Here is a 72,089-nt window from a genome sequence, read left to right as displayed (position 1 = left end):
TGTCTTGCGGAGGGAACAGCACCGTCGAGTTTCGCAAAAACTTGATATGAAAGTGGCGATTTGCTTAGCGCGCGAGAGATCCAGGAAGTTGAGTTAACGAATGTCAGAAGTGGTAAACAGTAGCGGCCTTTTACTCTAGTTACTTTTTATTTTTTACTTTTCATTTAAGAGAATTAAAAAAAAATGTTTTCATTATCCCTAGATAGGCATTCTTCTAGTGCGGAACAAGTCTCCGTGGGGATGCTGCGCGATTGGAGCCTCAAGTTCAAGCGGAAATGCAATGCGTTTACTACGCTACAACAATCCACCTTGTACTGTATTTTATCATTTACTAACATTCTTATCTCCTTATTTATTTTTATTTTCTATTAACTGATCTCTTCTTTCTGTATTTCCTGTTACCTTCTGTTACTTCTTTCAAATGAACACCAAATTCTTTGGAAACTTGAATTTCACGTCAATGGCCCCTATGGTGGGCTTGTTCCATATGAGTAGGGTTCATCTTCTGAATAATAATAATAATAATAATAATAATAATAATAATAATAATAATAATAATAATAATAATAATAATAATGTCTGACAGTGTGGCAATATGAGAATTTGTGTATCGTTACGAATTTTAAGTGTTCAGAAGAGCGTCAAGGAAATCTTACGTATCAGAATCTGAATTCCGTCCATTTTTCCGGAACTCCACTCAAATAACTTCGTTTCTTATAGGCCTAATTAACGAGGAATCCTTAGATGCCCACAGAATCATTCTAAAAAAAAAAAAAAAACTCAGACATTTATCTCGAAAACGTAACATTTCAGTCTACGCACCCAAAAGTTGAGGTCCTTCGTATAGGATGGTTCAATGTGAACCACACACTCAGTTGCTAAGCTTTTTTTTTTTAGTCCGTGGTTTGGGACAGGTCATCAGTCAGACGACTTACCATGCCGAGATGACCCAGCTGTTAGCATTCGTGATACTTTCATTGCAACCTTGACCCTTGATAACTGCCCTTACTCCGCTTCACCTCTTCAATCTTAAGACCACAGTCCTATTGTTATTACCTCTGGTTTCTCTATTTCTTATGATGAGGAGACTAGGGTCCGCTTTGCCCACTGATGGAAAGCTTGAATTAAAGCAAGAGAGTGTAACACGATTTTTAATGGCCTTGCCTTTTTAGGAAACAACGAACCTCTTTTGAACAGGCGGCGTCCCGCTTGTGACTCCGTTGGGTTTTAGCCCAACGTGTTGCTCTAGGGTCAGTTGTCTGCTCCGTACGCTCAACCAATCGTGTTTCTCGAATGGTTTGAAAACTGTTAACCTAATGGTGATTTCTCCCTACATGCTCAGCGCGTTTTGAACTATCAGACGGCCTACAAAACTGGCCCAGACATTTTTTGGGGCCTTAAAAAAAGGTAATTTCGACTTATTTCGGTGTGAAACGGTACTTTAAGGAGGGGGGAGGTTGTTAAGATAAATACTCCGGGGATGAGCTCGTCCAGCCTTTTATTTCCCTTGCTATTACTAGCCTGAAAGACTACTTTTTTTTATTTTACAAGCGAATAATTAGTTATTTTTTGTAAGTAAAGAAGTTAACCAGCAAATTTCTTCCCAAGCAAGCTTTAAGAAGTAACCTTATGGATAAGATTTTACACATTAATTGTAAATATGAAAATATCATTAGAGTTCATGAACACCGCAAACTTATTTAGAACTTATCAAATGATTTTACATCGGTAGTCATTACTATTCTTATCAAAGTTCTTTTCTTTCACCGACTCTATTTTTTTTTCCTTCCCCCAACTCTCCCCCTCGTCCCGCCCCCGCCGCCCCTCCCCCTGTTTTTGTCGTTCGTAATCAGTCTCGAATAGTTTTTTCTTCGTATCAAATCCATTCCTAAGAATATATTTGCCGAAAGATATCATAACTCTTTTTAAATTTCACTTTCATCCCACCCCGCCCCCCATAATAAAGGTTCTTCATATTTGTCTCCTGTCCGACCCAAACATTAGATTTTGAAGTAGATAGCATTCAGCCAGCCTCTCGCCTTGACCAGCGTTTTGAGTGTTCCAAGTGATGGTCCCATACCTCTCTCTATCTGCTTCCAGAACGGAATTATTTCTCTTTTGATCAAAAGAAAATGTCTAAACGGGAACTGAAATTCAAATGAGTCTAATCTTTCCAAGAGTTTTCTACGCGTTCTTTATTTTCTTCTTTGCCTATATATAGTATAATCATCCACAACTAAATCCTTATATCTTTCTACGGGGGGCAGTTGTCTAACTTAAACTGCTAACTTGGATTTTTAAAAAGATCAAGGTGTCTCTTCTGATATAGGAAATTATTCCGCTTGTTAGATATTTGCTTTATCATATTTTACATCGATCTTACCCGTCTTTGCCTAGAATATCCGTCTTGCTTCTGTGTTTCAACTTTGCTTTACTCATTGTTAGAACAGAATGAAAACCAGTCCGTAGATTCACGTACACAGCCATCAGCTTTTATATATATATATATATATATATATATATATATATATATATATATATATATATATATATATATGTATGTGTGTGTGTGTGTGTGTGTGTGTGTGTGTGTTAATTTCAAACTGCCTGAAACTTCAAGCAGATCATGAAATGCACCTAGAGACATTTGATCCACGCCAGGGACTTGTACTAAACACGGCGAAACAGTGACACCCACACTGTTCTGCCGTGTTTTTAGCACTAGCCCATGGGGGGGGGGTCAAATGTATTTTGCCCTGTTTAGTGCTACCCCTGGGGGATCAATTTGATCCCCCCAGGGTCTAGTACTAAACACGGCGAAACAACTCACCACTGTTTCGCCGTGTTTAGTACTAGCCCATGGGGGGGTCAAATGTATTTCCCCGTGTTTAGCACTAGCCCCTGGGGGATCAAACGTCCCTAAGTGCTTTTCGCTATCTGCCTGAAATTTCAGGCAGTTCGTGAAATGCCTGGTTTCGCTATCTGCCTGTAACATATACACCTTTACTCTCTGCCATAGTATACTCAGTCTCTCTCATCAACAGGAACTGGCTCTTGTAATGAGAGAGACACCTTGTCTCTCTTCCCCTGACATGGGATGCCCAATTACAGCTCACTATTTAGCATCATCCCATAAACGCCGTACAAAGCTCTCCAGTTCCATGATCAGTCGATTAAGTACGTCGTTCTTTTTTTCCAGTCTCTCGGCTCTGGAATTTTCCCCCTCGCTTTGTTGTCTCTGCTTACTCTCGTATCCCCCTCTTTCAATTAGCCTGGCTGAAGCTCCATGGATTCACTTTATTGTTTTTCTTATATCAGACCTGGCTTCAAGAACAAACGACAGAAATCTTAAAAAAAAAAAAAAAAAAAAATCTTTTTAAACTCACTGGCACAGAAAACGAAGACTACCGACCTCATTTTACAAAAAATGTACAATTCTACCGTCTCATCGTCTGGAGAATCATTCCCCCTTTTTTATGCACCTTACACACAAAAGGGTAACATAGATGACAAAAGAGAGGCGAATTGCGTCGTATGCTGGCGGTAAAGAGAAGTGGCTTTCCTGAAATGATTTCGAAACTTCTAAATAATTGTAGACTTTGTTGATAAAAGACTTATTTTCCAGACTCAGTCAGACGTCTGATTAGTTTTGACTGGAAGAAGTCTGGAAGAATTTACTTATCGTAAAAAAGAACTTATGTATGCCAAAAAGAATTCCATTTTAATCATCTTGTCAGAAATACGCGCATTTATTTTCACGATGGCAAAACTGTCTTTACCTATCAACCCGCTCCTTTGAATTCTTCCCAGACATATCTCCCTTGAATGTATTTTTCAGACACAATTTCTTTGTATTCTATTCGCTTAGCCTAGGACCATACGATATCAGTCTAATTTACCAACCCATAATTATCCGCTACGTTTCCTAGTCCATACGAGCATTACAATGGGACAATCAGTTGAAAAATAAATAGTTATGGTTCTACAGGGTCAGGTAGGACCGCATAACTGTATGGGCTGCAATAACCCACCCTGGGAAACCCCCGGTGACGGCATCATCATTGATCAATGACTCCGTCTTTGGTATTTTCCTATTACGAATTCTTTCGGTGAAACTCGTCTCTTCGCTTTAGCTAAGAGTCATTTTGGGTCGCCTAAAATCTCCGTTTTTAGTTTTCTGTAGAAGAAAACTATTGTGCCGGCTTTGTTTGTCTGTCCGCACTTTACTCTGTCCGCCCTCAGATCTTAAAAACTACTGAGGCTAGAGGGCTGCAAATTGGTATGTTGATCATCCACCCTCCAGTAATCAAACATACTAAATTGCAGCCCTCTAGCCTCTTCAGTAGTTTTTATTTCATTTAAGGTTAAAGTTAGCCATAATCGTGCTTCTGGCAACAATGTAGGATAGGCCACCACCTGGCCGTGGTTAAAGTTTCATGGGCCGCTGCTCATACAGAATTATACAGAGACCACCGAAAGATAGATATATTTTCGGTGGCCTTGATTATACGTTATAGCGAGTGTACAGAAAATTCGATTGCGCCGAAGAAACTTCGGCGCAGTTTTTACTTGTTTCATTACGACGATAAAATCTTAAAAATTTCATTAGTGAGATATAAATGGCAGTACAAACAATAGAGTTTTCTTAAGCAGTAACGTCTAGTCGTGTCAATGCCCTGCCTTGTCGAAACTGCCGAAAAGTGACGTCATTTCAGTACCTGCGCAGGTTCCAGTAAACTGTTTGGTTCTCAGCAAATCAACATTTCGGTTCTGCGCAACAAGACAACAGACGATTACCGTATCGGGCACGCCAGCGCCTTTTCGTCAATGACACTGCAAGGAAAATGACCACCCGGGGGCAAAAATCCCCAGAGCCGTGTGTCCTTCAAAATAACCTTACACACAAAGGATGGCTCCTCACATGTTCCACCCGCCCTGTTCCTATAGGAATGGAAGGAACCCTTATAAGAGTAGGATGACTGGGCAGGTAGACCGTATCTTTCCATCCGAGAACAGCCAAATGTCTCTCTCTATCTCTTTGGTTGTTAATGAGTATATTACCTCAATTGTATTAGAGGGGAAACGTGTGTAAACCATTTTCCGGGATGTCGCTTTCACCTACATTAGCTGATACTACGAGCTCAGGTATTTAATCATTTGAACGCGACACAGCTCGCAGTTATAGGAAACGCACGCAGGAGCATTTTTAATTCTTATCACCCACAAGATTTCACACAGCTGGTTAATACGCTTAATACTTTAGACATACACATTGCAGAATATCCCCCACCCCATAGCCAAGGGGAAATGTGCGTCAATCATTTTCCAAGGCGTTCCCGTCACCCATATTAGTCCACACCGCCGCCGGTTGCATAACTTCCCTGGAACACATCCTGAGGCTCTCTGTAACTCCACAGCGTCTTCAGCGTCTTTCGCAACTTTCTCTCGGCGGCTATGACAAATGTAGCTGCCTCTGCAGTCATTTATAAACGCCATCCGACAATGAAGTCCAGAAATTTGCATACGAGGCTTTTTGTACTGGCGGCGGTCCGCGTTGCATTCGCCCCTGCCACAATGCACGCAAGTGTCGATATCATCTTTCCTCAGACGAACAAGTAAAGCTAATTAGCACACGAATCGATAGTTAAAATTTAATCAAACTGCATTAAAATTTATTCCTTCACCTATAGCGAACTTCCATCATGGACCTTGCCTGTTCCACCCTGCAGGTAAGACCCAGCACACCTGGGTACTTCCTGACTGGTGTCCTTGACCCTAAGATAAGTAGCCCGGTAGCAAACTGTGATAGCACATCGAAAGGTGACACGTGTTTGCGCGTGCATTAACATTATCTGGCTTCTTGCCGCGTGGCGTCGCAAGAACCGGTCAATTAAACAACAGAAACATTTCCAGCAAGTCAGTATAGCGATATGTAACATCATTACAGTTCTAAACTGTTCACCAAAGATGGAGAATGAGGATGTATAGAAGGTTCATTTTAACTGTCACTTTTAAATAGCCTAATAATGGCACAGATAATTTGCAGATCATAACGTTTCACAACAGCAGTTTGGAAGTCTTTAAATACGTCGCCATACTGCAGTTTTTATCTTTAGTTCCAAACAGCACTGAACCGAGAACGTAGTTAAAAAATAAAAAATTCTGGGACTTTGATGTGACTTATGACAGTAAACTATAAAGACAAATAATTGCTCTGAGGTACCAGAAGTCAGCAGTGCACTAATAATTTGTTTTAAAGATCTGATTGAATTTTCTTTGCTGACTGGAAAGGTAGTGTCAAACTTCTCTTATGTTCTGGAAGGAACACCTCGGTGCTTTTTCACTGGCCGTCAATGCCGTAATGAAGTATTTCCCGCCAAAACGCGACAACAAAGAGCGTAAAACGGGTTCTTGAGTGATAGATTCTTAATCCACAAGATAATACCGATTAATATGAACGATGCATCATCAAGACCAATTAAAATTTGAAAAACTTCAAATCAAGGCATGACTATCGTATTTTTTTTTTTTTTTAGGAAATGCACCTCCTTTGGTTAAGTGGGTGGGGCGGGGAAGGAGAAATGCGTACTATATAGCCGGAAATGACTGTTTACCTCCTTTACGTCTTAGCGGGAAACCATTTAGGGTTGTAGGGAATCCCGCAGCAAGGTTACCTGTATTACCTTCGCATTTAAAATCTCCTTAGGACAGATTAGTACTGTGGAGCTGTTTCAAAGGAAAAGCCCTATCACTACTGCTACTACTACTAGTAGTAGTAGTAGTAGTTTTCGTCTCGTTTGGCAAAATAGGAAAAACATTTTTGTGAATCGGGAAAGTTTTCTTCTCACTATACATTTTTGTGTATTTTATTTTACTACAGATAGTTCATTCATAACATTTTCCTTTCATGTGCTGCATCTCTAAATCACCCGCTGGCAACTACTAGGAAAAATAATATTTTTTACTCATTTCTTTCATGAATACACAAAAAAACCCTGCTGCGCTTAAAACTAACAATTGGAATTAAAAATCAAAAGTAAGCCTTGTGGAAGCAGATGTTTTGGTTTCATTCCTGTTGACTTACAACAGCGCGTACCAAAGGCCCAGCTGGCTTACGCATCGCGAGAACGAAACTGGGGAAAGTAACTCAATTGTAGGGTTTGCCTCAGACTGCGTAAACTTAGATAACGCATTTCGGAGCCGAAATCTAGCTCCAGCCTGAAACCGAAAACTGAAGAGTCAATGCATTCGTTTTCCATTTGCAGAAGCGAGAAGCATGCGCAAATTTTTTCCTATAGAGACTGTTGAGAATAAGAAGCAGAGCTGTCCTTTTGGAATCTTTCGTATCAAAATGTGTGCTTGGGCTTTACAATATTTTTTTTTTTGTAGCATGGCTTTTTATTTTTTAGAAAACCTCAATGTGTAAATATCCATTTATCTACTAATTTTTTTACATCGTTAAATTTTCCACTAGCGACAAGGGGTTAATAAGTAAAACGATAAATCGCTCGAAAACGCTATCGGTTGCAAATTAGTAGGCTAGGCCTACATTCGTCTACTATCCCCACAACCCTCTTTATATCCTACAACACATTTAGTAGACTTATTGTGCGACATCATGTAATCGTGCATAAAAAGTGGAGTAATGTAATTCTTCATCAAGAAAGTTATGGAAACGTCTGACAGGTAAGTAAGGGTTTCGTTTCAAAACTAAGTACATCTCATCTAGATTTTGGAAAAGGAAAATGTTACTAAAGATATTAAATATATATATATATATATATATATATATATATATATATATATATATATATATATATATATATATCGAAAGGGAAGAGACAAAGTGTTTATCTGTTCTGTTGCCTGGCTTCAAACACTAATGGACCTAAAACAGAAAGTGAGCAGAGAACGAAGTCCACCGGAGAACCGCAAACTGAACGAGGCCACGATAGGTGACGGAATGAGATCTGTGGAAGGAAGCTTAGATATAAAGATGATCGACAAATGAACAATCTCAGGTCAGTGGAGAGTCTAGGAGAGGAAGTAACTGTATAGAAAAAAAAAAAGATACAACCTGTTAAAAGCAAACAGATAAAAGTTAACTGGTGAGAAAAAACTGTGGTATAGAGACAAATACATAAAAAAAATTATAAGTGGAGTAAACAGCAGGAAAGAAATATGTGACGTCACTCTTACGTGATTCAGCTTTGTCTGTCATCTGTCTTCCACAGCCACCAAAATACAAAATGCTCACGCCATCCACGGGGTACTTTGTTCTTTTCAGACGGCACCTCTCTATTTACATCGTTTATTCTGAGATCCATTGGTTCAGTAACCTTCCTCTCTGTAATTAGAATGGTTTATTTTCTGTAAAGTAGCTTAGTAGGTAAGTAAGTATACCTTAGTTTTACCAGACCACTGAGCTGATTAACAGCTCTCCCAGGGCTGGCCCGAAGCATTAGACTTATTTAACGTGGCTAAGAACCAATTGGTTACTTCTTTATATATATATATATATATATATATATATATATATATATATATATATATATATATATATATTAACTTTTACCAGATTTATAAAGCCATACATATATATCTGGTAAAATTGATTGTTACTGTAGATTCTGTAAGTATATTTCAGCCAAAAAAAGGTCAGTTTTAGTTCATATGTATGTACATATGAGCTAAAATAGACTTTTATCCCCTTTTTTGTGCCGGAGTAGTTTGACTTAACCTCACTCCAAGCCCATCATGCGTGAGTTCAAATCTCACCACGGGAACTGGAATGTCTTCTTATGGTCTTCATATGGATTTAAGGCTTTGTAGTGGCAAGTGTATCCAAAAATTGTGAGGAAATCAAAGAGTTAAAACGTCTTTGGATGATACGAAGGCAGAAATGCACATATATCAGGTAAAAGTAATCAAGATTATATATATATATATATATATATATATATATATATATATATATATATATATATATATATATATATATATATATATAAACATATATACATATAGGGCTGACCTACGTAAGAGTTAGGACTACAAAAGATTTAGCTAGAAATATTAGACCCTAATGAGAGGGTCACCGGCCTACTCAGCTGTGGCGAAGCCAATTGCAAGGACCCAAAGAGATCTGTCATCCATATAACAGATGTTAAGAAGAAGAGAGAGAAGAGGAACAGTGGGGTAAACCATGATAATTTTCCCATAGAATCTCTACCAATCTTTTATTGAGGTTTCACTGTTACCTCTTTTTTCACGATACAAGGATATTTTTGAACAACTTTTAACATACGTCTGTTTTCCTCGTTTATCAATTGAAGTATTGGAGAAGAACTTTGTGCAGGCAGGTTGCTTATAATGTATATCTGGTTTATATATATATATATATATATATATATATATATATATATATATATATATATATATGTGTGTGTGTATACATATATATATATATATATATATATATATATATATATATATATATATATATATATATATATATATATATATATATATATATATATCATAAAGGCATTGGAAATAAATGTCAACATCAATGTCTTTAAGTAAATTGTACCCTAACTACTCATAGATAAGATGATTGCTTTAGGGTCTTCAGAATTAAAGAAAACTTTCAAAATTCAGAACATCTTTATATCAGAAGAAAAGAAGAGAATATCCTAACGCAAAATCTTCGAATGAATGTCGTGAATGGTTCCATGGAGCATCATCGCTCAGGGAGTGTACGCAATTTGGCTGCCCTAGTATAGGAACAAATAGATGTATCGCCTATCTTCCGAACCAGCCACCATTCTGAAGCTTCATACACAGATATTAAGTATGACTTCAGAAAGATGTATATTTTTAGTAAAATATATTTTTTTATTTCGATTGATGTATATATCACGTATTTTAAAAAGCTTGTTATATATATGTATATATGTCAGTAGGAGCAAGGTGAAGGATCAGTACTTTATTCCTCTTCTAAGTACTTTATTATTGCTGCAACGTTTCAAGACGTAAAAGTCCCATTTTCAAGCTATAAAAAGAGAAGACAAACGTTAAAATGACAAACTCGGACTAAAAGTTAACAGTTAAAAAATATACAAATAATGTAAAGGACAAGTACAGTAGATAGGGAGGAGTGATTGCCATAAGGTGCTGAAGACACAGACTGAGTGACAATTCGTGCCGGGCTCAGCTTCGGCATCAGCTCGCGAGAGATACGGAGGTATTGAGGAAGAATGGGTGTTTAAGTGTGGAACGAGTTGTTTAATGAAGAGTGATTCTAAGATTGCTAAATGAATATTAGATCTCTGTTAAACATAAGGAGAAACTTGATCCACTTATGACCTCAGGAGTCGTATATCTATTTAACTGCCCTAGATGTAATCTTGGGAAGCGCGTCGGCTCCACACGGAAAGTGAGATTGGACTCTCATCGAGGCGTTAGCTATAGAAGAGGTGTCAAATTAACTAATTCTGAATTTTCATGTATACGTGAACATACAAAGAAATGTGAATCTGATATAAATTACAAAGATTTTAAAATTATAGGCCAAACTCCTAACGAACAATATTTAGCAATCTTAGAATCACTCTTCATTAAACAACTCGTTCCACACTTAAACACCCATTCTTCCTCAATACCTCCGTATCTCTCGCTGAGCTGATGCAGAAGCTGAACCCGGCCCGAATTGTCACTCAGTCTGTGTCTTCAGCACCTTATGGCAATCACTCCTCCCTATCTACTGTACTTGTCCTTTACATTATTTGTATATTTTTTAACTGTTAACTTTTAGTCCGAGTTTGTCATTTTAACGTTTGTCTTCTCTTTTTATAGCTTGAAAATGGGACTTGTACGTCTTGAAACGTTGCAACAATAATAAAGTACTTAGAAGGGGAATAAAGTACTGATCCTTCGCCCTGCTCCTACTGATGTCTACCGGTTGATAGAACCCCTTTCAGTCCTCGCTGTATATGTATGTATATATACATATATATGTATATACACATACATAAGTATATATATATACATATATCTAGGCCTACACACATATATATATGTATATATATACGTATATACCTATACATATATATATATATACATACACACATTTATTTAATATATACGTATATATATGTATATACATGTATACATACATATATATGTATATATGCATATATACATGTATATATATGTATATATATTCTGTATGTATTTATATATACATAGATATATATGTACATGTATGTATATATATATATATATATATGTATATATATATATATATATATATATATATATATATATATATATATATATATATATATATATATATATATATATATATATATAGCCTCAATGGCCAAGTCAGTTAGAGCAGCAGTCTTGGACTTTCTTAGGCGGACACTTTGCTATCCGTGTAGACACCCCGGGATTATGTATGTAATCAACGGATAGGTTTGCTTAAAAGCAAATGGGTGTTACAGACTAATACACGCACAAACAAAGCCACTCCAACATCTTCTAAAAACATAACAGACACCTCACACGTCTCAACTGTCGACCTAACCACGCAACGACTCCTTGCTGCTAGGAGAACGGACGCTGGTGACTGGTACAATGCATGTACAATCACTCAAAAATGTTTTGCAACATACTTCAAAACTTTTCGGACAACAGCTTATAATAGCGACATCTGGCACTATTTGGCAACTCAGTACCTGCAGTTTCCCTTAAACAAGGCTTTTTCTGATAATGTTGACTGTTGTCATACTTTACTTGATTAAAGGATGTTACTATAATACTTCAGAGGTCATCGCTGTTCTTATGTTTTAATATTTTCATCTCCAAATGCCATCACTATCGTTGTTTTATCTCCTTATGTGTGAACTTTGTAGACATAGGCCTACGACTATTATAAGTTGAACTATTAGCCTTATTAACATCAACAAATGCGACTTTTGTAAAGATTTGCTTGCACATTATTATTAATCAAATTTTTGAATGACTAATCCTATGTATATTGTGAACCAGTGAAACTTAATATAAAATATACTGAACTAGACTAACAGATTTCACGTCTATTTTTATAATGCATAGAATATAATTGCATATATATATATATATATATATATATATATATATATATATATTATATAATGCCGTTTTCATGTGTAATTTCTCATTTCTTTTCTTTACTTGGGCCTATTGTTACTTAGGCCTATCATTTTGATGCCTCTAATGAAGTTAACTTGAATATATAACACCTGTTTTTGTATTCTTATTATCTAAGTTTCTAAAGAATTAAAATTAGCAAGACGTTCAACATTAATTTAGTTGTTGTTAAACGCCAGCAGTGAAGAAGACTATATTTCTTCGTTCTCTGTTGTTGTATCCGTCTATACATGGTTGTTTTATTTACGCTAAGCTGCCGAGCAATATGTGCGATAGAAACATTAGTCTTATGCAAGCTAATGATTGTGGCGCGACCGAGTCTGTTGGCCATCTTATCGGTGCAAGTAACGAGACAGTTTAGTTTAACTTTCCTGCCAGAATGTGGAGTCACACGATAACATACGATGTAATGAGATTTTTTATTTTTTGTTTTTGACAACGATAATAGTTGAATTCTTTCTTTCTTTATTTATATATAATTTCACTGATGATTATTCAATATTATTTTATTAGTCAATAAGCTTTTATCTGGATTCGAAATAAAGTTTCTTCTTTGACTCTTTTGCCCAATCGTCTCAAGTGAAATTTTTCAAAATGTTTCGTCATTTTTCGTAATATGAATTTTTCACTCGTCATTCTTTTTCATATTGTTAACCGTATGATTAATAACCAAAATCGAATAAGAAAATTACATTTCCTTGTAAATATCAAAAGAACAAATTACTGTTAGGTGAACGAAAACTTCTGGAACATGTTGCAAAACATTTATGAGTGACTGTACATACGCTACAGGGGTCTAAGCGATGACAGGCAGGGCAGCCCATCGAGACTATAAAGTCTACCCCAAAGCCAAATCAGAGTCCTTCAAATATGTATATATATATATATATATATATATATATATATATATATATATATATATAAAAAGAAGGCATCGTGCTATCTCTTACCCCATACAAAATGGGAAAAAGCACATTAAAAGAAGAAGATATATGTATACATATATATACTTATATACACACAAATACACACACACACACACACACACACACACACACATATATATATATATATATATATATATATATATATATATATATATATATATAAATATATATATACACACACTACCGTTATCCTATGAGGTTTTTTTTGTGAACCCATTCAAAAGATGTATATACTGTACATGTCTTACAACATCAAGACTAAACCTGCGTCTTTGTAACAAGCCTATTTAATTTCAATACGATGTAATATTATCTACTGTACGATTTCCAATTTAAAACACCCTTTGCTGAAATGTTAGTAAGCCCTGATTACACTAATGTTGTCGTGTGCTCTAATCCAGTTAACCTTGTGGTTAAAGTCTGCATAACTGGTTAACGGCAGAAAACATTTTTAAACCATACTTTTAGATATCAAATAAAGTGCAGACAGAGCAATACACAACTACAAGAGCTTAAAGGAAGGACTTAAAGGTGAATAAAAATAATTCATTGGTAAAAAAATATCAGTCTAAGAAACGTATTGTTTTTTTTTTTAATTGTTTTCAGCTCATATTTCATTTATAGTAATAAAAGAAACGTTTATATTCCACGGTGATGTTGTTGATTCATGTTTGGAAGCAACAAGCGGGAAAAATTAAATTGTCTGAAACGTAAGATTTTGTCCAAGTTTGGCGTACGTGTTAAGAGAATCACAATGTTAATATAAATAATAATAGGAAAATAAAAGAGTGGAATTGGGTGTTTAGGATAAAGGAAATAAAATGAACTAAACACAAGATAAAGATGAACTGATAGCTTGACAGTTGTGACTAACTATTCACACATGTTTGTAGAAGAAATTGAGAACCTTGCTTTTCAAAAGCATTTAGTGCTGTACCATGAAGGACACGAATAAGCCAACTCAGAGGTGAACAAGAGCGACCAGGATTCAGGAAGGGAAACGTTGCAAAGGAGAGTTCTATGCTTACTATTACTACAACACTCGGCCGCCGTTTAACCGTTACCTGAGACTAGACTCGATTAAGTCCATCGACACCCGACTGCTATTTCTCAATTACCATTGCTACAGCTTCAGTTTACCCGTGATGATTCCTTGAATCGAGAAATAACTGGTAATTATTGGGTTTTTATGGCCCGGGTGTTACCTTGGAAATTGACTTTTCCTGTAGTAGCCTACTTTGGTTGCTTATCAAGAATTTATTGTAATTTTTTGTCGGTCTGTAATTGTAATTAACATCAGAACTGATATGTATTTGTATGCAATCCATCCTGGAATGCTATCGCGCATGCGCAGTGTTATAGGGGCACTTTGGGTAAAAAGTGGTTTCCTTACCTGGGAGGCTTGGAGGCCGAGCCCCCGTCTGAGTAACACTGCCTGCTAGGTTAGGTTAGGTGAGGTTAGGGTATGTTAGGTTCGTATAGGGTAAAATTTAGTTGAGTTCCTTTTATGCTAATTCTAAGTATCATATTAGCTCCGTGCCTGTTTTTACCTTGGAAATTGTTTTTTTCTACACTTTTAGGGCTTCTGATACTGGCGGTGCATCTGTTTGTTGTCGGCCAAATGGAGTGTCCCTTCGCCGTGTTTAGTACTGGCCCTGGGGCGGCGGTACCAATGCGTTAACAAGTTATTGCACTTGCCGGATGGGATATGAACCGCTCGAAACAGACGTATATACCCGTGCTCTGTCTCGTGAAGATCGCGTATGGAAACCCTTGTTGGACTTCAGGCATTAATTACAGGATAATTACATTCTTGCAATAAAAATTGAAGGTAAATCCATAATTAGCAACCAAAAAACTGTAGACAAAGTCAAGTTAGAAGGAAATTGCTGCCACGGAGCTACTACTTAGATCTACCCCTTTTATAATAGGTTTCCTTAGCCAATCCCTTCTTGAATATATGGCTCCCTAATGACTTGTGCGTGCGCAGAACCATTCCATAACAACAACAGGGCAGTCCGTGAGCAGTTACCCTGTAGCCTACGTTTTACCCATAATATTTTTGTGGCAGCCTTATGACTAATACTATAGCTGTAAGTTATCCTGTGCTTACTTTTACGGTAGGCATAGGCTGAGTATGGAAATTACCGAGCATCACCTCCTTATACATGCATCAAGGATTTCTTATGTAGGTTAAGGTCAAAATGATGTCCCAATTGAAGGTAGTGGGTCGATGGAGATTAGGGGTCATGAATTACTTGTGGCGGGCCGGTTGCTTATAGGTAGCCTTGCTTGTTAGAGTGTTCTCGACCAGATGAATACTTTTATTCGGACAAGGAGTTCATTCAGGTCGAGGCACCAAGCTCCTCCCCTGCCTTGACAGAGTACGAATTTTTCTTGTCTTGGAGGGTCTTGCTGACTGCAGGTTGTTCTGACTCTGCTCCACCTGGACTGGGTTCTCTCTCATCTTCTCCTGCTGGTTTCCTTCAGACAGTCTCCTGATGGATCCACAATCCTTCACTTTTAGGCTTTCTCTCCTCAGATACGACTATTCCTGGAAAGAACCCTGCCTTCTGGAGACTGGTCCTGTCCAGGGGTGGGTTTTCCTATACAAGACGGCAATCTGTGGTCAATTCGTGTAGTTGAAAAACAAAACCACAGTAGTGGCATAAGTCGACAAACAAGAGGGGATAATTTTTTCCTCCTGTTTCATCTTTCGACATTTGCAGGTACTTGAGTGTTGTATAGTGCACTCGATAGCTCAGTTAGCCAGATACATTCCCGGTGGGGATGTATTGGTAGGTGAGCTCGGCCTCGGGTTTGAGTGATTGGGACGGAACATGCTCTTCGCTCTTTTTCTCACGAAGATTCACGAGGAGGCTGCTCGACTGATAGATCCCTACCGTCTTTCTGTTGCCTCCCTGCACAACAAAGTCGGTAGTTTTCTCTCTCCTTCATACCAGACCCAGGAGCTGCTAGGGTGAGGCATGCTGTCTTGTTGGGGAAAATCGATATCTGCGTTTTTCCCTACGTATTTGTCCGTTTCGCTAGGGGTTCACAAGCATTGCTCAACCCGAGTTACAGACAAATGCTGGAAGACTTCACTTTTCACCCGACCTGATAGCTCTGCTTCAGAGGCATCAAGAAGAGTTCTACTTGACCCAACCTTCTGTAGCAGCTACATAAGAAGTGGTTCTTCAGGCAGTACATCCCTGTTTGTTCAGGACTGGGAGGCCTTCCAGCTTTCCTTACAAGCATAGGCTTTCTTGCTGAGTGGCAAGGGATATAGCTGGATATCTCTTGAAGTCCTCTGCAACACTGTCCCAGGGACTGGATCCGTCTTCGCTGGTTGGTGTTGTTGATGGAACTTCTAGGGTCAGAGTTGCTCTTCATGTCTGGACTTCCTCGTCTTCTCCGCCAAGGGTTGCTTCTCTCCCTTTCATTTGTGAAGAACGTAGGCCCTTGCAACCTAGTCTTCCATCTGAAGTAGCCTTTTTCTCCTCAGTCGAGATTTAGCTATGGATGAGAAGCTTCTTCAGTCTTGCTGTCCCAGGGAACTGTTCTCTGGGTGGCATGTGACTCTCGTTTAGGGTTCCTGTCCCATGCTCAGCAAGCGCCCTTATGAGAGTTGTTGGACAGAGATGTGCCGTCTTAGGACCATCTTTCATCTCGCTCTGGCCTTGGCGTAGAAGATGGAAGAACAGGTGAAGGGGATCAATACCTCGACTCCTTCTCAGATGTCGTAAGTGGACTCCGAATCCATCAGCATCTATTGTTGGGTTCAAGTCCTTGTTCCCCCCCTCCTTGGACTTTGTATCGTTGATCCAGATTATTCGTTACCTTATCCTATAAGGGGGCTGTGGTACTTTCCGAAAAGGCTCGACATTCTAACCTGGATGTCGACGTTTTTGCTAGTACTATCTCTCCCAAGGAAGAAGTTGATTATATGTTAGTTTTATAAGTTAATAATCATTTTATTTTTATTTTCTGCATTGCAAAGCATTCGTTATGTTTTAAAAGTATTTGTTCTTGTTGTGATGTCATAGGAAGTGATGTCATAGGATGAAAATGATGGGAGGGACAACATGTAAACAAATGCAGGTGGGAGTGTTGAATAGTGTAGTGTGGTAGAGAGAGTGCTCTGATGGTTAGGTTGTTAATTTTGGGTTGTAAGTGTTTTGTTGTTTTTGTAGTCATAAGCTGGATTGTATAATAAAGAACAACATGAACAGGTGGGTGGATCTCATAATTGTAGCATTTTTGGACGGGTTAGGATAGAAAAAATTTCAAGTGGTAGCAGAGTGTGGTTCATTAAAAATGGACGGATCAAATGGTAAACTTTGGGAGGTGAAGTGGAGAAGAGACTGTTTGAGATTTAGCGGGACACAGGGCGATTATAAAGGATGCTGAGGACAAGTCGAAGATTGGCTTTTGGTGTGTGGAGAAGAAGTGAAATATCCAGGGGTAGAGATAAGAATGAGCTTAAAAGGAAAAGCTTTAGAAGTAACAGAAGGAATAGATAGAGATAAACTTAAGGATAAAGAGGGTTCAATGATAATCCTGTCCAAACTAGATGAAGTGTATCTAAAAGATACGTTAATGGAAAATTACAGTAAAATGACCAACTATTTTAAAATAGAAAGAGAATTTAGTGAAAAGATGAGAGATTTCATAATTAGGTATGAAAAGGCAGAGTTAGAGTGTAGTAGAGTGATAGAGAAAAGCATGCTTGAACGGGAAGCAAATGGTTTTCATGTACTAGAACAAGCGAATCTCACAGAAAAAAAAAATGGTATTAGCAGCTTGTGGTCAAGAAAAGTTGGAATATAAAACAGTGCCACAGATAATGAAAAGAATATTTGAGGGATTAGGGAACAAAGAGGAGGGGGAATGGTTGGGATCAGAAGGTTACGCGAATTTTGGGAAAAGGAGGGAAAACCAAAGATATCAGGGAAAAGTGAATCGAGGTAAAGTGGAAGAAATCCTATAAATAGAGAAGGGAAAGTAACGTTGTGTGCAATATGCAAATCAGAATGGCATTGGGATAGAGATTGTCCTTAGAATTTGCAAAATAAGAAGAAATCAGAAACTGGACAAGAAGAAGAAAAAGTTTATATAGGAGAAATTAGTAAAATAGAGGAAGAATCTTGGGAAGAGGTTGATGCAATTTTAGACAGGATGTCAGTCAACAGGTTGTGGGGAATTGTGACTAGTACGCATTGTCATGGGTTTGAATCAGGAAGAGTTGAGGAGAATGAATGATACTAAGAAAGAGTCTAGTGAAGTATTTAATTTTGGTGAGTCATCATACAAGTCGAAAGGAGCATGGAAATACCAGTGACATTGAAAAACAAAGTTTTATTTGAAGACAGAAATTTTGCAGGGTGATGTACCGTGGCTAATAGGTAAGAAAACTATGAGTAAAATGGGTATGACCATAAATTTAAAAGAGAATTTGTTAAAATAGAAGTATTAGGGGAAATGAAGTTAAAGTTAAGAGAAGACAAACAGGGCCACTTAAGAATATCAATTTTGAGGAGTAAGGTAGAAGAATTGTTACTGGGGGAATGGAAGAGAAAGAGTGTAAGGGAAATTAAAGGTGCAATGATGAAGTTACACCAACAATCTGGTCACAGAAGTGGAGATAAAATATGGAAGCTAACAGAAGAAGCACAGTGGAGTGATGGTTTGAGAGAGAAAGAAAAAGAGGAAATAAAAACTTACTAACAGACTTAATCACAAGTTGTGAGGTATGTAAAAGGTATAAAAGAAACCCAGCTAAACCAGTAGTGGGATTTTCTTGGAGTAAGACATTTAATGAAGTTGTAGCAATGGATGTGGGAGAGATAAAAGAAAGTTCTTGGTAATGGTGGAAATGGCATCAAGGTATTGTCAGGCTTTTTGGATAAAAGACAAGAAACCAGAAACTATTATAAAGACACTTTTTGACGGGTGGCTTGCTATGTTTGGAGCACCTTCTAAAATATCAGACAACAGGGGAGAATTTCAAAATGAAAAAGTAAGGAGGATTGCAGAAAGATGGAATATTAAAGTATTGGCCACAGCATCTGAATCTCCATGGAGCAATTGATTGTGTGAAAAGATGGTAGGCACAATCGAAGAAAGCTTGAGAAAGATGATGAAGTGGATTGGTCCATATCATTAAGATGGGTAGTGAGTGCTAGGAACTGCTTAATAAATAATGGTGGTTTCTCCCCTAACCAATTAGTATTTGGGAAAAACCCTTTTTTGCCAAATTTAATGGGAGAAGAAAGTTTAAGTCCTGCAAGCAGAGAAAGGTATGGAAGAAAGCATGGTAAGGGATACACTGAATGCAGTGCATAAGGCCAGAGAAGTGTTAATCAAAAATGAGTCTTCTAATAAAATAAGAATTGCTTTAAACAAAAATGTCAGAGAACATAAATTTGAAGAACCAGTAGTGGGAGACGAGGTATTGTATAAGAGAGAAAATGAAAATGAATGTAGAGGACCTGCTCAGGTAGTGGGAGTATTGGGTAAAACAGTAGTGGTTAAATATGGGGATCCTCTGAGAAGTAGCTAGAATACATGTTACTAGGATTCAAAGACTATCACCAGAAAAAGAAAAGATACCTAAAATAGACAAAACACACACTGTGAAGGATGAATCCCTCACATCAGAGAAAGGGAATATAGATGGGCAGGAAGGAAAGGAGATGATAATGGGCTGGAGAAGGAATGCAGATATAGGAGAGATTATAGGAAGAGATTTTGCAGAGGAAACACTGGAAGATTAAGGGGAAAGTGAGGTAATAGAAGAAGAAAGTGAGATAATAGAAGATGAGTTGCTAGAAGAGTCTAAGGACACATCTTTCAACTGGCTTTGTGAAGCAATCAAAAGAGACTCGGCAGCTGGCGATGACGATACCGGTACTTTCCACCCGAGAGCTCACGAAGTCAGTGGCTTGGTCCATCCCTCATATTCTGGAAGTTTCTATTGGTCTGGAAGCAAGATGTGGTCTCATAGACCACACTCTTGTCTTCTTCCTGTGATCTTGCCCACAGGTCCTTGGAACCTTTTTTTCCTTGCCCCTGTGGTGGCTGCTCAACAAGTTGTGTTTTCTTACCCAGCTCCTTCAAGAGGACTAGTAGCATCTCGCCTAAGGTGTTAGTTCTGGAAGTGAGAAGGATACTGAGAGTGACTGGCCTCTCCTCCTCCTCCCTCCTCATCCTCCTACTTCTCCTCCTTCAGGATGAGAATAGGACTCGAACCAATACTTGCTAGATCTGGCGTCTGATGCTGTAAGACTACACATCAAGCACCCGTTCTATTTTTCTTCTGGAATCATAGAAGCAATTCCTCTCCTTCCTCTAGCAAGGGGAGGAAGGAGAGATTGGCAATAAGGGAATCCTATCTTGGGTTTTCCTTACTGCCTCCGACTCTTAGATTCTTCCTAGCCTATTTCGTATGGGTTACGTTTCCTCACTCGTAAAAAGGTCTAGTTCTGACATTTGATCTTGCAGTTCCTACACTCCGATCAACATGTCAGAGGCACGGTACTCCTCCTTGCTCTTTCGACCAGGAGGAGTAGTCTAGGTGTGCTGAACTCCGGTCAGTTCAAGAGACTCACTCAGATTCCTCCCTCCAACCAGTGAGTCTTCCTAATGTAAAGGACTGATGGTTTGTATATCCTATTGGAACAAATCACAATTTTTAAAAGTAAATTGTGTTTTACCTAACTATACAAACCTGGGATCCTTTACATTACATTTTATGCCCACCTCATGCCACCCCACAATCTGAACCTGGGCCAAAAAGCAAACTGGAATGTTTACATCCTGGCAGGTGGGTATTCCCCGCCTACCTGGCGGTAGTTACTACCTAACCACCTTGTTCCAGGGTTTTAACAGCTGTGTCCAGCTTCACCATAAGTAATTCGTAATGTAAAGGACCTCAGGTTTGTATAGTTAGGAAAAATATAATTTACTTTTAAAAACTGCAATTTTGAAACATTTAAATATTCTAGTTTCAAGGAAACCTCAGTAAAATAAGTTTTCATTTCCTTCTCTGCTGTGGTTGAAATCTCCTGTAAGCCATTTATTGATTTGAGATGAAATGCTCAAATGCATGAGCTCATACACCAGAATTGTTTAAAAAATAACCAAGGCACAAAAATGTTGATAGCTCCATCACAAGAGAACATCACCTCAAAATAGTAGTCTGAATTTAACATTAAGTAAATTTAAGTGCAATTCAGAGTTCATGTAAGGAGCTCTAAGTGAAAGATATGAACCTGAAGTGAACTTTAGAATGTCTCAAATTTTTGTGGCTAAAGACGTGATGATAGTTACCAAGGATGTTCTCTAGCTGAAGAAGATCTTCAGGAAGGTGAGAATCTTTTCATCAGAGTTATTATAGAAGGAAGATATGTGATGGAGGAGGTAAATGCCATATAACAATTTGCTGATATAATTTTAGGTTTTAATGAACAACTTCTAATGGATTTGTATTGTGGACAAGGCCAGGGAGATTGGATGGTAGCCACCTTTTAGGAGATAAAAATATACTGAAAGAATCGGCAAATTGGTCCTTCACTTCTGTGATGTCAGGATCTGAAAGCAACCTGTTTCTCTGCCTCAGAAGCTTTGCAATACTTAGGCAGATTCCATTCAGAATTATAATGATTTGGCTAATTAACTCTTGTCTGCAGAGTGCACTAAATGAGGTTGTTCCAGTTTAGATAGCATTCTTATATAGACTGGATGTTTTTCAAAGTAATCAAGAATACCATTTAACTAGAACTTCTATGGCTTTTGAAATATAATTAGGTTGGACTGGAACTCATGAATTAATGGCAACAAACTTTTATTGTGTAATTAGGATAACATTTTCTGGGCAAAATAACACAACAATGAATCATTTCAAAAGTGTTTATATATGTAGTTTTTTTAATAACTCGTATTTATAGTGTTAAACTTTTTAATTACAGGCAGTATGGATGATCGTCTTGGATATGTACCTTCACATGAAGTGAAGAAAACATTTTATGGTATTTGTAGTCCATCAACTGAAGGCCTTGTTTTCAAAGAGTACAAGGGTAAGTTAATCTTTTTTTGTTTTTTAAAACTGTCAGATATGGTGTTATGAATTTAGGGGAGAAATATTCAGTAACTTTTACAAGCTCTGTGGTGTTTTAAGCCGTGTGATTTTAATCTTTTTCAGCTTAGCCAATATACAGTATTTTTAATGTCACAAAAGAAGGGAAACATCAGAGAAGAAAAAGCCTTGTGCTGTTTAGTCTCTCATTATTATGCAATAGCCGTAATATATTATATGGAAAATTATGCATGTCGGTATTACTCTCTTCCTCATTGTTTGGTGTTGGTCTTGTACCAAGTTATCAGCCTTTTGTCAGTCTCTTATGTATTTAGCCATGCCAGCTAAAGGTGAAACCTGGGAGGTTGGTGGGTTCCATGTTAGAGTTATGAATAGTTGCCCTCTTTTTTGGCCAATTATCTTTATCTGTAATTGACAGATGCATCTTTTCAGTGTGGCACTCTAGAGGGATGTTTTAAGTGTAACATTCAAGAGAGATTTGATATATTACAACTGTGAAAACTACAGTACTTCCCTTTTGTTCAAGAGAATGGTTGTCTAGGAATACTTATGACATAAGTATTAACCCTTAAACGCCGAGCCTCTATTTACAAAAACGTCTCCCGTATGCCGGCGGCGTTTGGGAGTTAGTGCCGAAGCGGGAAAAAAGTTTTTTTAAAAAATCACAGCACGCTTAGTTTTTAAGATTAAGAGTTCATTTTTGGCTCCTTTTTTTTTTCATTGCCTGAAGTTTAGTATGCAACCATCAGAAATGAAAAAAAATATCATTATCATGTATAAATATTGAAATATATGACAGCGCAAAAAAAATTTTCATATATAATTTTATACAAATCGTGCTGTGAGCAAAACAGTTAAAGCTAACGGATTATTTTTTTTTTTTTGTACACTAAATTGCGATGATTTTGGTATATAACAAATTGTAAAACGATCAAAGCAACACAAAGAAAATATTATCACAATATGATGCAAGAATCCGTAACGCTGTGGACGTAAAAAAATTTTTTTCAAAAAAATTCACATAAATCGAATTATTGTGCTAGAGACTTCCCGTTTGTTGAAAAAATGAAGCTAATTGATTGAATATTACTAGACTGTAAGTGTTTTAGCTTACAATTGCAGTTTTCGACCATTTCGGTCGAGTTAAAGTTGACCGAAGGTAGAATTTTTTCTATTTATTGTAATTTATATGAAAATATTTCAAAACTGATAAAAGCTACAACCATGAGTTATTTTCTGTTGTATTCTACATGAAATTGCGCACATTTTCATATAAAGTTTATGTAACGACTAATATAAAACGGTGCAAACATTACGACAATGTGACGACAGAATTTCTGAGATGTTCGGCCGAGTTACCGCGCGGACGTAATGAAAATGTTTTTTTCAAAAATTCACCATAAATCGAAATATTGTGCTAGAGACTTCCAATTTATTGCAAAATAAAGGTAAATGATTGAATATTACTAGAATGTAAGAGTTTTAGCTATTAATTGCGTTTTTCGACCATTTTGGTCGAGTTAAAGTTGACTGAAGGTTGAAATTTTGGCAGTTATCGTGATTTATGTGAAAATATTTCAAAAATGATAAAAGCTACAACCATGAGTTATTTTTCTGTTGTATTCTACATGAAATTGCACACATTTTCATATATAAAAGTTTATGTAATGACTAATGTAAAACGATGCAAACATTACGACAACGTAAACAGAAAGAATTTCTGAGATGTTCGCCGAGTTACCGCCTTCTGGCGTAAGGAAAGTTTTTTTCAGAAATTCACCATAAATCGAAATATTGTGCTAGAGACTTCCAGTTTGTTGCAAAATGAAGGTACATGGTTGAATATTACTAGAATGTAAGAGTTTTAGCTTATAATTGCGTTTTTTTACCATTTTGGTCGAGTTAAAGTTGACCGAAGGTTGAAATTTTGGCAGTTATCGTGATTTATATGAAAATATTTCAAAACTGATAAAAGCTACAACCATGAGTTATTTTCTGTTGTATTCTACATGAAATTGTGCACATTTCCATATATAAAACTTTTTATGTAATGACTAATATAAAAGGGTGCAAACATTACCAACAACAACGTGAAAGAATTTCTGGGGCGAACGTGGGAAAAAGTTTTTCAAAAATTCATCATAAATTGAAATATTGTGCTAGAGACTTCCAATTTGTTGCAAAATGAAGTAAATGATTGAATATTACTAGAATGTAAGTTTTAGTTTAAAATTGCATTTTTCATTTGGTTAAGCAAAAATTTTTTAACAGAAGCCCTCATTGTAGCCATTCTCATCTTTATGATTGCTGGGGTTCACAATGTGCAGCCATGCCAGCCAGAGTCTAAGAATACATCTGATTTGAGGTATTTTTATTTCATTGGCCTCATCTCTCCCCCCCCACTATATCCCTGACTACTTCTGGCCTCCGTACACCAACTTACTTTGAAAGTTGACCCTGAGGTTGAAATTTTAGCAGTTATCGAGATTTATATGAAAATATTTCCAAACTGATAAAAGCTACAACCATGGGTTGTATTTTGTTGTATTTTACATGAAATTGCGCACATTTTCATGTATAAAGGTTTTACGGCGCAGCTAATATAAAACAGTGCAAAATTCCGACAAAATGAAGAATTTATGAAATTTTGCAGTTAATCCTGTGGGCGTAAGGTGCGATTTTTTTTTTTAAAATTCACCATAAATTGAAATTTTCTGAATAGAACTTACCTGGCAGTTATATATATATATAGCTTAATCCCTGTCAACCGCAGATTTTTCAAAACTTCGCGGCTGCAACCGGAATGGTAGGTGTCCGATAGGTGGTTAACAACCCTTATAGGGTGGTAGCTGGAATCATTCCCGTTTTCAGTTCTTCAGATCATCTCTGCCGGTTGGACCGACAACATCGTTGTTGGTTCTCCGTCTTTTTTCGCTCGCTTAAGGTCGCTGTGTTGGACCTTTTATTGGTGACGTATTTTTGACCTTTGGATTGTCAATCGCTTTTGTGGCTTGTTTGGATTTATTCTTTTGACTGTTCTTGGATAAGATGTCTGATCCTAAGTTTTTCAGTAGGTGTGAATGAAGAATGCAAGGTTAGGTTTGCCAGCTTGGTGGACCCTCACTGTTTGTTTAGGTGCAGGGTTTTGAGTCACTTGCCTTGGATAAAAGATGTAAAGAATGCGAGGTTTGGATGAAAAGAAATGGATGGAAATGAAACGCTATGTGCGTAAATTAGAGAGATGGATAAGTTAAGGAGGGCCTCTAAATCTAAATCTAGGTCTGTGAGTGATGTTAGCTGTGACATTTCTCTTTTAACCCTTCTATTCCTAAATCACCCTTTAGATCCCTTCTCCCGGGAGGTGGTAGCCCCGCTCCTTCTACAGGAACTGTATCTGCTGTTATGGACCCTCAGTTCGCCAGGATGGTGTGGCTGAGATGAAAGAATTAAAGGATCAACTTGAAGCCTTGAAAAAGGTAAGAGTGCAAGTGAAGTTTGTGATAATGATTGTGCTAGTGCAGTGGAGGTGGCGACTGATCGACCCTGTCATGCCCCCTAGATCTAGACCTCTACAAGCTCCCAGGACCAAGGGAGAAATCTGACGATCGTGGGGTTGAGAGGGAAGTATCCTCGGTCAGGCTTCGCCTCAAGCAGTCCTGTTGCTTTTTCCCAGGCTGCTTATGACCGCCACAGAAAGGCGTGTCAGAAGAGCTTGTGTCTTCTCCAGCCCCTCTCCTAGACGTAGATGGCAGTTTGAGGATTCGAGACCGACCAAAAGAAGATGGTTGCAGCAAAGGATCAACCCCGGACTCGCTCTCCCCTTTTGGTGCGTGGAGCTCCCAGAATCTTTTGCTTTCCTGATGACGATGAAAACGCCGCTCCAGCAAAAGGTCAAGACCTTTAAATGAATCCTCTCCTCGCTGTTGGAGGAAGGAGGAGAGTTTCTTCTTTCTGCTTCCGGAGAATTCTCGAGGAATCCTTCTCCTGCTCCCAGCTTGTCTCGACAACCTTCTCCTCGGATCCTCAAGATGCAGCTGCTGCTGCTCAATCATTTATGACCGTCATGCAAGGCCAATTGGCTTCTCTCGTTCACAGGCCTTTAGTCCCTCCCCCGCAGTCGGTCAGGCGTAAGGACTCCAAGTTACCAGTGAAGAGATCTAGAAGGGGAGTTCCCTGCTGAAGTTTCTCCTAGGGATAAGAGAGAGTGGATCCCTCTCCCGTTCGAGTCAACAAGGGGCGAGCTGGGATAAGATTCTTCTCTGGCCTGGAAGTCAAAAAGTTCTTCTCTGAGGCTCGTTCTCGAAGTGCGACAGGAATTTTCTTCCTCTCGCGGGAACATTCTTCCTTTGTTCAGCAAGATTACGACCTCGGTTCTCCAGGAGGAAAGAACGCAGTGCCTTTCTGACGCCAGAGACGATTAAACTCTCGACGCCAGGACGCATCCAATTCGGTGCCAGGGCCGTATCCAATTTCGACGCCAGGGCTGGACTTTCCCAGCTCGCGATACCAGGGCTCTCCATCCAGCTCTCGACATCGGGATTCTTCAAGGGCTGTTTGTCAGGACGCAACCAGCTCGCCGCCAGGACGTAATCCAACTCGCCGCCAGGACGCCGCATCGACGCCCCTCCCGTTCAATACAGCGGGAAGAGAAAGAGACAGAGTTGGAAGGAATGCATGATTTGGAAGACGTTTCAGAAGACGAAGATAAACCTTCTAATTCGGCTGATGACTATCAGGTTCTTTCTCGCTCTCTTTGGAGCTGTATGGTGGGGAGTTTAAGCCTGCTGCTCCTCGTCTCTCCTCAGTCCCAGTTTAACAGGAAGAAATCGAGGAAGCAGTCAGCCTTTATTAAATGAAGCTTTCCATTTCTGCAAAGAAGCTCTGACCAGGATTGATAACTGGCTTAAGGAGCGTAGGGAACAAGCAGTAAAGTCCTCCTTGTTGGTTTCCTCCAACTAGGTTGCTGAAGGCGGGTATGGTATGACACTGGAGAAGCTCTTGGCCTGGGAGTACCTGCCTCCTCCCAGGGGACTTCTCTGGTTTAGTAGACTCTTCTAGAAGACATGCCCTTAACTCAGCAAAAGGTGATGTGGTCTATGACGGAACTAGACCATCTCATTAAAATTTTTAGGTCTTTTGAAGTGTTTCAGTTTTTTTAGACTGGTCTGTTGGAATTCTATCCAGAAGATGGAAACCATGCAGGCTACAGGAATTGAAGACCTTTCCAGTATTATGGCCTGTATGGATAAGGCTCTGAGGGATGGAGCAAATGAGATGACTTCTCTTTTCACTGCAGGGATTTTGAAGAAGAGGGCTTTGTTATGTTCCTTCACACCAAATCGACTTGAAGTATTACAGACAGAAGGCGGAGCTCCTTTCGCCCCTCTCGGAGCATTTGTTTCGGAGTCCTTGGTCAGGGATATTTCTCTGACTCACACATAAAGCTACGCAAGATTTACTTTCTGTTTCGGCTAGGAGGTTTCCTGCAATTCCTCCAGCTGCCAAAAAGGAGGAAAAGAGAGTTCAACAGCCCTTTGGGCAGAGTTCCTTCTAGAGCTGATTTCAGAGGAAAAGACAAGAAACAGGGGGTAGAGACTAACAGAAGGACGTTTAGAACACGCTCTAGAAATTGAGAAACAAGTCCTCCAGACAACAGTAGGAGCAAGGCTGTCTCTATTTTGGCAGGCTTGGGAAGCAAGATGGGCGGACAACTGGTCTCTCTCAGTCATCAGGAAGGTACAAGATCCCCTTCTCGAGGAAACCGCCACTTTCAACAAAGCCACTAGCCCTAGTGGCTCAATACTTGAACGCATTGAAAGCAGAAGGGCACTCCTGAATCTAGTAGACCAGATGTTGGAGAAATAATAAGCGATAGAACCAGTTTTGGAACTAGGATCCCCAGGGTTCTGCAATCGTCTGTTTTTTAGTGCCCAAGAGTTAAAAAGGATGGAGACCGGTCCTGGATGTCAAGCGCATTGAGCGGTTTTGTGGAGAAGACCAAGTTTACCATGGAGCGTCTCAGTCTGTGCTGGCAGCAGTCCGTCCAGGGGACTGGATGGTATCCCCTGGACCTACAGGACGCTTACTTTCATATCCCCATCCACCCCGACTTCAAGGAAGTTTTTGAGGTTTGTGATCCAGGACAAATGCTTCCAGTTCAAAGCTCTTTGTTTCGGCCTCAGCACAGCTCCTCAAGTGTTCACCAGAGTAATGTCAAATGTGGCAGGATGGCTTCATCAAGAAGGGATAAGAGTATCCCTATACCAGGCGACTGGTTGATAAGGTCCCAGCTTTCAGAAGAACAGGTGTCTGGAGGACTACACAAGACGTTTATGATTGCTCAGGATCTGGGTCTCATTATCAACAGAGAAGTCCCAGATCGAACCGAGTCAGACGATTCTTTATTTGGGGATAGTTCTGGACTCAGCTCGTTTTCAGGGCTTCTCCCCTCCCAAGAAAGACAAATCAAGTGCCTCTGAGAAGGTTCAGTATTTCCTGGGGAGGCAGAAGTGCTCAATGAGTGGATGAGTTTACTGGTCCACCCTCTCCTCCCTCGAGAAATTTGTCTCTCTGGGAAGGTTGCACCTCAGACCTCTTCAACACTTCCTTTTCAAGTCTGGGACAGGAAGAATCAGGAGGACTCTTTTCTTCCACATTTCAGCAGAGATCCAGAAACATCTGAGTTGGTGGCTGGACCCGTCCATCTTGGGGAAGGAATCTCCCTACGAGAAAGAACCTAGACCTAGTGTTGTTCTCAGATGCTTGAGGTCGGGATGGGGGGAGCAACACTGGGAACAAGGAAGTTTCAGGCTCTTGGGAAGAGGGACCATCGGATGGCACATCAACAGGAAAGAGTTGATGGCCATCTGGTTCCCAAGTTAAAAGCCTTCAAAGGAATCTGTCGTGGGAAAGTAATAGAAGTGAATTCAGACAACACCACGGCTCTTGTTATATCAGCAAACAAGGAGGGACTTCATTCTTTACCTCTTTCTGTTGGGCAAGAGAGCTCCTTCTGTGGACAAAAGACCACGGGGTGGAGCTTTTTGACTCAGTGCAGGGGCAGAAGAATGTAGAGCGGACATGCTCAGCAGAAGGGCAAGTTCTGCCCACGGAATGGACCTCTCAATCTTCAAGTTTGCCAGAAACTGTGGAGTTTATGGGGGGAGGCTTCAATAGACCTCTTCGCCTCCAGCCAGAACAACAAGAGAATCCCGAACTACTGCTCTCTAGTCCCGGACAGAGAGCAATAGCAGTAGACGCCTTTCTTGATGGACTGGACGGGGATGGACCCTTTCATCGTTCCCTCCGTAAAAAATAATCAATCTAGTCCAAGAAATTCGCCCTCCTAGATTCAGGAGAATGACCCTGGTATTTTGGCCAGCAAGAGAGTGGTTCACTGGTGGTGGAGATGTTAGTGGACTTTCGAGAAGTCTTCCCCCCAAGTCCAAGGCTTCTCAGACAGCCCCACTTCGAGAGGTATCATCAAAACCCCTCGCTCTTCAACTGACTGCATTCAGACTATCGAGAAGCTTGTCAGAGCGAGGAGGATTTTCAGCTCAAGCTGCAGAGCTATCGCCAGAGCGAGGAGGGTCTCTTCACAGAGAGTTTACCAATCAAAGTGGAAACCTTTAGATCTTAGTGTAAGCAGCATAAGGTTTCCTCAACCACTACCTCTGTGAGCCAAATAGCTGATTTTCTCTTGTCCTCAGGCAAGATTCTAAGCTGGCCGTATCCACCATAAAAGGATACAGAATCTTGTTGTCTACCGTCTTTAGGCACAGAGGCATTGATTTGTCTCAAGATAGAGACTTGAAGAGACCTTTTAAAGTCTTTCAAACAACAAAGCAGACTTTGAGACCCCGTCCTGGAATTTGGATGTGGTTTTGAAGTTCTTGTGCAGCAGGAAGTTCTGAACCCATCTCTCAAGCAACCCTGAGAGACGTAACAAAGAAAACTCTTTTCCTTTCGCTCTTGCTACAGCAAAAGGGTTAGCTGAGATTCAGGCTATTCAGAAACAAGTAGGCTTCAATCATAATGGAGCAATATGCGCATTAAAATTGACTTCTCTTTAAGAATGAGAACCCTTCCAAACCCCTGGCGGGGCGTTTGAGGTTCCTAAACCTCACTGATTTAGTGGGCCAAGAGGAGGAGAACTACTCTGTCAGTTAGAGCCCTCCAGGCTTATATTTCCAGGACAAAGGACTTAAGAGGTTCTTCCAGTTCTTTTGGTGTTCAGTGAAGGATCCTCAAGCCCCTCTTGAAGAATCGTTATCATTCTTTTTGAGGGAACAATAATAAAGCTCACCTTTTATGTGAAGAGGAGGACTTTGGTTTGTTGAAGGTGAAGGCTCACCAAATAAGAGCCATTACAACTTCTCTGGCTTATACAAAAGAATATGTCAGTTAAACAAATTATGGATGCCACTTTTTGGAGAAGTGACTCTGTTTTTACAAGACCTTCTCATTACCTCAGAGGTAAGAGTAGATTATGAGAAATGTTACGTTCAAGGCCCATATGTAGCTACAGCTTGGTATTGGGTAAAGGAGTAACTACCTCCTTTTCAACCTTAACATTTTTGTTTGGGATACCTGTAATTGGTTTGGTGTTTTTATGGTTGTCTGAGGCTTCCTTGTGGGAACTCTTAACTTCAGTCTAACTAGATAGGTGTATATCTAGTCTGCAAGGTTAGGTGGTTAGATTGAGTAGGTTACAGGTAATAGAGAATAGGAAGTACAGAAGTCTAGTCGTTGTTGGTCTCACCCGTTTGACAGACTTCGATTGAGTTGTTTTCAGTATAACAGGTCTTCACCTGACTGGCGCTCCTAAGGAAAGCGGCTCAAGAGGCAGGCTTTGAAGTCAGCTACCTTACAGGTAAGGAATCAAGGTGTTTACCTACGACTTTTAGTTGTTTCCCAACAGTGTTGGCTGTCTTTCACCCTCACTCCAAATGTGTGAATCAGCTATATATATAACTGCCAGGTAAGTTCTATTCGTAAAAATGAAGTTTTTATGATAAAACAAAGTTTTATGAATACTTACCTGGCAGTTGCTCTCTATTTTAAAGCCCACCCTCCTCCCCTCAGGAGCTAAGGTCGGGCAAGAGATGATCTGAGGAACTGAAAGCGGGAATGATTCCAGCTACCACCTATAAGGGTTGTTAACCACCTATCGGACACCTACCATTCGGTTGCTCAATGTGAGTTTTGAAAAATCTGCGGTTCGACAGGGATTAAGCTATATATATATAACTGCCAGGTAAGTATTCATAAAACTTTGTTTTATCATAAAAACTTCATATTGTGCTGAGACTTCCCAATTTGTTGCAAAGTGAAGGTAAATGATTGAATATTACTAGAATGTAAGAGTTTTAGCTTACAATTGCGTTTTTCGACCATTTCAGTCGAAGTCAAAGTTGACTGAAGGTTGAAATTTTTGTAGTCGACGTCACGGCACGTCCACTTGGCACCCAACAGACAATTTTAGTCGACGTATGATACGTCCAGTAGGCGTTTAAGGGTTAACATACTTCCTCATCCATGATCACCTGGATCACAGGTGTCACTCATAATTTTGGTATCATGCTCTCAGTGAGAACATCTTTAATGGTTTCAGTACTTGAAATAAAAGAAAAGTATGCAGTCCCCGGTTATCGGCGGCCTCGGTCATCAGCAATCCTGTTTTACGGCTTGTCTAGTGGCGATGATAACTGGATTTTTGTCACCTATATGCCCAAATCTCTGGTTATCGGTGCTGATAACCAGGGATCAGCGCCATTATCGCTGATTTTCGGTTATTGTCACATTGTCAGGAATACAACCCCCGCCAATAACTAGGGACTGCCTGTATTACTGACATTGGTGCCGGGTGAAAACTTGACCGTAGTCCTAGACTTTATCAAGGATAGAACCTGTTACCAAGGCCTATGGCTGATAATTAAAGACCTGGATGGTTACATTATGACCCACCCTGTGAGCCTGATACTCATACTGCTGAACCTGGGATGGACACCAGGTCATATATGATGAAAATAAAAAGGTATTTGATTTTATCTTCCCCTGCGGACAAGTCGGCAGCACTCACTCAAGAGTTTGTCGATTGAAAAGTGACCTGAATCTGGAGAGCAGAATGGTAATGTGGAGTTCATCTTTAAAGGGTTGATATGGAAGGGATTTGGCAATAACCATCAATCTCCCCATTGACAAATTATCTTGGAGGCTTATGACAAGGTTTTCCTCTTTTCCAAAGTGTGTCCTGCCTCCATATTTTTGGGGTATGGGAAACACCTTTTGTTCCGACACAATATACAAACCCTCGGTCCTTTACATTAGGAGATACTTTCAGGCGTAGGCTGGAAACGGCCGTTAAACTCTTGAACAAGGTGGTTAGGCAGTAACTACCTCAGGTAGGCGGGGATACCCGCCTGCCCGGATGTAAACATTCCAGTTTGTTTTCGGCCGTCAGCCGTTGCTGACGACATTTTTTTTGTTCTCTCTGCTGACTGTCGTTAAGCTCTTACGGTGGGATCTTTCTGTATTTTTGTTTTATATTGCGTGTGTTTGATATTTGTAATACAAACCCACGATTTGTGATAACCTTGTGTAAGCCGTCGTTTCCCTGCCTGTGTCTTGGGTTTGTGGCCAGAGGGCATAACTGGAGTAGCGTAACCAAGTGGTAATGCTTCTCTCCAGCGGCCCTTTACGTAATACTGGAGGCGCCCCTTTACTTTCGGGATTAGTTTGGGACGCTTTTTCTTCACTTCCCTACATCCATCGGGACTTAAGATTAGTCCCTTCTTGGGCTTCCGCCTCCGTGTGTAAGGGGCATCACTAATTTCTTCCTTTATGCTGAGTGTTTCTCGCCGCCTGCGCTTAGAGATTTGCGGGCTGAGTGGGAGGTTACAGGCGTCGTCGATAAGTTCCGCTTCCACGGCGCCCTTGGTGGCCTCCCCTCTGTCCTTTTTTCTCTTCCCGTAGGTTCTTCCTTCTCTCTCCTTCGCCCTCTTCGCTTGCTCGTCGGGTGAAGACACAGGGGAGGGGGAGGAGCGAGCAACCTCGTCTAGAGTACCTCCTAATGCTGCGTGGGCTGTTCCCTTGTAGCGGGAGGAGCCTCCCTCTACTAATCATATTTGTTTTTCTTTCAGGTTGACAGTGAGCATTGCAGAGACAGCAGTAGTTGGCTGGATATCATATATCAAGAATATCTTGCATGAAGCAGTCCCGACTTTCATTCAGTGTTGCTCGGGATCGACCACAATACCTGATTAGATGACATATTACCACGTCGGGATCGCTCTGACTCTGTTCCCGCCGATGTAGTTCGATCGCTGTCATTGCTGGTTTTCATGTATGCTGTTGCAATGCTTCCTGCGTATCTGTGGTCTATCTGCTCCGGCTGTTCCCTGTGTTTTGCTCGTGTCAACTCTCGACAGTCTCGGGCTGCTCTCCTGGTCTCCTGCCGCAGCCGCCCTGATCGCTCCTGTCGATGCTGGTGACTTTCAATGACACTCTGTCTGTTGCATTAGCTCCTGCCTTCCGAACAGCCAACGTAGCTCCTGCATCGTAATGTCCTGATCGTGCCCGCTTCTTCTCCTCAGTGGTCGTGCCGGGGCCACTTCCGTTGTGTTCCTGCCTGCTGCCATCCTGTAGAAGACGTGGGCGTGAAGGGAAGGAAGTCGCCTTGTGGAAGTGACGTTCCTGGCCGTTGCATAGCTCCTGCTCTCCGAACCTTTGCCGTAGCTCCTGCATCGGCTGTCCTGATCATTCCTGCTGCTTCTGGCGGTCGTGCCCGGGTCCGCTTCCGTGTGTTCCTGCCAGCTGCCCCAGAGGTTACGATGTCCGCCATCCTGTAGAAGATGTCGGTGTGAAGATTTAGGAAGTGGTCCTGTTGAGGTGATGTTCCTGGCCGTTGCAGTAGCTCCTGCCCTCCGAACTGCTGCCGTAGCTCCTGCATCGGCTGTCCTGATCATGCTTCTCCTGGTGGTGGTGTCCTGGCTGCGTCCGTTGTGTTCCTGCCGGACTACCCTGGAGGTTACGATGTTTCGTGTCGACCATCCTGTAGAAGATGTGGGAGTGGAGATGAAGGAAGCTGTCCTGTGGAAGTAGCCGCCGTCTTCTTCATCTTATCTTCGATTTCGTCTTCTGCTGCGTCTTCCCTTCCTCTCCCGAGGTCCTGGAGGTCCCGAGAATCGGACAGACCTCCATCGGCCGAAGGAAGGATGCTGCTTCTTCCCCTTGATGCCCTTGGACATTTAGGGACTGCCTCCTTCCGAGGAGGCAGTGGGTCTCTCGTTGGCTCTTCCCGACCTTCGGGTTAGGGAACCGATTCGCATAGCCGTGGGTTTTGTGTTTCGGAAGCCGCGGGCGCGCAGACCTCAGTTTGCGTTCCCGTTCCTGAGTCTTAGAGGTTCCGCCTCTAAGATGGGGGCTGCTTCGGGCGCTCGTTCGCGAGCCGCTTCGAGTGCTCGAGATTCTATGGAATATCGAGTATCCCGATCTGGTCTGGAGAGATTTTCCTGGGCCCAGTTCGGGAGCAGTGCGAGAGAAAGGGACGAGGCACCCAGGTGTCTCGGTTCCTCTTCCTGCCAGCACCGCAAGCGCTCCCCGAGTGTTTGCCAGTGCTCGGTCGGGTTCCCAGCCTGGTGTCTCGATCCTCTCGGTTCGAACACCAGAAGAAGCAAGGAAGAGATTCACTTTGGGAGTCCTGCGGGACTTCTAAGGGACTGACTCTCTTCCGGAAGAAAAGTTGGCCGATTCGCATTTTCCTGTGGGATCTTGCGTTTCGGGGGCCGCGACAGCGTGGCCTCTCGAGGCCATTCCCTCGTTGCCAGTCTTGGAAGTCTGCATCTAAGACTGGTTCTGTGCTTGGCTCTTTTAATTTATTAGGTAACAAGCAGCCGCTCCCGATTTTCGGAAGTCTCGTGGGTAGCTCGAATTCTATGAATCACGAGCGCTCTCCTTATGAGAGGCATAGGACGAGAGAAAATGCCGAGACACCCAGGTGTCTGGTTGCCGAGACACCCAGGTGTCTGGTTGCCGGGACCCCCAGGTAGACACCCAGGTGTCTGGTTGCCGAGACACCCAGGTGTCTGGTTGCCGGGACGCCCAGGTAGACACCCAGGTGTCTGGTTGCCGGGACGCCCATGTGTCTGGTTGCCGGGACACCCAGGTGTCTGGTTGCCGAGACACCCATGTGTCTGGTCGCCCGGACACCCAGGTTTCTATGTACCGCGACGCCAGGTGTCTCGATTCTGCCCACCAGCTGCTTCGTTGCTTCGGGGGCTTCGTTCTTGTGTCTCGAACTTTAGGGTTCGAGCATGCAAGATAGCAGACACAGAATTCCCTATGAACCTTCTTCTCGAGGGGCCTCGGCCTCGGTCTCGCCTCAAGGAGTTTAGAGTTCGGGAAACTAGCAATTGTTCACAGCAGACGAGTCTGGCCTGCCCAGTTATGAGTCTGGCTCTGGCTCGGCTCGACTTGGCTTGCCAGACTGGCTCGGCTCGACTCGACTCGGCTTGCCAGACTGGCTCGGCTCGACTTGACTCGGCTTGCCAGACTGGCTTGGCTCGTTTCGGCTCGCCCCGCCTCGCCTGCCTCCCAGTCTGCTGCATACCGACCAGCTGGATCGGCGTTCGTGATCGGCTCGGCTCGGCCCGGCCCTACTCGGTTTTTTCCGATTCGGGTTCGTCTATGCTCGAGTGAACTTTTGCTCTTCCCAGGAAAGCACTTTGCCACGGCATAGGTGCTCTTCTTTCCCCGTGTGGCAGTAATCTCCTTCGGTTGATTATTGCTCACGGTCCGCCTCTCCTGCTTATCATTCTGGCAGGACAGGTAGGGCTACTCTTTTCTCCTCACCTGTTCTCTTCTCCTTTCGGTTGTTCCGAGAGGAGCGAGACGGACAGAGAGAGCTCTGACGAAATTTTCTTTCGGAGTTCGGCTGCCTGGCGTGCTTTGGGTATCGGTCCCCCGATTCTCTCGTATTATAACCAGGTAGCTGAGAAGGGTTTCATGGGATCTGTCAAGGTCTCTCCTCCAGGGGAGAAGTACAGGGGTTTCATGCGATCGGAACAGCGAAGGTCTTCCTCTTCATGTCTGATCGCCCCCGTGTTCTCGGGAACTTCGCGCTGATTCGTCGGGCGCGAGGATCCCCGGACAGGACCGCGCTCCCCAATGAATAACCTTCATCACTTGCAACCCTTGCAGTTTCCGAGGGGCCGAGAATGTCAGGGACCGCCGCGGTCCTGTCTTCCGAGAAGCGTTCTCAACCTGATGGATTCTTTTCTTCGATGGAGTTAATTCAGGTAGAAATACCAAACTTTCACCCCTGCCTCGGCAGAATATGAATTCTTCTTGCCTCGGAGGGTCTTGCTGAACACAGTTTTTTGGGCAATTCTGGTGCTAAGAAGAAGGACTTTGTCCCAATTCGGATCTCCAGTTTCGTAAGTCCCGAGTTGGCTCGACCCTTGGGAACGAATCTTTACTTGGTTCTGCCTTTCTCTTTCAGAGATTTGCCAGATATCCCGGTAATCAAGGTTCCCACCAGGGCACTGCCTTGTCCTTTGGGCAATGGCCAAGAATTTTGGGTCTTAGTCTTTTCAACTCGACATTGGGTTCAAGCCAGCCCACCTCAACTCCTTAGCTAAGAAGTCCTAGGCTTCAGAAGAAGATTGCAACTGCTGATGCCTGGACAAAATGATGCTTATCGAGTCTCTGAGCTGGCAGAAACATTGCCGAGACCTGGGAATGGATTCCTTCAGGAGAAGTATCTATTTCCCTTAGGTCTCGGCAATTCTTTCCATCGATCTCTCATCCCACCACCTCTCCCGTGCTCCCGATTCGGGAAATGCCAGCCGGCTAGAGCTAATTGTCTCGGTTCCCTGTCATCTTGCAGAAGCTTCCCCATGGTGGAAAATGGAAGTCTGCTTCCTTTTCCCCGTTCTTTCCTCTTCGAGGTACAGTATGAGGAAAGAGTTAGGCTAATGCTTGATTATAGGAACCTTCGGATATGACTTCATATTTCCTTCAAATCTTGTGTCTACTCACAGATTCACAGGTTGAGGAATAGGTGCACACTGGTAAAGACCTTGTCTTGAATTTGTGCGACCGAGATGATTAGTACCTTCCCGTCACCGTCCTGGGCTCAGGGCAGCCTTTTGGCCGTCTGAGAATCCAGGATGGGTTTTGTGGCACTTACTGGTTTCATTGAACAATAAAACCACAATAGTGACTTTTGTCGACAAACAGGAGGCAATCGTTTTTCCCCCTGTTTTATCTCGACATTTGAAGGTACTCGAGTGTTGTTCTATTGCACACTCGACAGCTCAATTAACCAGATGCATCCCTGGTGGGGATGTATTGGTAGGCAAGCTTGGCCTCGGGTTTGAGTGATTGGGACAGAACATGCTGCTCACTCTTTCTTCATGAAGACTCATGCAGAGACTGCTGGACTGAGAAATCCCTACCGTCCTTCTGTTGCCTACCTGCACACAAGTCAGTAGTGTTTTCTCGCTCCCTCATACCAGACCAGGGGCCGCTCTGTTGAGGCATGCTGTCTTTTTGGTGAAAACTCGATATCAACGTTTTTCCCTCCGTATTTGTCCCGTTTAGCTAGGGGTTCACAAACATTGCTCACCCCAAGTTACAGACAAATACTTAAGACTTCCCCTTCTTCCGACCTGATTGCCGAGGCATCGAGAAGAATTCCGCTTGACCCATCCTCCTGTGCTGCTACACAAGAAGCGGTTCTTGAGGCAGTACATCCCTGTGTGTTTGGGACTGGGAGACTTTCCAGCTTTCCTTGCAAGCACAGGCTTTCTCGCTGAGCGGCAACGGATATAGCTGGATATCCCTTGAAGTCCTCTGCAACACTGTCCCAGGGACTGGATCCGTCTTCGCTGGTGGTGTCGTTGTCGGAACTTCTTCCCGGTCAGAGTCACCGTCAGGTCTGGATTTCTCGTCTTCTCCGCCGAGGGCTGCTTCTCTCCCTTTCAGTTTTGAAGAATGTAGGCCCTTGCGACCTAGTCTTCTATCTGAAGTAGCCTTCGTCTCCTTAGTCGAGAGTTAGCTACGGACGAGAAGCTTCTTCAGTCATGCTGTCCCAGGAATGTTTCTGGGTGGCATGCGGCTCTCGTTTAGGGTTCCTGTCCGTGCTCTGCACTCGCCCTCACGAGTCGTCGGATAGAGATATGCCCTCTTAGGTCCATCTCTCATCTTACCCTGGCCTTGGCGTAGAAGATGGAAGAACAGGGTGGGATCATCCTTCTCGGATGTCGTAGGTGGACTCCAAATCCATTGGCATCGACTGTCGGGTTCGAGTCCTTCTTGTTCCCCCTCCTCCTTGGACTTTGTATCGATGATCCAGATCATTCGTTACTTTGTCCTATTGGGAGCTGTGGTACTTTCCGAAAGGTTTGACATTCCTAACCTGGATGTCGTCAACGTTTTCGCCAGTACTGTCTCTCCCAAGAAAGAAGTGTCTAAGGACACATCTTCCTCCTGACTTCATGAAGCGATCAAGGAGGTACTTGGCAGCTGATGACGACGATACCGTACCTTTCACCCGAGAGCTCACAAAGTTGATGGCTTGGTCCATCCTCGCATTCGGAAGAATATGTCGGTACCACAGGAGCTGAAGGCGGGCGTGTGGTCCCAACAGACTACCTTCACCTCCTTCTACCTCCGGGATGTTGCACACAAGTCCTGGACACTTTTTCCTTGGGTCCTGTGGTGGCTGCTCAACAAGTTGTGTAGCTTATCCAGCTCCCTAACGGGACAGGATTGCATCTCGCCTATGTTGTACGGCTGTGATGGGGAGAATGGAGGTTGAGTGACTGGCCTCTCTTCTTTCTCCCCATCCTGGCTCTCTTCCCACGGGCAGGAGCGGATATGCCGTTACAAGCTGGACCGGGCGTCGAGGCAGATAAGCACATAACAGGAGCTCCCATTCTATTTCCGTTCAGGTTAATAGAAGCAACCCCACTCCTTCCTCTTGCAAGGGGAGGAAGGAGACCATGACTATGAGACAACCCAATGCTTGTATTTGCCTTATTGTCATCCGCGTCAAATTCTTCCTTCAGCCTACTTTGCATGAACTGACGTTTCCTCTTTCATGCAAAGGGACCCAGAAATCTGACAACTGATCCTCGTTTCTTACAACCCGATCTTTTGTCAGAGGTAGTTTTTCCTTCCTCGCTCTCACGACCAGGAAGGGAAGACAAGGTGGTGAACTCCAGTCAGTTCAGAGAGACTTTCTCAGATTCCTCCTCCAATCAGTGAGTCTCCAATGTAAAGGACCGAGGGTTTGTATATTGTGTCTTGGAACAAATAACAATTTTTAAAGTAAATTGTATTTTTCCTAACTATACAAACCCGAGGTCCTTACAATTATGCCCACCTCATGCCACCCCTCAATCTGTACGTGGGCCGAAAGGCAAACTGGAATGTTTACATCCGGGCAGGCGGGTATCCCCGCCTACCTGGAGGTAGTTACTGCCTAACCACCTTGTTCAAGAGTTTAACAGCCGTTTCCAGCCTACGCCTGAAAGTATCTCCTAATGTAAAGGACCTCGGTTTGTATAGTTAGGAAAATACAATTTACTTTAAAAATTGTTATATTCCAATAAATTTTGTGTTCTTAAGCTTTGTTTCATAGTATTTATACATTCAGTACATTACTTTCTAAACTGTACTAACGTACTTTGCATTCTATTTCGTCACTTTGATCATAGTTTGGCTTATGTTGGTCTTCAGTGATCCTGTGAATCTGCTGTTAGGTAATATGCATACAGTAGCTCCAAGACACCTGTTTTTATGCTTCTTTGTAGCTGGTGCTGTTATGAGAAATAAGAAAGATCTTGGAGCTGGTCCTTCATGGACACTCATATTTTTCCACTGTCTTTGCAATGGTTGTATGTTATGATATAGTTTCATCACTTGCTTAACTGATCATCTTTATTCCCTTTACTTTCAAAATACACATGAATTGTTTGCCTTTATACTGTCAAATGCCTTCTCAAGATCACTGATGAATGATAAATAATTTCCTCTCTGCAGATTATATCCTGGCTCTTAGGCAAACTTAGTGTTTAATTTTGATTATTTTTTTATAAGCTAAGCTAACAGTTGTGAATTTTTTTTAAATTTAACATATCCTTTACCATCTTTTCCCATACTTAGAGACCATGTTCCAATGGGGAGATTGATGATTATTGCCAAATCTCTTCCATATCAACCCTCTGAAGATGAACTCCACATTACCATTCTGCTCTCCAGATTCAGGTCACTTTTCAATCGACAAACTCTTGAGTGAGTGCAGCCGACTTGTCCGCAGGGGAAGATAAAATCAAATACCTTTCTATTTTCATCATATATGACCTGGTGTCCATCCCAGGTTCAGCAGTATGAGTATCAGGCTCACAGGGTGGGTCATAATGTAACCATCCAGGTCTTTAATTATCAGTCATATGCCTTAGTAACAGGTTCTATCCTTGTTAAAGTCTAGGACTACGGTCAAATTTTCACCCGGCATACTCCTTTCCTTTTGAACTGCCTCCATTTTTCCCTTACCTCTTTTTTTCTAATCTTTTTTGTGCTTTGCCACTTTGCAGTTTTGACTAAATCCTTTCTTCTCATTGCAGTGTTTAGATTCTGATTATGTTCCGCCCATTCCTCTTTGATCTTGCCACCTGCCTCTGTGCATCCGTCAACTTTCCTTAATTATCTTTTGCCAGAGCATGAAAGCACTCCATATCTTGAGTCAGTCTCTCTCTCTCTCTCTCTCTCTCTCTCTCTCTCTCTCTCTCTCTCTCTCTCTCTCTCTCTCTCTCTGTTCATCTTCCCAGATATCACACCAAACACCATCACTTCTGCTGTCTGTATGTTTTCATCCATTGGTCTCAGCTTACTCCTTTTTCAGTCTGTGTCCCCATGGAGCCTTCATGGTTTTATTCTCTCTCTCTCTCTCTCTCTCTCTCTCTCTCTCTCTCTCTCTCTCTCTCTCTCTCTCTCTCTCTCTCTCTCTCTCTCAACTAAGCTAGAATTTTGTGATTGCCATCTTATCTTGGTAGGCACATTGCCATCTTGGTAGACACAACACATTCAAGAAGACCAGTTGAGCATGTAACAATACGTGTGTTGCTTTTAACTTGCCTCACAAGGCATACTGGTAGAGGTCTTTTCTTTTATATTAATACCCATCCTTCTTGGCATGTGAAACTTATGCTTTAGTTTTACCCTTAGTTGTTACCAATTTCCTTCTTGGCCTAATACATTTTGTTTAGAGACTTTTAAGGATCGATATGTTTCTCTTTTTAACGACAGGTTGTTGATACATATAGGGGTTTGTTAAAGGATATTGTGTGGAACACTGGGGAAAAATAAGCAAAAATGGCCATTTTCAAAATGATGAGATTTGTATAAACACATATGGACCTTTCGATACAAAGTCAGAACATTTTTGCGAGATATGAATTTTTTTTTAAAATGAAATTTTGGAAAAATACAGAAAAAAAAATTCAAAAATCAGAAACTCAAAATATTAAAAATTTTGCTTTGTTTTTAATCTACCATGTTTCATGTTATATTTAAAATTTCATTTAGATTGGTCCAATACTAGGGAGGAGATGCATTTTTCGAAAAACTTATGTTTTGAGTAAATTTCAAAGTTTTAGTTACATAAAAAAGTAAAAGGGACTTCAAAGACTGTGTTACAATTAATTCTATGGTTTTAATTTTTATTTTTTATTAATTAATGCAAAATGATTATAAATAAGAATATTAATTGATTATTTATTGCTAAGACACATTCTTATAAATTTTACCCCCTGTCTGATCTTGCTGCAAGGTATTACTCTAGGTATCATAGGTAGACACTTTTTTATTAGTGTCTCGAATCCATCCCACAAATGGATTGTTTCAGATTAGGGATTCGTGATTCAAGTAATTCATCAAGTCTTGCTTCACTTTATTATGATAATTTTATTTTCAGGATCGTCTATATCAGCCTCCGAGCTACTGCTTTCTTTTTCTAAAATATCTTTTGCCCAAACAAATAAAAAAGGCGTTTAGGTGGATGTGGTTGGTCTCTGGTCAGCAGAGATCGCTTACAGCTCTCTTCTCCCGTTTTACCTCTTTATTTCTTGAACTCTTTCTTTACTTTATGGACTTTTCCACTTGGCTTTTCCGCATTCTCAGCAGGAATGAACTCTTTTTTAGGCACGGTGAAAAACAAAACACCGCAGAAAATACAGAGTTTGGCTAGCGAGCATGAAAATGTCCTTCTAGCTTGGAAGTTTATAGGCAACCCGGCACTACACATGGTATGAGGTGTGCGTTGTCATGGCTAGGAATAACTTTAGGATATTATTGACATTCCATTTCAAAGGAAGTTTTTGTAATATATATCGAAAAACTAAACCAGACAAAAATCATTTGCGCTTAATTTCCTTGGCAAATTTTTAGCATAATATTTTGGACACATTCTTGAACCCTATAGTTTAGAATTTTTTTCAGCAAATCGAATTTTTAAAGATTGCCTTAATTATTGATCTCTGGCAGAGTTCCCATATTGCTTCTATTTGCTCTATTTCTGTAAAACCATATCTTCTCATCAGCTTCTCAAACTAGCTGACAGCCCAAAGTTCCAGCATGCTAATTTCCCCCAAATCTAGTTTCTTTTTTCCTGGTCTTCTTGTCTGCTGGGATATGCACTCAAAACACATGCATTTACTTTTTTAGGATAATTTTAATTTTCACTATCCTTTCATTATATTCTTTTCACTTTTATCACATGTGCTGTTTCATCTTGAATCAGTATCCCAGCTCTGTCTGTCTCATTTTGCTTCACTTCTACCATATTTGTAAATCATTTTGTTATCACTATTTATTCTAGCAACTGCTTTTTTTATATTGTACCTAACCTCCCATAAACAACATACATTCACTCATTCGTAGTCAGCATTGCCAACCCTTATAAACAAATTTGAAATTCCCTTGCTACAGTATTCTCTGTGCTGACTTTCACTGCGTTCTCTAATTAAGTTTTATTATTCTTTCTTGGGATCCCTGGCACCTCTTTTCTTTTTAAAGGTCTTCAGAGATTTGCGGTCAATTAATCTTCAATGTTTTTTTCTTGGATTATGGTGTCAGAGACTGGGGCCATTAAATTTTTTTTTTTGTAAGCTTTTAAGTAACAAACTTAGCATCCCCATTTACCTGCATTTTGAACTGGCTGAAGATTCTTTAATTCAGGGTTTGGAGTTATTTATTATTTATTTATTTTTTTTACCCTGAAAGGTTTCCCAAATGTAGGCATTTCTTTTATATATGGTATCTAAAGCCAATTTTCAATTTGGAGACTGGAGTCCTCAGCTGGTATAATTAAAAGGAGTTTCACCGCGTAACATCTTGAGAATAGCTGACTCTCACTAATTGCCTCAGGTGTACCATAATTATCAAAGTTTGGTACCAAGTAATTTTTGGCATTATTTAATTGTTTGGCTTTCTTTGCCAATTATAGATAAAGAACATACAATATTAAATGTAGTTTAGTGTTAGGAAACATCAAAATTGCTTTAAAAATATTAAATCCTTTACAGATAATGATGGACTGCAGAAGATCTTTTCAGAAATAAACAGCGTAAAAGTTGGTATAGATATGCCTGAAACTGACCTGCAGAAAACATCCCTCATGAGCATCTTTGAAAAGATGAGGAAAAATTTGAAGACTGTACATTTCTCATCATTATTAGACAAAAGCATGGCTAAGACAAAAAACAAGAAATATAATGAAAAAATAAAAATAGAGAGAGAAGAGATAAAGTCACTTGTGATGCAAGATCCAGAGGAGAACGATATGGTTAACATTGAGTTGGAAGGGAGATCTTTGCAGCTGTATAAAAACCAACTAGAATGGTGTTACATACATAGGTTCATAGGAAGGGTACTGCATTTGTTGTTGCCAAAGGAAATCTGGGGGCATTCAGAGAATTTTAAAGTTTTTAGGAAAAAAATAAAGGATATATTAAGAAGTGGTCGCAGAGATGTTATATATTTGGGAAACATACTACAGAATTTTAAAATATCTTGTTTCAAGTGGGCAGCACCATTTGCGAGTTATTTCATGAAGACACATATTATCAGTAAGGTAATAGTATGGGTCATTGAGAAACTAGCTTTTACCCTCATAAGCAGGTATTTTTATGTTACTGAAGGCAGGACAACACGATACCAAATGATTTTCTACCGTATAAGTTCTTGGAGAAATATACATGAAAGTGGTGTTTCTATTCTGGTAAACACAGGGGCACTAAAATTACTAAATAGAGCAGCTGCAGTGAAAATAGCTGAATACCAGTCAAAATTTGGAAATTACAGCTGTCCCCCCAAGTTGCGATTCATTCCCAAGATTAATGGAGTGAGGCCTATCATAAAATCCAAGAATGTAGGTGTCTCAAAGTTTCTGTTGCTAAAGCAACGTTTGCTTTTGGAGGAATTTTCTGGCATTTTCAAAGTTGGTTTTAAAATTAAATCAGCTAAGTGTTTTACGAAAGCTTGGGAAGATTATGTTAAGGTAGTCGGGAGTTTGAAAGAAAATATTTATATTGTTAAAGTAGATATTACAGATGCATATGGTAGTGTTTTACATAGTAAATTGCTGGAAATCATTGGAAATTGTAGGCATGCATTCCCAAAGAAGATTTATTTTGACCAGTATGTAGAATATCATGGTCCATTTACCAAGACAAGCAAGAAAGTATATGTGAGACTAGATGAAAATCACCAACCTATGACCCCTTTAGTAAGAAACTCTCATAAGTTGGTTAAATGTGGAAATATTATTGAAATAGACACTGAGAAGGTAGTTGATTCACTTAAGATACTTATTTGTGGGCAAGTTGTAAGAGTAGGAATGAAACGGTATTCTTTAAAGAAAGGATTACCTCAGGGAGGGTATTTGTCTGCCTTTCTTTGTGACTTGTATTATTCTAATTTGTGTCATGATTACCTGGAAGGCTTTGTCAATGAAACAAGTTATTTGTTACGCTCAGTTGATGATATATTGTATGTGACTACCTCATTTGAAAAGGCTGAAAGTTTTTGGGCCTCATGAATGATGGAATGAATGATTTTAATGTCTCAATTAATTCAAGTAAAACAAAGCATAATCTAATTGGCCCAACTAGAATTTATTTTAATGGTGCCATAATTTGCAGTAAAACTTTGCAAGTGCTAGTTGATGTAACAGCAGTTGTGACAAGTTATCCACGATTTACAGTCAGACTTAACAGGTATAAAAACCAAGGGAAACTCTTTGCAGATCGTGTCCATCAGGTTACATTTGCAAGACTGAAAGCCTTGGTAATTAATCCTGTTTATACAAATATTTCTGGCCTTATTTCTAATGTATGGAGGACAAGTTTGATGACAGGGGTTAGGATTTTAGCCTTAATGGATGGCTTGTTAAAACCAAGAAAGTTGCCAAACATTAAGTTTATATGTAAAACTGTGGTGAGTGTAAGCAAGAAAATTTGGAGTAAAATAATTGGAACTTGGAAAGAAACTAAGGAAATTAAGAAAATAACAAGCGAGTTATTAAGGGTTGTTTTCATTGGGGGGATTTTAAGCATATGGAGGCTCCCTAACTTGCCTGCACATCGAAAGATTTATTCCGTACTTTATCAGCACATGGTTAACTTATTGAAGGTATTACCAGAAGAGTACCACTGTCGGCTACCATCTTTTTGTAGGAATGCCTTGAGGGCGTTAAGAGCTGAGTAGAAATGTTCTTTGTGAAGGGAATACTGAAATTTTATCTAGAGAAGAAACTGGACAATAAATGCCTTTTTTTAACTGGCTAACTTATGCCAGAGTTTCAAGTGTTGTATAGCAGTATTTTTTTGGCCATTTTCTGAGTATTATGAGTAATATAAATCTCTACTGTATTTCTCTTACCTTTTAGCTATAAACATTAATAAATTTATTTTGTAACATTTACATTAAAGAATTTTTAAAATTTTTAATTTTATTTCAATCTCCTTTGTATGATGTTTTATTTATAGTATATTAAAATGTTAGAGGTTTTTCCCCTTTGAATGAGCTCTGTCATATTTGGGTTACTCAAAATAAGGTCATCAAAATACAGCATACATACTGAGGGTGATTAAAAGCATTGTTTCATCACAAAGCTGTCACAGATATGTTTGGCCAAATTGTGTGTTGGTATCTTGTCAGATGTCAGACACACTCCTGAAAAGCAGTTTAAAGGAGATTGTCTGCGTGTTGGTGGTCAACAGGATTCATGCACATCTTTAGCTCTTCATTCCCAGCTAGGTTACAATCTCACTTGCTTGTGTCTCCTAGCTGTCAGCAAGTTTTGTTTACAAACTAGGTACTCATAGCCTTAAATGTTCAGTTTACATGATCTTATTTCTCATGATTTTAAAGATCAATTGTTTTTTAAGTGTTTTATCATTATTATGTCATTTATTAAAGTTTTGTTCATATCTTTTGGTGTGCTTCCTCAATGACAATTAGCTTTTCTGGGAAGAGTGCCTCACTACCTGCCTTTTCTTTGTTGGGTGATAGTTACCTTTGTTAGTATGGTGAGGATTTTAATTACATTTACATTTATCAGCATTTATTATGCAAGTACAGGTCTACCCTCACTAGGGACCTGCAGGGTGCTGGTTTAGTGATTTTGCTGGATTAAAGAATGGTCAGAATACACTTAACAGGTAACCAACTCATCCTTCCTTCAAAATACCTTGTAAATCAGCACAATTTGGTTAATAAGGAAAAAAGAAACATTAAATGAAAATTTAGTGAAATTTTAATGAAGCACAGGCCAAATAAATGGTATGGGTAATTCTCTTGACCTACACAAGAAAGTTCATCAAGTGAAGAGCTGGATTGCATTTGCAATTAAGCACATTTACATGTCTTCAGATGAAGGGCTGTTAGGATTACAATCTTCTCCATCTTGGAATTTATCTATCTATAATAATAAAACCTGAGTGGATCCTGTTTGCCCTCCCCTGGTTGACAGCAGGGGTGACATGACACAGCCATCCACCCCCTGCAAACTGGTTTGTCCACCCTAGGCAGGGCCAGGGTAGTAGGGGAATGAGAGGGTGGGGGAGACGTCCACCCTTCTGCGAAACCTGTTTGTGTCATATATTTTTCCTGTATTCTCATTTGTTATTTTTACCATCCAAAAGATAACAATAATCGTATGCATAGGGTATGTACAAATTCACAAACTCATTCACTGGCGTTTTGGTTCGTGTTGTCACGCTTATGATTTTTTAAAATTTATATTTTACACTACTGTATTCTCGTGTATATTTTTACTGTATTTTCTAAATTTTTTTATTTATAGAACCTAAAAGATAAATGCAATCATGTGCGTAGGATATGTGAACTCACAAACTCATTCGCTGGTGTTGAGAACTTCCTACAGCTTCTTTTGGTATGTGTTGTTACACATGATTTTTCAAATTGATATTTTACGATATTCTCATTTATAGTTTTACTGTATTTTATCATTTTTATTTTTACAACCCGAAAGATAAACTTATTTGTGTGCGTAGGGTATGTAGGAATGCACAAACCCTGTCTTTAGATTGGGGAGGATTTACTTTCAGCTGGAGCTGGCTGTTTAACTTAAAACAAGGTGGATATTGGTAGTCGGCTACCGATGGATTGGGAGGAATCCCTTCCATCCAGTTGGAATGCATTTACTTTACTTTTTGACCACATCTGAGACAGACATTTCTCTTCTGCTGCCTGCTGTTTGGCTTTAATTCTTTATTATTTTTTTCGTCTTTTAATAGAATTTTTGTTTCGAGATGTTTTGCCTATTTTGAAATAGTGAAACAAGTTCTATTCTTTTACATTTTGTTGTTTTCGTTCTTTCTTGCTGCATAATTATTCCTACACAGTTATGCTACATAGTTGTTTTCAACTCGTTTGAGCCTATGAGCCTTTCTCTTGAAGTCTCTCTAACTTGGTTTTGTCTTTTTGATATAACGCACATCCAACTTGGTCTTAGCCTTGGTGTTTGTTTTTTTATTGTTACAGTATATCTTTTTTCTGTTATGCACTGAAGGAGAGAGGCCTGTCTCTTGCCAGCCAACCATTCTATTTTTAGATATTTTCTCAGCCTTGTTTTATCGAACATGCTTATTCTACATCTTTTTTCTGTTTGTCCTGAAATGTTTTCTCTCTGAACAAGCAGAATTTTTCTTTCCACTGCACAGTTACTTGGAATGTTGTAATGTTTTAGTCTTTCAGATGGTGTAATGATCGAGAGACATCGAGACAGAGGAGGGTTCTCTTGCAACATGGTGGTTTCATAACCGTACGAGACCTCTGCTTGCCTTCCAGCATGGATCCCCCTCTCTCTTGACACAAGGAAGAAGTGGATGTTGATGTTACAGGACCTTTAGACCTACAGTCCTTGCTCCATGTTGTGGGGGGGAAGGGGAGGGGGCATTTCTAAGGTTCCTCCCCTCCTCTTGTTCTTGTTTTGAAGGGTGAGAAGTTCCGGGAAGCTTTCCTTGATGAAGTTCCTTCGCCTCCCTCGCTCTTTTCGTCGTCATATGCTGTATCGCAGTTTCTCTGTCTTCTTTCTTACGCTTCTAGAGACATTGGGTGGAAGAATACATTGTGACTGGAAGAAGACGACTCACCATCAGAGCTGCAGATAACAAGCCGCATTCAGCCAGTCATTTCGGTGTGGGTGTGTGTGCTTCGTTGAATGTGTCATAGCTTCAAGAGCAACTTGACCCCCCCACCCCCTTCAATGTTGGATTTGCATAAGTCGAGCCTTCCTCTTCGTCTTTGCTGTAGGCAACAGCCGTGTCTTCCCTGGACATACCTCCCCCACCGTGCATCTGCTGTCAGAGCTGCTCCCGCTCAAATTGTTGTCTTTCCCCTTCCTTCCATTGTCCTTCGGGACACAGACAAGCGTTTCTTCAGTGCCAGAGTAGTTCTTAGCATGCTAGGACTTCTCTTCCCTGCATTTTCCTTTGAGAACAGTTCCTGGTTGCTGTTTTCAGCGATGCCGCAGTAGTTTTCCAAACGTCTGAGCTGAAGATATGCTCTCCAAGGAAGGAAGAATTTGCAGCCATGCAATGTTTCATGACCTTGCTTTTTGCTTCACATTGTACGAGGAAGAAGAGAGAGGCCCGGGTAGGCAGTTGTAGCCTTGCCCTTGCCATAATGTTGCACTGCCGTGACTTTTTTTTTGACATTACTGTAGTTTTCCGATCGTCCTTAGCCAAAGATTCGCTCTGCAAAGGTGAAAATGCACATCCGTGCAGATGTTGCATGGCCGTGTCCTTTCTACAATTGTTGCATGACCGAGATACAACTCTAGTTGTTTTCTCTGTTTTCTTCCATCCCTGTCCATGGACATAAACTTGGAGTTTCTTCTACTTACCTGAGTGAGTGTCAAGTGTGTGGATGTTTCTTCATCCTTTGCATTCCTGCTCAAAAATGTTGCCACGACAGGGCACATCCTGGTCTAATTGTAACTACTCAACCTTGGTATTAGAGCCTCTTCTGGAGTTGGGATGATTCCAGTTTCAACAGCACGGGTTTCTTTGGATCCCCGTGCGTTTCTGATTTCCTCAAGAGCGAGCAGTTGAAGTGTCTTCTTCAGCAGGTGCTTTTCATGGGATGAAGATGTAGGCCATGGCCACGAGAAGATGAACGGATGATGACATCGTGTCTGAGGGACAGTTTCGGCTGACCTCATCTGACCGAGACTGTTCCCAACATCATGTCTGAGGGGAAACTACTTTGGCTGTCCTCTCCTGACTGAGTCCGTTCCTGACGTACAAGGGATGGCGTGGCCGGGACCGCTTCCCTCATAGCAGCTTTTTTCACAGTTGTGTTATACGATTTTCCTTCATTACATGTACAATGTTGTCTCCTCTTTCCACAGATCGTCCATGGTCTTCATCTACTGTTGATTTTTCGTTCTTCGGTTCTGCTCGAATGTATTCTACTTCCTCTGTGGTTCTCTCGTCCTTTTTCAGTAACTCAGTTGTATCAGATGTTCGGGACTTGTGACTACCGATCCATTTATGGGGTACACAGGGAACCAAGAGAGTGCCAGGTAGAAATATCAGAGCTAGGATTGGTTCTCTCCTTTTTTCAAGTTACTCTCAGAACTATACATTCTGGAATCGGTTGTAGCCAGTGGCCATTGTACAACCAAGTTTTGCAATAGATTCATGAGGTACCAATGATTTCTTTGGTCCCTTTGGATCACAGAAACATGGTAGGCATCCCTTTCAACTTCTTCCCTTTCCTTAAAGAGAAGTAAGGTTAAGAAGAAGGAATAAGATGCAAAAACTGCTTTCCTCCCTGTGTGTGGCCTCTGGTGGGGAGTGCAGTTAGACTTAAAGATTATTTTGCAGTGACTGGAACCTGGGTAGTAGATGTCCTTCGGTAGGGTATCAACTTCCCTTTGAGTTCCTACCACTCCCCATTAACCATCCGGTCCACAAGTTCGTTCTGGCTTGTTGAAGTTTCTTCCCCGCAAGGTTATACTGTATGAATACGTTGTGGTAATTGTACAACCCGATTCATGATTTCTACAACCATCCCTCTCTTGTGGAGAAGGTGATGGGTAATTAGAAATCAGTCATAGATCTTTTCTTTCTTAACCTGTTTCAGCAGCCTTGGTTCAAGACAGAAACGACACACTCCATGCTTGCAACCATCAGGGAGTCAGACTTGATTTCTTTGTTGGGTTGAGGGACGAGTATATATTTCCAAATACTTACCAAACAATCAATCACCAATCAATCCTACTGCAAGTTCCTCTGCTTCATTCCCAGGAGACTGACCTCTTCAGAGCAGATGGCTCCAAGCCTAACTATGTTCTATGCTTCTGACCTCTCCCCAAGTTTTTCATTTGACTCTTCACCTTGGCTTTGAGTAGGGTACCTTTGTTAGGGTATGTCTCCTGATGTTTAACAGTCTCTAAGACAGACAGACTTCTTGGTTTTGGTCGCAGCCTGAGAGTTACATGTTCCAGAAAAGTCCGATCTCTCACCTAAGCAAGAGTAGTATCTTCAAGGCTAACAGTACAACAGCAAGGGTGTCATTGTCTCAGCAGGGCCAATCAGGGAGGCCAGTTCTTCATGGGCAGTTTCTCCTTCATTCACTTCGTGCAGATTGAATGAGTTCCGGTCTTTGACAAGGTCTTCCCATTCCTTCCCTTCCTCTTTCAGAGAAGTGAGACAGGACTTAGCTTAATGGTTAGATGACAGATATCTTCTTGGAGTGTTGCTACACTCTTCCCCTCCAGAGATACTTCGTGCCTCAAGGCATCAACTGGAAGGCAGTCACCTGTACTTCAAGAGGTTAGGTTAGGTTGGGTACTTAACCTAACCTTGCCTAGCCTAACCTTACTAAACCTGCACTTGAATATAGCCTAACCTTACCAAACCTGCACTTCAATATCCTGGAACTTCGTGCCTCATGGCATCAACCAAAAGGTAGTCACCTGCTCTTCAAGGGGCTAGGTTGGGTACTTAACCCAACCTAGCTTAGCCTAACCTAAACTAAACCTAGCTTAACCTGATCTAATCTGAGCCTAAACTAAACCTGACCTAATCTGCACCTCAATAACATCAATCTTCTTAGCTCTCCAAGCCTCAGGATCCGAGGATAGGCATTCCGTGGTGTTGTTAAGAATGGTGCCATGGTAGTTCCTTAGTGAGCAGGGAGGTGGGGGTGGCAGCTAGTGTCCTATCATCTCCTTAATTGACGGTGCGGGTGCACAGGTTTGCAGTAGCACACTCAGCACATCGGTCAGTAGACATTCCAGGGAAGATGGATGTATGACAGACAAGTTCGGTCACTAGGGTTGGTGGTAGCGACAATTGGTGTTGACACCTCAATGTTTCGAAGAATTGTTCGATTTAGTCCTTCATTCTCAACACACCGAAGCTGTCACTGTTCAGCTCTGTCTTTATGGACCGTGGGCATTACAACCATTGACTACACCATTAAAAATGTCGCTTCTCATACAGTCAGTGAAGTTCAACAATGATTGGGTCTGGTCAGTGCGTGGATAGGTGACCTCTTGGGAACACCGGATGCTGTTGACGTCCAGGAGATGTCTTTCGTATTCATGGTTAGAAATGTTTGGGCTAGTCAGTATTAGGATAAGTGACCTCCTAGGAACTTCAGATGCTGTTGACATCCAGGAGACAATTTTTCGAATCCATGATTCAAGTTTTGGGCTTATGACTGCCCGTCGTTCTGTCTGATTTGTCAGGTGATCAACACTGTACGAGCATTCTGTTTCTAAGGTCCCTAAAGTCTACCAAGTGCCCAAAGACCTTTTGTGTTACCACTTTGGACTTCACCTCCAAACTAGGGGCCGACTTGTTTTTGGTTCCGGCTTGGCCAAGAAGTGGTGTCCAGGAGCTCCATTTCTTTTGACTGTGTGTGATCAAACGTACATACAGTACTCCACAGCTGACATGGTGGATAACACTTTCCGGGTGAGATTTCATATGGTCAGTGGCATTGGTCTGCCCCTAGGATCAGGAAGAACCTGTTGGACAGGTACCAAGGATGAGTGTGTGGTCACAACAGACCACATGTGCCTCCTTTTTACCTTTGAGACATTGCCCATAAATCCTCTGACTTTTTTTTTTTGGGGGGGGTTCTGTGGTGACTGCTCAGCAGTCATGTAGATCACTCAGCTCTCAAGGACAGGTAGCATCTTGGCTAAGGTGTATGGGACTCTCCTCCTACCTTCTCTTTTATACCCCTCTAAGGGACAGTTAGCAAACTATAATGTGCTGGACAGGCGTTCTAGATGACCGAGTATGCTGCTTATAATCCAGCTCTTTTTGGATTAATAGATGCAATTCCTTCCCTCTCTCTAGTAAGGTGAGAGACAGTGAACAGACCCGTTGATTATCTTCAGCTTTTTTGTCCCCTGACAATATGGGTTCATCCTCTCTCTAGTAAGGTGAGAGACAGTGAACAGACCCATTGATTATCTTCAGCTTTTTTGTCCCCTGACAATATGGGTTCATCCAAGTGATTATCTTCAGCTTTTTTGTCCCTGACAATATGGGTTCATCCAAGCCTATCTTCAAATCAGTGACGTTAACTTCCATTTATTTGAAGGCCCAGAAGTCTGGCAGTTGAACACCACACATGTTCAACAGATCAGATGCATGACCAGGAAGAGATGCCCCAGGTGAGATGAACTACCAGTCAGTTCAGAGATTTGCTCAGAATCCTCCCGCCAAGAAGTAAGCCTCCCCTATGTAAAGACCAACGGTTTGCATACGCATAGGAACAAATGACAAATTTTTAAAATTGGTATTTTTTCTGACATACAAACATGAGGTCTTTACATAAATGGCCCACCTCTAGCCACCCCTCATTCTGCTACCTGGGCCAAAAGGTAGAGTGAATGCGTACCGATTGGATGGCGGGTTCTACCGTTGGAAGCCAACTACCAAGAACCACCTTGTTTTTAGTTAAAACAGCCGGTTCCAGCTTGCGCTGAAAGTAAATCCCATAAATAAAGACCTCAGGTTTGTATGTTAGGAAAAATACAAATTACAAACTTGCATGGGATAACTGTCTGGGTCCCTTAAGATGTATTATTCTGGAAAGTAAGGCCTTCTCATTAAAACAGTACAATATTGAAATTGAAGCAAATTGCTGAAGGCTTTAGGGATAAGCAAATAAAATGCACTATTAGTGAGTATATGTGTTTAATGATTATTGCACAAGTTATGGTCTCTGCAGACTGTGGAATCACAACCCTTAGTGTACCATCCTTCTCTGATGATGTGATCTTATACTGTATACCATTAAACACTACTGAAATGAGAACTAAGCAAAATATTTTTGTCAAAAGTTAAAAATAAACACCATATTCATATTTTCCTAACAATTATAATCCAGAAGCAATAAAAAAGTTAAATTTGCTAATGTCTGACAGTACTGGATTACAGCAGTACTGAAAAACTGTCTACCTCCAAAATGCCAGACAACTTTTTAAGTTGAAATTACCAAAATGAGCAGAAACCATGTTCCCAAAAAGATATATACAAATTTTTCATATATACAGTGCAGGTCTACCTACAAGAAAAGGGAGATATGGTGGGCATATGATTTAATGTAAATTTTTATTTATTGTATTCTTAAATAAACAGTTAAAAAATAACTGCATAATGACATAACAGTCATGAAGTCAAGTACACAATATCTACATAAACCCCAAATTCATTGGAATACGAATGTCATATGGGAATTTCTTTTGGACTGTAAGTAATTAGAAAATTTATGAAGAAAGATACTTTTGATCTACTGTAAATATATACACAATTGCACAATCAACATAGTACTGTTTAAAAATATGCCAAGGTTTAGTCTGGCTAACTTCATTCAACAACAATGCCACCAGGTCCCCTTTTCAGGCAATACCGGCCAAGGCATGGGGCTCTCTACCAGAAGCTCATAGCTAATGTAACTGCGAGAGAACATAACATAGATCCATTGTTAAATTTTAAGGCTTGCTTAACGAGTGCCAACCACATTTCAGCCTACTAAGACTGAGGGCAGATAACAACTGCTACTCTATAATGCAAGAATTCTTGATATTCACTGAATCAACAATATTACAAAAGAAATGTTATTTTCTCAACTGTTAATAAATGTTTAAATACAGATTTGAAGGCCAACAAAGACTAAAGTATAACAGTCTGAATTGTGTCCTTCAAAAAATTCTTAAAAATGTCCTGACTAGCCTGTTAATTTCATTCAGAAGTGGCTTTGGAAATGGAAGTCGTTATATGCACCTGGGAAATTAATTGAAAAACTGGACATGAACACCCAGTATGCCTATTCCTTCCTTACAAAAATAATATCTCATTATAACTGTAAACAATCAGCACTGCAGGTTTTCACTTGAAGCATGTGAACCAATGGAATACACGATTCTGCAAATTAAAAAAGCAATACTGTACTGGCAAACTATGCATGTAGCAAATATTACAATTTGTGCTACTCTGCTACTGTATTTATGATAATTTATTACATCAACATTACTATTATTCTTTCCTATACTTGAGAAAGGTATCATGTAAACTTGCCATTTTAGATGAAACTTCAATAAATATGATGTTTACCATTGCTAAAACAATGATCAGTGGAAATGGCTTTTAAATTGAAAATTATATTTAACAAGAACAAGGAAGCTGCCTAAACGTAGATAAGCCAACAATTTTAAAACTGATTTTCCTTAAGGGTTCAAATATCTTCTAGGCTATCGTAAGCACACAAGTATGGTAACTGACAATGTACGTGCTTATTTGTTTTCTAAAGGATAACTACATGCTGCTGTAAAAGACTTTTCTGAAAATAAATTACACAATATGATCAATAATGACTACACTGTTCGATGTATAGTGGCAGAAATGGCCCATGCCCACATTCACCATCCTGCATGCAAGTCAAGATCATTCAGATTTCAAAATTCAATGATATTAAAAGCTGCTCCTTTACAAGTTGAGTGTCACACTAATAAACCTGGCTGTGAACCATGCAAAGATAAAAATAAGGCCAATTTTAAGTGGATAATCTGTCTTATGGTGAACAACACAAAACGATTTTCTAGAAAATTATTTTATTTTTTATTGAGACAACACCACCAAACTATCTCAACTCTCTTAAGGCTGGCCTACTTTAAGGAGTGATGGCTAATTTAAAGGTTCTTGTCAGCCTACCTACATTGATGTTAACCGAGTAAAATTCTCAAATGAATACTGACAGATTTCAGTGCTTTTTAGTTTGGAACATTATGGGAATGTTGAGCCTACAACCTGAAATTACTGATCCATTGCCTCTCTAGCAGCACAGCTCCTGAATAAAATCAAATGACTATTTCTGTTGTTTTTGTGAAAGCTATACTTTTCTAATCATTCTTGTTTTAAATTGGTTGAAGACATCACCAAATGCATCACAATAACAAGGCAAACAAAAATTAATCCCACATCTGTTTATAGGCACAATAAAAATATAATTCTTCCATCTGAGTATGTTGCACTTAAAATTTATATATTTGATATATATATATACTGTACAAAAATTTCACTTATGTAATTTTGCCTTGAATATGTAATTCTTTGTCACAAAACAGGTTAAAGTAGCTTTCTTTGACACAATTCTAACCTCAAGAACAAGTTACTTTACAGATTCTATCCTTGCTAGTACTGTATATTATAATATTAAGAGATCATCTTTCATTAAAAAAGTTTGATTCTTTTTACATGTATTATCAATACAGCATTTCCCTGTAATTATAACTAAAAACACCTACGGTTAGTAATGCAAAGACCATCTTTAATCTACTTGGAATGAAAAACAAAACATTTTGAGTATCCTGTGTAGATTTACATTACTTCATTATTACATGACATTTTACATCATTCAATCAAAACTTAAAAAGAAAAACTAAAGCAGAGCTACTTCTGCCAGGTCAGCTGAGAAGTATATAAAATATTGTAGACATCAATTGCTACTTTGCTACATGCATGCACTTACAGAGGTTAAAAATAAATGTCTAAAATGCGCTTTATAAAAGGAAAAGTGTAAAAGACTTCCTGTCATGATAAAAGTAATATCTAAGTTGCCTAAATAACAAAACCTGAAATAATCAGTCATGCGGTTTTCTAAGACCTCGTACATCAAAATAAAAGGGAAAATATGTTGAATTTATGCCATTGTAATATTTTCGCCTTTGCTACTTGTAACATATCCCTAAAAGAATTTCAGAATTTTCTTCAAACAGTTGGATTTTGCAGTGGGTTTTCTGTAATACGGATATCCTTAACACTTGTTGTGGAGCCATTAAGTGATGGAAGAGAGGACTGTCGGGATCCAAAACCACGATTGTGTACCGCTGAAAAGAGAGAAAAAATAAATGAAGCAATATATAATTAATATCAGCAAAGTATACTGATACTACAAGCATCATCAATAACTGCACATTCAAGTAGACAAACTTGAAATTAATAGTTCTGTTTACATTCTGACAATTTATATTGAATAAGAGAGAAGGTTTATTGCAAATATCATACAATATTCAGCTTAACAGCAGTAATTTAAAATTGATGAAAAATTACTAAGATTCAGACTAAAGATATACAAGCATAAAAGCTTTTATGTGATTGGTGCATGATATAATAATGAATATATAACAAATAAATTGCAATGTAACACACACCAGGAAATTAAAGTCAAGCACTACAGTTTAATCATGCAGTTAAAATGATTTTTAGCTAGTGTTCACCTTAGCCTTTCCCTTGGAGACAATTTTTTTTTTTTTACTTTTCATCTTGAAAATTAGATAAATATAGCAATAGTATTTAATTAAAGATCAAAAGACATCCCATACACATTTCATCATACATTTACCTAGCTGTTAACATATGGTATATATTTCAAGCACTGTGATATCATATGTGCATATATATCTACTAAATTGTAGACATCTGTATACAAATAGTTCACCATTTGTCTGACATTTATTAAGTACAGCATTACAAAACTTTTCCATAAAAAAAAAAAAATCTTAAACAAGCTGCCAGCTTATCTGCTCAAAAGTGTCAACTTGTAAGCAAAACTGCCTTGTCACAGCCCCTCCTAGATCTAGCGGAGATATCTCAGTCCAACCAGCTTTTGGCAAATGGCCACGTTTATTCATAATTATGGTTTTTACGGACTGAACTGTGAAAGGCTATACTCTAAAGGTTTTCCTCTTAAGACCACCTTCTTAAAAATTAATTTTTAAAGCGACTACCTGTACTTTCTTTTCATATTAACAATGGCACGATGGGCTATACTGAAGGCAGCACAAGAATGGGCCTGAGGGCTAAGGATAAAATTGTTAATTAAAGATACTAAAAAATTTCTGTTAATTTCAAAGTCAGCCAACAGTAAAAATCATGGCTATGAAACCATGTGTGTTCTTTTAATAAGCACAAAAGAAATAAGATTTCCTCTCTACTTAGTGCATGATGTGAAGCAGGAACATAAGACAAAAAGAAGTTTCACTGAATCCTGGGAAGAAATGTCTCCTAACCGTACAGAAAGATTCCATTGACCCAAGGGTTGTGCATCCAGTCGGCATGAAAAATGACTTCAAGTTTCAATGTTTCAAAGTGTACAAACTTAATTATCAGTGCCTTAGGCTGAGAAAAAGAAAAATAAACTACGGTGACTTGAGAGTTGTATCAACTATATCTTGGGGGAACTCCCAACTTGCCCAAAAATAACTCTTCACTTTGCAAGGAGTGCCTATTCTGTTACACACAATAGATGGAATTCAATGCAAAGAGGGGGCTTGTAAATATCTGGTGAAAACCTTGGAAAGATTACAAGTTCATCTTTACCAGGTTTTCATCTCCTAACTTGTAAGTGCTCTCAGACAAGCTCTTGAATTACACATCATGCATTACTAAGAATCTTGAGATGTGAACAAGTTCATCCTCTGGATTATGCTGTGAACAATCACTTTCAGGATAGTAGTCACCATACTCAATGTAGCAAGAGCATTAGTAAAGAATTTGAAACATGACAATGTGTTCCCCAAAGAGTTGAAACACAAGATGCTTTATTTGGCTAGTACTAAGAGGTACTTGTACACGTCACTCATAATCTACACATGGAACAGGATTTTATTTTGCCCATTGTTCAACAAAATTTTGAAGCTATCATTTCCAGTATTCCCTAAAATTAGGGAGAGTAAATGGAACGTTTGCAAAGTACATCATGTTCCTGCACAGCACTGACAAGGTAATCTATGTCTCGAGCACCGTTAAAGGTGACATGTCAATCTTCTGAGAGGTGACAAACAATGAGGTTGAAGGAGGCAGCCAACTGAAATTTTTGCTTTGGCTGCATATGGCATGTGAACAAATAAATAATAAAAAAATTTGTAGTTTTGTGAATTTCCTAACCAATAGCCACAAACTGGATTAAGATACCTTCTTTATTTTTGTAAGAAGTACCATAAAAAAAAAATAGCAACTCTTCTCACTTTCTTCTGAGGCAGTAAAAGCATAAAACAAAACTCATTTGGCCTAAAACCCTGGTTGAAGTAACTGCATCAGCCCTTCATTGCAGTACAAAATGAAAACCTATACTTCAACAGAATGACATTCAAACTTATGCTCCTTAAGTGCACATGAAGATCATCACTTACTTACTGGATTTGGTGATCTTTACTCGGCCAGTTGCCAAAACATAACGGATTTAATGTTTAGATAGCACACCCAACTCCCAATGGAACCTTCAGCAACAGGACTAATAAATGTGCTTGGGGTATATTTAGTGTTGCTGTCAATTTCTACACAAGTAAGATATGTACATGTAAATAATACTTGCCAAGGCCACAAGAGGGTGACCAAGGTCACCTTTGGATGGCTGAAATTCACTTTACTGACCTGTGCTCTTTGCACTGATAACACTAAGTGCATGGCACAGCTATTACACCCAATGTGAAAGGGTCCACTTTTTTTTTTCAAGCCCTATGGCTCTATTTGTGGAGGTACAACTCTGCTCTCAGCAGACTGATAAACACTAATGTCTTTCACATCCACCATGATCATTGGAGTCTTTATCCAACCCTTTGAATCTAGTGGTGCAAAGACAACAATTCTGCCTTCAATGAATTTCCCTTCAACAGAACATTACCTAGTAGCAAGGGCTGGCTAAAAGATGACTCATTCCCTATTCTTGCAACTTGCAGCTATCTTTACTGAACCCCCACCTGAGGCTTGCTTAAGGACTGAGGTATCAGACATGTAAAAATGTATTGTACCTTGCATGTTTCTGAGAGCAACAGAGGTGTCAAGCTCCAGCCTACTATACACTTAGCTACTGGATCTGTCTGTGTGCATGCTCTTGCTGTTTTGACTACCCAAGTTAATCATAACCTGTGGAATGACAATGATTTAGTTCTCTGTCAGCAAGACCTTCCTAGAAAACTACAAGATACGATGAGAAAGCCAACATTTCTGGATGTGGGACTCGAACTTGCATTTTAAATAGTACAGTGGGACTCGATGAGGACTGACTGATTGTAAAATCAACGGAAGTTTTTAAGAATACAAACATATCTGCCTGTCTTCATGTCCTGACTACAAGACAGTTAACATTAGCCTATACAGTATCATGACTACCTCCGATGCCTGTAGGATGCATAAAGTTAGGTGTCTAGACAAATGCCTCTTGAAGCTGGTCATTCATTCTTGATGTAACCATACAGCCTAGTCAGCATCCTAATGCTGCACAACAGCTGTATAATTAATTATCCATGACTAGATTTTTCCTACAAAGTCACCTTACTCCTATGTCTGGTGAAAAAAAAAAAAAAAAAGCTTCATCTGTGTCAGGCACCAACTTTCTGCAATTTTCCAATTTGTGTCAACTACTATCCACACTAGGTTTTTCTAAATGTTTTAGCTCAAGTCAGACTAGGTTTTTTTTATAAGCCCTTCCTTGGGTGAGTCGGTTGAGCTTCGGACTGTCAGTCGATGGGCCGGAGTTCAATTCCCCCAGCCAGCTGAGAAGAGCTAGAGGAATTTATTTCTGGTGATAGAAATTCATTTCTCACTATAATGTGGTTTGGATTCCACAATAAGCTGTAGGTCCCGTTGCTAAGTAACCAATTTGGTTCTTAGCCACATAAAATAAGTCTAATCCTTTAGGCCAGCCCTAGGAGAGCTGTTAATCAGCTCAGCGGTCTGGTAAAACTAAGGTATACATAACATATCTTCTATATGTTTTAGCTCATGTCATGTCAAGTGCTCTCCACCATTAAGACTGATGATACTTACCACTATGTGGTAATTAATTTTGTACTGTACGCTATCATTTTAATTTTAAAAGTCTGGTAATCATCTCATGACCTAGAAACACCCTTTCAAGTCCAGTTCTAGCACTGGGGATAACCTAACCTAACTTAATCCTCCATACCTCTCTTCTTTTCTAATTACTTTCCTAAGCTTACTGTAGAGAAGATAGGTCTTTTTAGTCTAAAATTCAAGTTCCTTAAGTAATGCACAGGAAGCCTATTGGGTATTATCTCGAGTTATTTACAAGAGAAGCCTCAAATTATACTCCCTCAGAGAAGGACATTGTTCATAATTCTTCAAATAAGGTTGCATGGTTATCAGTAGGTTTAATAGGGTCCCCTACTATGCTTGGAAGCACAAATAGGTGTCTTTTGTAAAGCAATGCAATTGCCAATACATGCATAACATACTGTATTTGATATTCACCTGTTTGCCTTATAACTTCGTACATGTATAGCATTCTATGTTTTTCCATGAATGGCAGTTCTTAACCTTGGATAACGTGGAAAACCTTAACCACCCAGATGTGTTTATCAATTTCTAGGATAAAAAAAAATCAGTCCCATAAACTGCAATTCAACTACTGTGATGTATAGCTCGGGGCAAATTGGTTTTGGAAAATACTGCACCCATATTTGAGAAAGTTAAGTATAACTTAGTTTTACCAGACCACTGAGCTAATTAACAGCTCTCCTAGGGCTGGCCCGAAGGATTAAGACATTTTACGTGGCATATTTGAGATATATGTATAAAGTTTATACCAGGGATGCATATTTTTTACTGCATATACCAGGGATTCATATTTTTTAGCGCAAAGAACACATTATGCAACTCTACTTTTTTTTGGCCCCTTTTATGTAAAAAAAAAAAAATAAAATAAAATAACTACTCTATACCAATTACTCTGCATGAATAAAACATTAATAAAATTACCGTATTATAGCGCAAGGCCCTCCATCAAACCTACCAAAAGAAAACCTAGTGAATATCTATGGTTTGCAAAATGTTTTAATTGTTATCCCAAAAAATTACATGCCTATAAAAAAGTTCTTTACCATCAGTCAAATACTTTAGGCCTACTGCGAGATTTTCAACCAGCTGGTTAAAAAAAAATAAGTATCAGTTGAAGGCCCTTAGAACTGTAGCAACCTGCCCTTGGGCTGGAGCATCCCAATGTTATCCAATCGAGTTTTCATATTCGTGTTGTCAAAAACGACCAGCTATAGAAAAAATTTCTAATTTATTGTTTTCCGGCTTCCATTATTTATTTTCTGGCTGGCTCCTTATACTGATTTGTAGGGTTGAGAGTTCAAGATCCATTTTGTAAATATAACTGAAATATATTTGGACCTAATTTTCTACTTAAATGCAACACTGTCAAAATTAAAAATACATCAAGTTTTATTATTAAAAATATATACTGCCAATAATAGTATGTCCCTGCTCAAGACATTTTATACTAAGACCCCTTCCCAAGAAAGTCTAAAAATGTTGAGATTCTTAAAATTTTGCTGTGCTAATGCAGATTTGTATTATGAGAAGCATGGCACTAAGAAATATTTCAAGACCATTTCAAGAATCTAAGAAAATCTATCCACATGCAATGAAAACCATTGCCTTTAAAAATCATTAGCTATGTACTCTTAGATATTGACAAAATGCAGGCATTATTATGCAATCCTTAGAATACATTCCAGTGATTACTGCTATAAACTAATTTCCTCTAAGTGGAGTGTGGACAAAATGAATATTCAGTGTTAGTTATATACTAAATACCATAGCAAGATTTTTTTCATGCATAGCAAGAAGGAACATGCTAGTATATATGGCAATGTACACTGCCTGTAAGTATTAATATGGCATATACACAGTTATGTCACTTGAGATGCAAATTTGCTTATATAAAAACAGCAAGAAACTGTTTAACTATTATTAGGATGAATTTTGTTGGTTTTGAAATAAATGAAGCAGTTTACTGTACAGTATTTCTGACACTATTCAGCTAGGTATGTCTAGAACATAATTTCTTTAGTTTTGTTCCAATTACAGTATGATTAAATTAGCTAAAAGTGATTTTACATTAATTTACTATATTTTAACTTATCAGTGAAAAAAGTTATAATCAGAATGTGGAAATATATGGCACTGCAACCAGTAATGTAATAAAGTACCGTATACAACTTTGCATTATCACTGACACAACTGTAAATGTGTAGTATATAAAATATATATATATGCATATCTATATTTTAATGAAGTACTCTTCAAAATGTCACAAATGTAAATAAATGAATGGTTATATACTACAGTAAAAAAAAAACGCAAGTCCACAAGTTTTAACTGCAACTGGGAGGTGGTTGCTATTGTTAACATTTAAAGAATATAAAGATGTAAAAGAATTTCATACTACGGTACAGCACATTCAAATTATCTGTTAGTTAATAACTACTCTACATATATACACTATACAATTAACTGTCAATTCAGTGTACTTTGGAGTTTTTTAAAATAAAATTATACATATTCACATTTATATGACAGGGTACTGACTCAAATACAGATATACAGATATATTTTCTCGCAACTGTTGTGCCTATTATTACCAGGAGTCAGCAATCATACGTTATGTAGATGAATTAAACAGTAAAAGATAAACATTCGTAAACATTCAATACCACTTCTGACTTGAAAATAAATCTTGAAAGGCAATACAAGTACCTGGAAATTAACTCACCCTCACTTGTAAACAAGACTGAATACCCTGACATGTAATAGGCGCTTAAGTACCTGGTATCTGCAATCTAACGCGCCTTTATTATGAATAAGTAACACTAGAATGAAATCTGTATGTCTGGAGTTTGGCACAATACTGATGGCTTTTGTGCCCATTCATACTCCAAGCTTAGAGATAAGACTGTCAAAAAAGTACAGTACTATGTATCACATGAACTGTACAGTGAAAGGATTGTTAACATTATAACGTTCACGAACACAGATTTTAAAATGAAAATGAACTGTAAAGCCTCAATATATAACTAGTATTTATTACTTATGGATATAGTTTATTTCATTAACATTTTCAAGATTTCTTTGTAATGCAGTGCATGTTCAATTTAACTGTTATATTAACTAATCCTGAATTTATGAAAACTTACACCAGTACGTTTGTCATGTACATTGAAATCATGACACTTGTACTCTGAAAGCATTCAATTTTATTCGTTTAATCAAATTTTTTAATAAAATGACACTAAGGAATCATGAATAATGAATTAAAGGACTGCCAAAAGAGAAAAAACCCACTAAAATAAATTCTAGTTCTTAAGCACAGCACAATTTAATGTTAACTAGACAATGGACTCAACATTAAACTTGAATAGCTCATGCTAAACACTTAATTCAATGTTGGTTAAAAAATCTTAATGCTGAATATGAGCATTAATTACAACATACTGTACTGTATTACTTATTTTCAAAAGCAAAAGGTAAATCTGAAATACACGCCCTTACATATCCTTTGAACTACTGATAAATTCTAATTCCATTATTAAAGGTGGCAATGAACTGAGCTATGGAGATTTCTGATTCTTGTATACATACTTATTTCTAATAAACAGTGGTGATACGGTCCATCAAGAGATCTTTAGAGTATTCATATCCCTATATTTCTGCATTATGTTGGAAGTTTTGAAAGTGTATTCAAATAAAGTTTTCTGCATACAAACAGCTATACTAATGTTTAGAGTACCAGCCCTTTTGGTGTTACCCAATCCTAATTTAAAAAATAAAATAAACATTCTTGTTCCTGGAGTATATATTACATGCCTTTTAAAAACTATTGTCTCTTTTACTGAATTGTACAAATTGCAATTAGTTTATTACTGGTGAAATGGGAGATTATTTTGAAATGACAAGAATAATACTTGGCATAAAATTCAATTAAGGGACTTTCAAATTAATCCCTGCCCAACCAAATAAAATGTAATCAACAGAAGGGACATGAAAATTAAATTAGCTGTTGAAGATGCCCTGTTGGATAACATTCCCATTTTATTTTTAAAAAATAATTGCCTAAATCAGATGTACCAAGCATACCTATTCAACCCAGATTAATTTGGCAGTACCTCTGTGGAAAAGGGGAGGGTTATAGCAGTCTGTATATTCAAAGCAGCAACATCTCCAAAGCATAATTCATTATCACCTCAGAGAGAAGGGATCTGTTAAACATCATAGTAGAGCTATCAAAAAAAAAAAAAAAAAAAAAGGTTTTTATTATCCATCAAGAGTACAACATTATGGTCAACTTTACTATCGTTCGTGGCATACAGTACCATGGAACCATCAGGTAACTCATACTGGATATGATTATTACTGCTCCCTTGTTTTTCACATTAATAGTGAATATAATTACTGATGCTTCATTAGTTTTCTACACCAATGGTACACTGCTCTGAAGGAGCAATCTGTTACACTGCCCATCACATCATCAATCCTTAAAAAGATTTAAAAATGACTTAAAATGTAAACTACCTTGATCAGGCTAATATGCATGTCGCTGAGTGACCACTGTCCATTCTTTGGATACTATTGCAAATACAAAAAAACAAATATTTTAAACTATCCGTTAAAAAACAACCCCAATGTCAAAATCAGTTAAAAAACAAAGGTGTTATGTACTGCTGAAATACTGTACTCTTAATAGCTAGCTTTCCATAAACCTGGAAACAAGTTTTATCTGAATGGTTGTGGAGAGTGAGAATTTGGCAGCAAAGGTTCCACCCAATTACCATAGGGAGAGGTTTTGGAAAAACATGCTGAAGGGCCACCAAAAAGGGCTTCAAAATTGATACCTGGTACAAAAAAGTAGAATTTTCCCAAGAGGTAGGATAAAGAGATTAAGTTTTCACTGTTAAGCATTTGTTAATACCTGTCTAGTGAAAAATAAAATTACAAATAACTTGCATGTGCTGGCTGTGCTATATATAATAAAAAACTGACCTAGTAGCTGCTGTTTCACTCTTTCTGTTGTCACTAATAACAAGGTTGAGTGTACAGACTGCTGTATTACCAGACTGATTTTCCACTTCCTCTTAATATGTTTTTTTAATGAAAATGTCACACTACATATCTTACAAAACACTTGGCTTATTTGTAAAATGAGTTGGGTTCACCCATTACAAGCCATGAAATGGAAGAGGAAGCCCAAGTTCACAAAACAATTTATTGAACTGCCATTTACTATCATAGTATTATTAATTATTTTATGCCTCTCTCATCTGGAGGGATTTTCCCACTAGACAATAAATTTACAATTCCTGTCTAGTGGGGAAATCCACAGATGGCAGCTTTTTCAGAGAACTTCACAATTCATATGTTACAGCTGTAGAACACGAAACATGATATGTACGCAGAAATTAGGTTCGTTGATTCTTGACAATTCATTTGCATATAACAATTGTGTGATGTAACCCTTACCCACACTACGCTCTTAATCACCGCTTTCTCAGTGCAATTGTTTATAAAACAAACAGCACTAACTGACAATAACATTAAGTCTTGATGAATGTTTGTTGCTTTCCAATCCTTATACTGTAATAATATAAACTGAACTCTATGTACATTGCAGTACATAAAATTGGTAAATTATAAGACTATATATACCATAGGTACTGTACTGAACACACAAAATGTAAACAACGGGTGCCTTGCGAACACTAAGTGCACTAGCATCATACTTACACCCATGTAAACAAATCACTGATAAAGCCTGATAAATTATATCAAGAACAGAGTTCTTTAAGTCCACCTGAAAATCATATACTGTACAGTACTTTAGAATAATGAATATCATAATGAATATTTCTCTGAGGTGGCCCTTTACAACACTATTTTCCAACCATAAAATGAACAGGCAACCTCTGGAAATTAAGAACACTGCATATACAAAGAATAAAAAGGTATGCCACTGGACAAACTTGGAAGGTCATACAGCATCACTATATATGAAAATGAATAACATCACCCAAGATTAGTTCTTTCAAGCCAAATCTGTCAGAGTAACTTGTAACCCATCAGCACTGGATCATGCCATTAACAGTGAGGTAAAAAAAATTCTATTACCAATTTGTTTTAGGATCTGAAATAGAGCACAAGAAAACTTAAGAGGGCAAATACTGTACTTGCAAAGAGCGAGATAGTAATATGAAAACTGATGTAAAAATGAGCCATCTTAATAGCTTTTGTAGACCTGTGGTCAATCAGAATAGTCAAACAAGATATCCATTCACCATTAATACAAATATAACAAGCATCCATTCAGTATGCATCATTTGCACTTTTTCAAGTTTCAAACATGCATGAAACCTTATCAAAACCACTAACTTTAAGCAAAGACTTAGTTGACAACTATATTTCCTCAATTACTCTTGGTGCTAAGCAAACTGACTAACAGTGCAACAGCTAGTAATTAGTTTGCAAGGCTTCTTACAATTGGATGATGGATGGATGAAGTGCAATTTGCCAGAAATTAGTCAACAATGAAAATAAAAGAATATCAGAGTGACTGGGAGGGAAGAGAAAAAAGGCAAGAAATAAAGAGAATGTGACCAACCAAAGTTACTATGGAGCAACAGAAAAGAAAAAGCCAACCAAAGTTGACTTCCCCCACATGCTGGAAAGTCCTACCAAAAACAGGGTTGCCAATTTTTTATGAAAAGAATTATAAATACTGTATTGTAAATAAAATAATGAGCATTAAACATTTAACAACTAAAGAAAAATAACATGAAAATTTTGGGTTTGATGACATGACCATACACAAAAGAGGCAGCAGTGCCTATATTTTCATCATGAGATTGATGACTCTGCAATGACAGTCTCTAGTTTTTATTACAAAGATGTTCATCAAAACACTTCTCTCAAAACCTAAATAATTAACATATGCTTTCTTGTGACTGTTCTAAAAAATATACAGCATAACGCTTCGGATTATTTCATTCACTACCTATAGTATCAAGGAACCATTATGAAGGGATGAATGCACCACACGGTTACGAGAAATATAACTGTTGAAACCTAATACTCTATAAATATAATTCAATATTATTACAATGATTCACCATTTATAAAATGAGTGTAAAAAAAATAAGTGTAAACATTAATAAACTGCAAAAACACAACTGAAATATTAACATGGGACCCTTGAGGGTGAGCAGTCTATAGCCATTCATATGAATTAAGACTACTAATAAGGCTACTGGTATGAAAAATGAGGTAGCATATTACCATGGCATAGAGTTTACTGCAGTGCTCACTTTTTCATTATTGTAAGTGCTTAGTAACGAGTTGTAAGACAAGACCTAATGCCATGGTATGATACCTCATTCTATTCTGTTAACATTATTTCTCTACCCCATAATTCATTCTCCACTTACTACCAGTGTTGCAAAAAATCCTAAATATCAATATACAAATATGCTAAGTTTTTTTAATTTTCACCCTCATAGCCCAAATAAACTAATTTTATTAAAAGGTAAAGTTTCTTTTTAAGGGAGTGAGTGTCACTAAGAAGGTGTTTTCCCCATGTATCTAAATCTATTTCCTGACTGTCTATACTTTCATCTCAAGCTAAACCAAACAATAGTTCACAGTCCCTCATATAAATGACAATCTGAACTCTGAAGACAACTGGCCAAAATAAAAATTTTTCAATTGTTATGTGTACTGTCTCTCAAATATACTATTTTAATGGGTGAAATGTTCATTGCCACTCAAATATACTAACTGAAGAAAACCATACCATAATTCTGTAAAAGACGTAACTGTATGCCAATTAGATTATGCTCTTCATAAAAAAAAAAAAGAGGAGGCATTTGTATAACATCACTGTGGCAGAAGTGGGGGTTCAACAGCACCAAGTTGAAGTCGTCATCAACTACCGATTTGTTAGAAAGTTTCCACAAATGCTTATTAATAAATTGCAATGAATTCAAAGTTAACGGCTACTGCTGCTTTAATGAATCACGAGGTTCATTAACTGCCGGTTCACCAATAAGCAGAGAAATTAAATTTCAATTATCAGTCACCCAATAAGTGGAGTTCCATAACTCTTCTTGATAAAATAATCAGTAAATGAGAGTAGAGCTTCAATAAGTAAACTAATGACCTAAAGGGTAAAATGCCTATTGGTTGAAGGTTCAGAACCTGTTGGATATTAAAATTACTGTAATGACTTGGTTTCAATAATCAATTCTTTAGTAAAGTAAGATTTCAATATGTATCATTTGGAAGTTATTATGTAAGCTGTTATTAGTAGCTTAGCAACTGTTATCTTTCAGCAAATTCTGTTTTTCATGTACACAAGAAAGCATGTGCTAAATATTCTTTTCTTCTGATTTTGCTTCAGTAAAGTTAAAGGCTATACTTTAATTATAACAGACCACCGCTGCAATGATCACACCACTTCAAAGGCAAGTGGTCCTCCCATAGATAATAGATGTAATACTACTAGTCTATCATTTATCTGGAATTTCAAAAGCAGAATTCATTGGTCATAAAAATCACAGAATAAAATCATGAAGGAAAGTTTCAGTTTAAAAAAAAAAAAAAGAAAAAAAAAAGGATAGCATAACATCTTGAGGTAATGTTTGTAATAAAAAAGATCAGATGGTAAAATTCATCAAGAATTCAGGATCAAAAGTAGCAAAAGCAACTGGCAACCCTATTAAATATGGCACATATTAAAAAACCAAAGAAAGAAAAAAGACAACAACTGCAATAAAGAAACATCAAAGGCAGTTTTGGAGGGGGAGGGGAAAACCATGTACTAAACGGCTATAGGTATGGTGTCTTTTTATGAGGCAGCATGACATGTATGGTTAGTTCAAATGCTGCTTCAAATAAACTGAAACTTACACAAAGCTTGTTTTTGATGATGGGTGATGCGTTCAACACGATTTACCTTCTCCAATCGACACAGCAGAAGACCGACGGGACCCACTCACCGCTTTGGGGTCAGGGGAAATTAATATTTACCATCATGGGACATCAATGTATATTTATATATATAGCATAGTTCAACCAATCAATCAAAGCTTTATAAAAACTTTCTTAGCAAAGAAATTTTTACAGGACTGCAGTACTGAATTGTACAAATATCTTAATTGACAAGCCTTTGTTCAGTATTAATTCAAGCAAAAGCTCTAAATTACTTGGCAACTGCAGAGATCTTAAGCCAAATTTATCAGTACTGAAGAAACAAGAACCTAGAAGACCAGAATATAAAAAAGATAAAAGACTGGAATAAGAGTAAACACCAGCAAACATCCATGTTAAATATTATAGTAAACATGAATTGTAGAGCATTCTGAAAAAAGGCATTACTATAAAAGAACAAAAATAGTGACATGGCTATAGTTGTGAAAAATATGTAACAGAAAAAGTAAGATGTATTTTTCTGCACAAAAAGCATTTTGTAACAAGACAAATCCACTCGACACAAACACAGCTCTCACATTACCATAAATAAAACCTGTTTGATCACTCAAAATATGAATATTAAGAATGTTGCTTCTGTCCATTTACTACTGAAATCAAATACACTTCATGAAAAGACTCCACATATGCAACTAATTTACAAAAAGTCAAAAGTTACTTAAAAAAAAAAAAAAAAAAAAAAATTTTTTTTTCTGTAACCTACTCCAAGTATGCTGCTGAATGTCGCAGAGTAAGATTTCCTAATGATTCTCAATCTTGTTACAATACCATCAATGACTCTCCTCTTCCTTGAGGGTAGACCATCCTCTCCAAAATTATCTGAATTTTCTCATATATGGAAATATGTCACTTTATAAAGGCCTTGAGTCATTAAAATTTGTGTTCACTACTGTAGCAAGAATGCTTCTACTCTTTTAATGACCAAACACACTGCTCAGTCTGGGCTCAGCAGGGCTTGTAATGTTTATAATCTTACGACTACCATTAAAATTAAAAGTAAAAATTCCACTGTCACAAAAAATATAACTGCAATTCATTACTAAAACTGTCTAAATGTTCAGTAATAATATTTACACATTAATCTTTCAATGCACAATTATTGGTGGATTTGTTTTGGTTGTCCGGAGTGTTTCATCGCTTACTATTGATACATTTTCAATCATGATAATAAATCTGACCTGCTGACATACCTAACATATGCATGAAGAATATGAAAAGGAGCAATTCACTTACATTAAATTGTAATAAAATCTTTTAAGCAGTTTTTGAAAAGAGTAAACATAAAGAAAGCTGATGAAAAAATCAATCCAGTTCATATGACAAGAACTAGCTGAGATTAAACAGAATGTAGTTGCATTATTTCCAATCCGAATTGTTGCAGTACAAAATTCAGTCATTACTTCAGACAATACAAAGCAAAATAACACTGCAATTGGTATTTGAATACTAAAATGGATTGCACATACTAAAGAGGAGCCCAAGAGTAAATGTATACAAAATACCACAGCCTACAATTTAGAATCTCAAAGCTAATACCCTAGCACAAAAAAGAAAGACAAGCTTACAGCAAAGCAAACATCACCGCATATGCAAACATTCAAATGAAACAAACAATACTGTACTGCATATATATATACACAGCCAACTCCTAGAATTAGCAAGTGGGGGCAGGGGTTAGTTACTTATTCATATGAATGCTGAATAATAAGGTCAATTCTCTAACAATTCACAGATGTACTCAATTCTCATATAAGAGCACAAGAATTAAGGAGAAATTTCAGAATTTTATGATCCAGAAGTATCTGAAACAAAAGACCAAAACTTTATATACAGTATAGTATGAATTTTGACACTTTTCATACCATCCATACATTAACACTGCAATAAGTCACAACCTATTTTCTTGGCATGTGGTATCTAACATGTTAACGTTTGAAACAAAGTATTTAC

At 39.0% G+C, this 72,089-nt stretch overlaps 2 protein-coding genes across 13 annotated transcripts in view; one reads left to right on the top strand and one right to left on the bottom strand.

Moving 5' to 3' along the window:
* Positions 1-13,862: 13,862 nt before the first annotated feature.
* Positions 13,863-46,736, top strand: LOC136832040 (telomerase reverse transcriptase-like). Its single transcript, XM_067092541.1, has 3 exons — positions 13,863-14,314; positions 22,112-22,219; positions 43,830-46,736. Exons 2-3 carry the CDS (start codon positions 22,117-22,119, stop codon positions 45,341-45,343), a joined length of 1,617 nt encoding a protein of 538 aa, XP_066948642.1. The 5' UTR covers positions 13,863-14,314; positions 22,112-22,116; the 3' UTR covers positions 45,344-46,736.
* A 7,243-nt stretch (positions 46,737-53,979) lies between these two features.
* MESK2 (misexpression suppressor of KSR 2) overlaps positions 53,980-72,089 on the bottom strand; it is a 379,072-nt gene continuing 360,962 nt past the window's right edge. For 8 of the 12 annotated variants that reach the window (XM_067092545.1, XM_067092543.1, XM_067092550.1 and 5 more), the window contains one exon: positions 53,980-57,187. In XM_067092545.1, the coding sequence (XP_066948646.1) occupies positions 57,069-57,187 (119 nt within the window). In that variant the 3' untranslated portion in view covers positions 53,980-57,068. Of the gene's footprint in view, positions 57,188-70,058; positions 70,150-72,089 lie in introns of all 12 variants that reach the window. The other 4 variants (XM_067092546.1, XM_067092544.1, XM_067092553.1 and 1 more) reach the window with 1 other exon arrangement.

The sequence above is a fragment of the Macrobrachium rosenbergii genome, chromosome 49 (assembly GCF_040412425.1).
Source record: "Macrobrachium rosenbergii isolate ZJJX-2024 chromosome 49, ASM4041242v1, whole genome shotgun sequence".
In the NCBI taxonomy this organism is placed as follows: Eukaryota; Metazoa; Arthropoda; class Malacostraca; order Decapoda; family Palaemonidae; genus Macrobrachium; species Macrobrachium rosenbergii.
The sequence above is the reverse complement of the archived record's forward strand: the minus strand, read 5'-3'. Positions and strand labels throughout refer to the sequence as shown.

Excerpts from the sequence above, each read along its gene's own strand:
- LOC136832040 (XM_067092541.1), top strand. The coding sequence starts at position 22,117 with ATGGATGATCGTCTTGGATATGTACCTTCACATGAAGTGAAGAAAACA. Across the intron at positions 22,220-43,829 it reads TGTTTTCAAAGAGTACAAGG|ATAATGATGGACTGCAGAAG; the intron begins GTAAGTTAATCT and ends AATCCTTTACAG.